The sequence below is a fragment of the Mixophyes fleayi genome, chromosome 11, assembly GCF_038048845.1.
Source record: "Mixophyes fleayi isolate aMixFle1 chromosome 11, aMixFle1.hap1, whole genome shotgun sequence".
NCBI classification, from domain to species: domain Eukaryota; kingdom Metazoa; phylum Chordata; class Amphibia; order Anura; family Limnodynastidae; genus Mixophyes; species Mixophyes fleayi.
Window position 1 is genome coordinate 54,035,954 of NC_134412.1, and position 72,089 is coordinate 54,108,042.

The 72,089-nt window shown below is 41.7% G+C and overlaps 1 protein-coding gene across 4 annotated transcripts; it reads right to left on the reverse strand.

Annotated features, from left to right (window-relative positions):
* Positions 1 to 13,235: 13,235 nt before the first annotated feature.
* On the reverse strand, positions 13,236 to 56,388 carry SLC37A4 (solute carrier family 37 member 4). 4 transcript variants are annotated; one of them, XM_075190870.1, is made up of 11 exons: positions 56,296 to 56,380; positions 38,796 to 38,832; positions 34,684 to 35,156; positions 27,139 to 27,371; positions 25,956 to 26,199; positions 24,401 to 24,562; positions 23,142 to 23,227; positions 22,548 to 22,661; positions 22,278 to 22,343; positions 21,595 to 21,733; positions 13,236 to 13,859 (listed from the first exon to the last, which is right to left on the reverse strand). In XM_075190870.1, the coding sequence occupies exons 3-11, from the start codon at positions 34,835 to 34,837 to the stop codon at positions 13,693 to 13,695; spliced, it is 1,365 nt and encodes a 454-aa protein (XP_075046971.1). In that variant the 5' UTR covers positions 34,838 to 35,156; positions 38,796 to 38,832; positions 56,296 to 56,380; the 3' UTR covers positions 13,236 to 13,692. The 4 variants fall into 4 exon arrangements, with proteins under 4 accessions (XP_075046971.1, XP_075046972.1, XP_075046973.1 ...); XM_075190871.1 differs by lacking the exon at positions 56,296 to 56,380 and adding an exon at positions 39,472 to 39,533; XM_075190872.1 differs by lacking the exon at positions 38,796 to 38,832 and having other exon boundaries at positions 56,296 to 56,388.
* Between the last annotated feature and the right edge of the window lie 15,701 nt (positions 56,389 to 72,089).

Genomic DNA, 72,089 nt, shown 5'->3' on the forward strand with positions numbered 1-72,089 from the left:
ATCAAGAAGCCAGAATGGATGTGGAGAAGCTGAGTATCAGACAGATGTACCACCAGATGTCAGCAAACAGAACAGGCTATATAAATGGTAATGTTAAAATTGTTGTGTCTTTCTTGAGACACCACCTCAGCCAGGAATGGAGCGCTGAATATTTGTCAGCCAGGCAGGTAACAGGAACACATACGTTTAGAGCTAAGAACCAGAACCATATATGTAGCCAGCGATTAGAACCAGAATCGTAGTCAGACCTAGCCAGAGATCAGAACGAGTATTGTGGTCAGATGTAGCCAGAGATTAGAACCAGAATGGTAGTCGGACCTAGCCAGAGATCAGAACGAGAATCGTAGTCAGATGTAGCCAGAGATTAGAACCAGAATGGTAGTCAGGAATCAGAACCAGAAAGCAGCCTCAGGATGATACAGCACAGAAACCAGAACGCCACTGGTAGAAGATAAATGCTATCACTGGCAAAGATGGACTGTCAGTAGTGGCCTTAAATAGTGCAAGCAGCCAATCAGGATAATGCAGGTAACACACCTGCAATGATGCTCAGCATAATGGAAAGCAGACAACTCTCATACACAGGGAGATATAGCAGAACATGACATCTAACAACAGAATCCCAACACATGCAGGTAGCACACCTGCATGGCAGCACAAACTAATTGAAAGCAAGCAGCTCTCATACACATGGAAACAGCAACAATGGAAACAGTATCCTAATAGCCACAAAGCAGTCTCTAAACTAGTGGCAGTGTCCAAGGTTAAGAATTTTAGGTATGACTCTCTCAGAAGCAGATTGGAGAATGCTTACAACAGATTTAAGATCCACAGGAGGAGACGATTCATTTTGTCTACACAGAAAATAGAGAATCCTATGTCAGTATCCCAATTATTTTGAAATTTCTTAAAGATGGTTTTGATAGTCAAGGTGCTCATCCACTCTTTCCAATTAGCCCTTCTTTCTTATGAAATGACCTGAGATTCTGGGTGAGCATGTACTTCCTAGAAATCAACCAATACTATATGCATCTTAGATCCTCAAGAATCTGAGACCTGCCCCCCCCCCCCCCATTTTTCCCCAAACCCTTTGTTTTTATGTATTTTCTTTTTCTTGAGAATGTGTTTATCTAAAGAAAATAGATGTTTACCGAAGAAACTAGAACCATATGTATATTTATTGTGATTATTGATGAATGTATTGTACCAACTTCTTATATGGAATATGTTTGCTTTTTCTGATATCATTTTCAATAAAAACTGATTATACAAAAAAAAAAAATATGATAAAGGCCTGGCTCTCTCTACACTGAAAGTTCAGGTATCTGCACTCATTATTCTTCTTGATGCCAAAATGGTATCTCAGGATCTTATTTTTAAATTTTTGCAATCAGTAAAAAGATTACAGCCTAGTATCAAAACCTTTGTGGCAAACTGGAATCTCTATTGTTTTGGATGCTTTAATTGCAGATCCATTGGTACCATTGCAAGATATTTCTCTGAAATGGCTCACTCTCATGCATTCTTTCTAGTAGCAATTACATCTGCTCATCAAGTGGGAGAAATGCATGGCTTACGGTGGGAGGAGTCTTTCAGACAAAGTAATATTAAGAACTAATTCTGCTTATTTACCTACAGTAGTTTCTTCTTTCCATATTAAACAAGAGATAATACTACTCTCTGTTCACAACCAACTAATAAAGGGGAAGAACAGAGACTTCTGGTGGGCGGAGCATTGAGTATGGTCGCATTTTAGACACTCTTCATGATCTGAATTATAATCTAACATTTTGGCTTCTATAGTCATGACATTGGTTGAGGAACTTCTCTTTGGAACTTTTCAGATTTGAAGTTTCTTCCATACCCCCGGAGTTTGGCCTTAAGAGTGAGACCTAGGGAAATTCTTTTCCCGCCTGACCAGCTACACATCATCTAGGGAGAACAGAACATATCCGACTAATGACTCTATTTTCACTGTGGGCAATGTGCTCTCACAAAGCTGTTCCCTTAACAACTACTCTATGGGACTGCATACGCTCCCTAATCTGTGAAATGTTGGAGCCTTCACTCAGTGTCTTACCGCTTGATGATGGACCTCATCTGTTCCTGTGTCTCCAGCATGGCACCCGTCTCTGTGAGTGGAGGGGAGATAAGTGACGTGTGACTTCTTCATATACCTCACATGCATAAGGTGAATATTGAGCCCACGAGGCTGGGTTTCCCTACATTTGTCTGGACAGAACTAACACTCGGAGGGCCCTCGTGGGAGCAGTCGCGCAATCTGAATATCTGTCTGGATTGCTATTGGTGTCGACGAACCGCGAGAACCTATACAGCGGCAGTGGTGACTTGTGCTCAGACACCTGGCACTCCGCCATTGTGACCTCCTCACGGTCTCCTTTCCACATCATTGTTGAGATCTTGCTAGACTGGTCCCTAACAACTGCTGCTGGATTGGGCTGTAGTGAGTGCCATAAAATTAATATTGTTCTGTTGTACCAGTGGGGACTCTCCATTCGACATGTTAGAAGCTGATTGTTCCACTCTGCATATGGCCCTCCTGGGGAGTTACCAGTGACATTGCCTACTCTTCTCCCTTACATAGGGGCTCACCTTGACTGTGTAGCCTACATCCATTTGCTGACAACCTATTCATTACCCCTACACTGGAGGCACCTGGTTGGAGAATTTTATAATACTCTTATTCTATGCCTTTCTATTGGTGGTTATTTGACCAGCGCACACTGGCTATCCCCAGGTGTTATCTGGAGCCGAATACCGCTACCTCTCCCCGGACGTTATTTGGGAATTGGTCGCAGGCTGCACTTCATCTGAATGAGGACATTGCTCAATGTTGTTTCTACTGAGTCCATTTCACTTTTACAGCTGCCAGTAACCTTGCTCACTTGTTCTAACAGTGGGGATAATGGCATAATAATTCCTTGGAAGGTTAACTGTTCATTACCATTCCTCCTTCATCAGCAGACAGATAGTTGTTTTTCTGTGATGACTGTCAGGTGGTGGGGTTTGAAGAACACTGGAGGAATCTTGAACCTGCCATACCTATCTGCTGTCTCTTTTTATCTTGCACAAGATAATTGCCGTACGCTGTTGCATATCTCTCTGCAATATATTGACAATATCTGCATAACCTGTGTTCTTTTATATCCGATTGTCTCTTATTTTTGTACACACACAATGTAATTGTTCTATTTCTCTAGGGAAGATACCATTTATTTCTATTAATGTAACAACCTAGCAAAATTACTCTGATTGTAGTTCCTCATTCTTCCACACCCTGAACTTCCCTCTAATGGACACATTTTTACACAAAGATTAGCTGCATCCACCCATAAATCCCAATCATCTGCCATGGGTAAACCTTAATCACAAACAGTATTGCTCATTGGACAAGCAGTTGCAAAAATGTTTTGACACGTATGCCTCTGACCCTAGCGACGTCTCTTTGGCCCAATACAAACAGGTGAGGCAGACGCTAGATGGATTCCTCTCTATTCAGGTCCAATCTAAATTGAATACACTATGTCATGACCACGGCTAGTAGATGAGCCTTTAGAACCAAGCTATCACGTTTAGCAGCCGCTGATGTTGTTTGGAGATACTCAGATGCCCCCAGGACTTAGGCTCTAGGGTAGTAAAGGCTTATCAGTATAACCGCGGTACAGGGTGGAGGTAATCGGAATACTGGAGGCTGATATTCGGGGCAGGCCAGGGTTGTGGGTCAGAAGCAATAAACGTGGTCAGGTACAAAGAAATGGACCGGGCTGGCGGCAATCAACAGGGAGTCCAGATAACAAGGCAGAGGTCAGGGCAATAAGCAGGTAATCAAGGTCCAGGAAACAAGCAAAGGGTTATGTACAGAGAATAAATCCAAGGTTCAGCAAACAGAGAGAAGCAGGCAAGCTAACAGAATCTGAATGCTATAACTGGCAGGGAGACTAAGACCGCCCTGCCTTAAATATTTATATGGGCCAGTCAGGTAGGGGGAAACACAGGGCTGCCATTCCCAAGGAGGCTGCTAATTAAAACTATTAGGCTGGGACAAGTATGCAACATAATGAATGGCCGATTTTATACATAACAAAACTCCAACTGGAGTTAAATGCCCCCTCCTATCTCTCCTAATGTGCCAACATATAAAGTAATTTATTTGCTTTCATGCGCGCTAGGCTGTGGATCATGCAGGGATGCGGCACTGTCAGCACGGAGCGTGACGACCAGGACGCCGCTGGAGCAGAGAGTCGTGGCAGATGAGTGCACCGCCGTGGCTTGTGACACACTAACAATAAATACTATAGCTGCGGTAACAAAACTGGCAAGCTCCTGGCTCATATGTCCAGACCATTCAAACAGAAATCATATAGTTGCAATTAAAGCCAATGCTGACACCCCCCCCGGCTCCGTACCTCCAGGAAAAGAGCAGATATTTTCTCTGAATATTATAAAGCTCTGCATCTCTTGGAGAGGCTGTTGAAGGAAGCAGATTTACCCGTACTCTGACTCTCAAGAGAAAATGTTTAAACAGTGATATAACCCAGCACTAATTTCCCACAGTACTATCAAACTTCATAAAGCACCAGGCCCAGATGGGTTCTCTTGGAAATATTATAAACTGTTGAAGGTTTATATCATTCCCATATTGTTAGACCTGTACTGCACTATACACCAAACATGACCTTTATACCGTACCTTCAATCAGATGTACACAACCCTTATTACAAAGCCAGCCACCAACTCTGTATTGATGTCATACCACCCCATTACTCTGTTGAATCTAGATTTCAAGATACTTTCGAAGATCATGACATATAGACCTCAAGGCATATTACCTTCTCTATTAATAAAACATCAGTTGGGCTTTGTACATGGCAGACATTCGGTCAGGGACACACCTTCAGCTTATGCTGCTGTAGCAACTTAGTACGGCTCAGTGGACTTCTCTAATATACTTGTTAGTCTGGGCACTCGCAAAGCATTTGACACTGTAGCATGGCCTTTTATGTATGCAATGCTGGAGCAACATGATTTTGGCCAGGACTTTATAGCTACAATACGGTATTTATAACAAACCATCAACTTTTTTACTGATAAACATGTTATTGGGAAGCCCCAAAGAAATGATGAGGGGACCACACAAAGTTGCCCAGTGTCCCACTTATTATTTAAATTGGTGTTGGACCCAATGCTGCGGGTTATGCAAAAATGGCTTCTTATGTAAAGTATATAAGGACAAAAATCATTAAAATTGCCACTTTTGCTGATGACATTCTATTATACATATTTAACCCAGAGTCCTCCCTGGTTCCTTTGATGACGAGAATAGATGAGTTTGGCTCGGTGTCGGGCTTTGGGGTAAATTTTGATAAATTGTCACCTTTGCTTCTTGGGATAGATAGGTGTAGACCGTGGTGGGCTGCTCCTCTTCCATTGAGGCGGGCAACAAAATTTATTTCCTATATAGATATCCTACTTCCTCAAAACCTGGAAACCCAATACAAACGTAACATAGGTCGGATTATAGACAACATACGGAAAGAATAAATTGGTTGGGAACACTTTAATGTTTCTTATTTAGGTAGGGTGAACCTGCTTAAGATGTATCCTTTCCAAACTTGTTATATCCTTTACAGACACTACCCTTCTCAAAAAATCAGACGATCACCTTGTTAATTGTTTATTTCGCACTTTCATTTGGAAGAAAATAACGCCCTCGTAGTCCTTTAATTAAACTTCATCAATCTACGTCTAAGGGAAGTATTCATTTTTCCAATGTAGTTCACTATAGTTATGCTCCCCAACGCTGCTATTTGTGAGATTGACTGTTGCAACACAGTATCTACACTAATATGGCACTGGAGAGGCGATTCTTCCCATCCTTACATATCAAATCTTTCCTTCATATCCACGATCAGGGAATCCTGACACATGTAACGGAGAATCCTCTTTTAATGTCAGTTAGAAATATTTAGCACATTCTCCATCATAAATTTCACCTAAACCCATATAAATCTATACATCTCCCTCTGATTGGGAACCCTGACTTTCAGGATGGCATGTCGGCTCATCCCTTCAAAGCATGGGAATCTCAGGAGTTAGAGTAGATAAAGTCCCTAAGAAACCATTCCACTATACCCAGGCCATAGAGCAATTTTATTTCCGAGCCCATGTGGGTTGGCATTCCTCCAGGCTCAATATTATGCTAACAGTCTCATTACCTTTTTCTCTGACATTGATTGGGATAATCCCTTTGACATCCTCTTGAGCTCATGTCCCTGCCCCCCGACAAAAGGCCATCTGCTGCCATTATAAGCTCTTGAGGAGCGAGTTAAATTACTCATTTGTCCGCACTGGCCTTACCAAAAGGTTGCAACTTTTCCCACACTTGAACAATGAGATTTTATTCAAAAACCTTAGAACTTTCATTAAGTTGCTGCCTGCATCTACATATGTGGAGATGTGCCTTAACATATTCTACAGGTATTATATCTCCCAACACTGAAGATTTGCTATGGTCTTATCTGACACTGATACATGTCCCAAGTGTGGTAAGGCTGGCACATACCTGTCCCATTGTTTTTGGAGTTATCCAGACATACAGAGCTTCCGAATACTTGTATTGAGATTCGTCATGGCGGAATTAGTGAACTATCTCCCATTAACACCTGAATGGGCCATATTGGGCATCCTGACACCTAATATGAAGACTGTCAAAGGCAGCAAGAAATTATTATTTGCAAAATCAGCTGTCGCGAGAAAGTGCATCTCCATATGTGGCTCCCCATCTACACTTGATCTCTTTAAGGAAAAGCTGTTCTATATTATGAGAATGGATTGGTTGGAGGCCTCCCTTCAAAATAACAAACTCACTGGCCGCTTCTTTGAAACATGGGAAAGTTTTACACACACTTTGTCCATCCCCCTGAGAGAGCAATTGCAGGAATGCTTCCGCCAGACACTCTGGTATGAGACCAGAATTTTCTTACAGGACCCATCCATCTCTCTCATCGATTAACTGCTACCACAGGTCTCCCAGGTCTTCCCCTGATATCAACTTTCTGGACACCCTCTAAACAAACTGCTCTTTCTAATGTATGGACGTGTTGGGGGAACTAATTTGAATTGTCTCTGAAATTGTTGGCTTGGAATGCTAACTTTTAATGTCACAAACGCTTCATATTTTGTACATGTCTAAGCTTGTTTAATTAAAACATATAATTTAAAAAAAGGAAGAGCAGCTAGATTTGGTCAGAGCAATATATACTTATCTTTCCAGAAAACAACAATTTCAGGAAGACAGATCCATTTTCGTTCTTAGGGTAGGTACTACTTGAGAAAGTTCTTTTATCAGAACGAAACCCATTGAGCCATGCAGTAACATTCATCATCCGCTTGACCAAGATGTAAGTTACAGATACTTTTTTAGTTTAAATAATTTATGGTTGAATCCAACATGATTCTATTGATTTCACTCGGAAACAAACTGAGGATATAGATATCGAACAAATCAACAGGAGGAGCCGTAATCAAGGCAAAGGAATCACAGTAGATGAACATCTGTGATCCCTGCATAAATTGACGGGCTTTGAATGCTCGGAGGCACCTCGTAATCTACCTCAGTGTAATTTTTGTATATGGATGTTCCGACGCTCCTTATGTGTGACTATTTGTGAACAACACTGAAAATACATATAATTTAAAGGTAAGTGGATGAAGATTCTGTGGTTTAGACTGTATATTCAACAGTTTTTTCATGTACTGTATGTTGAACTATATTATTGAACATTTTATAACAATTTTTATTAGAAATATTTCAATTACAAAGTAACATCGGATAAACATCATCCAATCAAGACATGACACATCACACGAATGCCTTACAAATAGTTGGTCGGTATCTTGCTTAGTCATATGACATAAAACATTTACTCACTTTATATCTTTCGGATCTTGATGCCATAAGGTTAATGGATATCACCATAGTAAGTTATAAATTACCTAATCAACAGGTAAAAGTGAGCTTGGGAGTAGTAGAAGTAAATTAACAATTAACAAAAGAAAAAGAAAAAGCATTCAATTAGGAAAAATAAAACAGGTAAAATAAAATAAAAACAACGACAACAGGCAGGCGACCGTGGGTATCGTTTGAGAGTATAGTAAGGCGGCCAGCGGTGATCACACCCTTCCATCCTCCCCATACAGTATGATATCAAAAATCAAGCATAAATGAGGGGGGAGGGGCGTGAGAAAGAGAGGGGCAGGCCAGGAGACAGCACCTTCACACAAATTCCACATTATCAATATTAGTCACACTTTTCCCATATCAGTTTCTCTCCAGAGTGCGGTGGAAAGACCATGTCGTATTTTCAAACATCTTTAGTATTTCTTCCTGTGTGCTAGGTGGAAGGGAATCAATAAAAGGACCACATTTCTTGTAAAATCTTTCAACCCCCTTCTCAATATCTGGAAAAGTAGCTCTTCTATCAAAATATAATGTATTAAGTTCATATTTCCATTGAACGTTTTAAGGAGAGAGAATTTGTTCTGCCAATTACACCTTATATATAAAAACATAATAGCTGGCCGCCAATCCATACAGGTATAACAAGTATACATTTTCATTTTTAGTTTTGGACTTTACTTATATACATTTACATTGTATTTAACATAATCCCTATTGTGTGCTGACGGTTTGTCTTTTCATATAGTCCAAATAGGAGATGGGATTCTCTACCTATAGCAGCACATGGGATTTCTAGTTTGCATTAGACTGTTGCACTGACTGACATATTTTACCTTTAGATAGGTTCACACTACAGTGTTTTCAGCTGATCACTGGGTCAATCGGACGATACACGAGCGTTTGGCTCAATGTTACATTAGTGTGTACACTGAAACGATAAACGATTGTTGTTCCAAAGCTCATAGTGTCATTTCATTTGATTTTCAAACTGAACTGAAATCTCAGTCAGCAATGGAACAATGTCATTCCAAGTCTGCAGTGTGTATGCACTCACGATCAGGCTCTCCATAGAGTTTAGAGTCATGAACTTTCAGCCGATGATTATGACAGATGAAGAGCACAGATCTGAAAGTAAATCTTGTAAAATGTATATAGTGCGTACACATGAATCAGCATGCTGATCTGGACTTTTTTTTATCAGTTGTTCGTAAAATCTTTATAGATAACACATTGGGAGAAAATTTCTCTAGTGTGTACCCAGTCTTAATGAAGGTTCCCGCCAAGGTTGTGCTCGATGTAAGCCTTTGTTTCTTCCTGGCATCGCTTCTGTTGCTGCCTGTCTTCAGCTCTGCATCAACTCTAATCCCCCAGATATGGACTGCGGTAATTATTCTTTGCTCTCCAGTAATACCTCACAGTTTTTATTAAACTTTGTGAACATCTGCACTAAGCCTTGTTATTTTCTACCTTACATTGCCTAATACTGTGTTACCTTGCACCAGAAATGTCTTCAGTTTGTTAGTCCATGTTCTGCATTGCTTCAGACTGTCATATTCCTGAATTTAATTCCAACAATTCACAGCAAATTCATTTGAAGGCACAATGCCCACATCCCACGTTCAGTTTAATTCTTGCATGAAAAGGTTACATGATTATTGTGAATTTGGTAACTCTGGGTCCTGAACTCACACACTTATTATAATCCATCACTGTTCTGATCAAAAATACATATTTACAACATAATGGCAATACTCTATGTGATGAAACAAGACATTATTATCATCTCAACTAGTCTGCACCTCGTTTCTTACAAACTGTGGACTATAAAAACATACTTTTTCTAGCCCTCTGGTTCCCCATATTTGTCAGTCATATTTAACTTGTATATATTCTATTTGTAAATAGTTAAAATGTCTGCCAGCATGGTTTTCTTATCTTACAAACTAGACCATTGTTTCAGCCTAGGCAAAAGGATTATTGTCCACCAGTCCTGTATGAAGGTACATCACACCAGAGGGCTCTCTTGTCTTTGTTCAGCCGTGTGTCTGAGTGTACTATCATAGGGAAAAGGTCAACAGATAGATGACTACATTATATATTTAAATGTAATGTCTTTGGATTGTAACCTTAGGCTAGGTACACACTACAGAAAAAGTAAACAATTAACGATATACCAACGACAGAATAAATGATAAAAATCCCAATCAGCATGCCGATTCATGTGTACACACCATACACAACTATTTTCAGGTCTCTGCTCTTCATCTGTCAAAATTATCGGCTGCAAGGTAGCCCATAAAAGGCAAAAGTGACAGCTCAGGTCTTAATTCATTGAGAGACATCTAGCCCCGGCAAATGTATTGGGCAGTCTTTCTTGACACAGCACTGTGCAGAGTGCTGCAGAACTGTAAGCTGGCTGTAATTACATTGTGCCAGATTTATCTCTGGCAGCTGAAGCTTAACCCCAGCCCCTTTGAGCACTAATCTCATCCGTTCTAGCCAGCACACAGAGGGTTTAGGGAACATACGCAGGGGGAGAGGGGGCCGCAGCCCACACCATTGATATTAGTCTCTTCTCTAAAGCAAAACCTTGGAGGATATTTTGCCATGCTGCAAGCCACTCTTCCTACCTGCTGACAGCAACTGGGGGTCTCCGCTGACAGTTGCAGACAGTTGACCGAGACTGTGGATCATGACAAGATCAGCAGCAGGCAGTGAAGGTGAATGAGACCCGTCACTCTGAGATCCACTAATGGCCGACAGTCGGGTGAAATCATACACACTGCAGGATCGGAAGTTGATTGGAAGGTGCTTGGTCAGAAAATATTATACAGTACGACCAACCAAATGAAACGATGATCGGCACTTTGGGATGACTTTAGATCATTGTGTAGGTATACACACGCTATCTGACCAAACGGTCGGATGTTGGCTGATTTGTTCAATTATTGGACGAAACTGCTTCAGTGTGTTCAGCCTTAAACTGGGTACACACTACAGAAATTTCGACCAACTTTTTATGCCGAGTGATTTTACATGCGATCGATGGTCCATGGACTAGCCTTGTTTAGGACGATAAAGGGAAGAGTGGATGTCCCTTTAGCGACTTTTTACAGCCATGTTGTCGTGAGCAATGATTTTAATTTCGTACACACTGCAGCGACATTTGTGGGAAATGTAACAGGATACCAAATACATTAGCATAAAGGGGTAGAGCTTTCACTATAGTTAACACCCAAATCTGCATAAAAAGAAGGCAATACTGTCTCATTTATTCCTATAAAATAGAAGTTTAGTAACATACATAAAATTTAGAAAAACATTTAACTGCTAAACATTTAACCTTGCAGTGTGCAAGGTGAGAAAATTAGAGTATTTATGTCGTTGAATATAAATTACAGATATAGAAGTTAAATGGTAAACATTTTTTTATTTCCTTGTATCGTAGATAAAGAAATCAAAGGGACTAGAAACCCAAGCGACATCAAAACCTGTTCTGCCACAAACCTGTAGCACCTTTAAAAATACTAAATACTAAAAAAAATACTCTGCACTCTGATTGGTTTGGGTGCGCTCACTTCTCATGCGGATCTTTCAGACAGCTGAGTGTGTAAAAATGTTTGTACCTTTTTCCTGCAATAAAAATGTTGCATGAACTCTGTGTGGTTTATTCTGGGTACTTCACAATTATAAGTTAATAAAGGTTAATATAATTTTAATAGGTTATAAAGGTTAAAGTTTATAAAGAGTAAATATGAATACATTGCCGACATAGACGCAAAGGGTAATAACACACGTGCTTTATACAAGTGTAATGGTCTGCAGCCAGACAGGTGCAATATACATCGATACAAAACACAAGTCAGTGATGTGCGGATTGAGAGAGTGGCTAGGATACTGGTGAGGTCTTTTCATTACACCGTGTATGTTGTCTGTGCCAGACTGTAGTGTTATTTGTTGCAGGTGATTATTTAAACATGTTTATTGCTGTTTGGTGCTACCATTTTGTTAAATAAACTTATTTATTTTATTTCAAATATTTGCCTGGGTGATTTTGAACCTTGGATAGGTACAGGATAGGCCAGCTGTGTGGCGCAGAGGGTTAAATTAAACCCTCACCCATCTTCACACTCTATATAATAGTAACATAATAAACAGTTCCTTATATTTATCAGTGGTGTCCATTTTGACAGAATGAAATAACCAGGCTGGTTATTTCCCAGCAGTCATCCAGAGTATAGGATTGTTCAGTCAGCTATTGTTCTTAAACAGGGCCAGTTTTGATGTTTTGTTCTGGGCCAAACACTTCCTATAAAGACACTAAGGACAGGAAGCTGGGACAGCTGGAGCCCCTGTGACATCACAAATAACTAGATGAGGTTAAAATAGCTAGTGACTGGCTATCACCCACCATCACCAAGGGATTAATTACATCAAGATCCCATTGTTCTCCCCTAGGACTGAGTCAGACATTGTGGTATGAAAACAGCAAGGGGGGGGGATCCTTTGGCCGGAGATATGACTACTCTCCTATACATCCCCTCATTGAACTCTACCAATCAGGAAACACCTTTTCCCTAAGACCTGTTGGTAACCTTTCAGAGAGGGATTCCAAGCATGGTAACTTTAGTCTCTTTATAAAGGCCTGGCGGAGAGGATTCTCTGTGTGCGTGTCATTTTACTTCTGAAAGTTACTAGCGTGGGAGTCTCAGCTTCTGTCAATGCCTGGGAATATCGTGATTACTGGACTTGCAGACTTGCTGAACAGTAGCTCCATAAGACTTCTGTGGTCCTACTCCATCATATCACATCTGGATCGGTTGGCCATTAAGCAGGGACAGTGTGGGAAAGTTTTGAGAAGTATAGTGGGAAACTGGTGTTTATTATGTTTTATCCTTTTTCTGGTTTAGAGAACTTGTATTATCTAATAAAGATATTGTTGCATCTTTCAATGTCTTCTGTCAGCATGACTTAACCCAGAAGTCCCAGGGTACACTTGTGATTTTAGACTCTAATACCCCAGTTCTTCACTGCCTAACAAAATAATAACATACCCTTCATAAATCAGGAAGAACCAGCTTTAGTGCCCTAGGCACACAATTTTCCAAGTTAAGAAGTTACTCTCAGTGTGGTATTAAGGCTGAGTTACAGATATATCCATGAACAAGATGACTGGCAAGAAAGAGTAATTTGGGAGCAATGTAATCAAATATATTGTCACCTTTGAGCAAGATAAAAAAGAAAAAGTAAAACATTGTCCAAGTCCAAGATTTTATTAGTTAAATAATTATTCTTCAAGTTAAAGTCTTCACAAGCATATATTGTATGTATGAGATGTTGCACTGTACAGAGGTCTGCAGCACACTGTCCAGAGATGAAGCGTTTCCCATGAAATGATTTCAAAGTTAAGTACTAGAATGTGCTATTGTCCCCATGATTGCTGCTTAAAGAGGCATAATGGCCTTGGCATTTCATCTGAATGTGACTTCTTCTTTCATAAACACAGGAAGATAAGGTTCAGGAGTTGTCTTGCAGCTGGAACACATGTGACACTGAATAGGTAAAGGCCAGATTACTTGCTTGGCAAAATTAACCAGAATCCTGCAGTACTCTGAAATGAGTACAAATGAGAATTGAGAACCCACCCCCTCTCCATTTTCCCGATTTGTCTCTTCATGCATGGAGGTAGGGGCAGGTTCTAGATTTGCGTCTCAATCTGATTTCTTAGCCAAGCGCCCCATCTTGGTCTGGATGTTCCTCAGAAGAAAGAAGATTATAGTGACTACTAAACAGGTCATCTCAGCTGCCCAGAAAGCAGTATCCCAGCCATAATACTTGGCAATTGTGCTGAAAGGCAGTCCTGCAAGAAACCCTCCAACTGCAGGAAGATACAATAGGTTAGTAAAATACTAAAAATGTAAAAAACAGAACAAAAACTTATATCTACTACTTGGGTGGCATTTACAATACAAAGCTTAAATCTGTGTTTTACTTATTTGTGATGTGCTGGTTGCTCAATCTGCCAAAGCCGTCAAAGATTCCATGCTGCTTTAATGTGCACTAGATATGTTCACCTGAAAACAGGTCCTGCTGTTGTTGATGCCCCTCCACTAGAGCATGCGACTATTGCATGTACACAGGGAAAGGCACAGACAACAACTCTGACTCTTTTAATCATTCAATATACAAAACGTTAGCGTGGACTGTTGGATACTTCAAAGACCAAATGGATCAGGTGAACGGCACATCACAGATAAGTAAAACAGTATTGAATTTTAACATAGTACATTCCCCTAATACCAGATTTCACATTTTGGGCGGAGTTATCTTTAAAATACTAACACCTACCCAACGCATTTTTAAGCTTGATGGGCTTGGGCTTTACACCTATCTAGCGTGCTTTGATTATGCATAAAAAGAACAACTGTAACTGGGCTGTCAATGACCCCCGAAAGAGATGCTTGATCATTTTGGCAGTAATGCACTTTACCAAAACATACAGGATGCAGAAGTACTACATAATTACATGATCACCAAGGTCTGGGGCAGGTGGGCATCTTTCCCCCTGCCCCAGGCTGGTCCTATAAGGGGTTACTTTGGACTGGGTCACTGGACCATATGCATTTTTTTTTGCTTTACAATGTTCCTAATTAGGCCATGGAGTCGAGTCTTGCCCCCGGGCTAAAATTTGCCAACCCTCCCCTGCTGGGTCCCTGCAGTAGAGAGAGCTATTGGGTCTTAAGACCCAGATTAGCTCTAATAGTAAACTACTTAATATATATACACAAGTGTGTGTTGTACCTAACTCAGAGAAGTGGACTGCAGTATTTACAAATAGTAAACTGGCATAGCAAAAAAGCAACAAAAAAAAACACACGCTTATTTCTAGGCCCTATAGCTTCCAATAAAGTATAAGAAATTACACATATTCAGTATTTAAAAAAAGGAAATAATGGGTGAACCAATTTAAGGACAGAGTATATCAATCGTTTGAAATAATGAGTGCAATCTAGGAAATGTGTATTTTTTAACTATTTTCACCTAAATTGGCTTATATAATCCTAAAAAAATAAAACTCTATTTAAGAATAATACTGAAAACAATTTGGCACAAAAAAAACCAATATAAAATTATCTTTGTTAAACCAACAAATAAAGCTATTGTCATTTAACCAGTACATAACAAAAATGCTAAAAACGTGTCTGGTAATGAAGCAACAAAGTACTGTGCGCATTAAGGGGTTAAGATCTACTGTACATAATAATGTAAGCAACAATAGAATATCATAGACATGAATAACTAATTTATTTGATAGTGTTGGTAATATCCCCTGGCGCTCCACCAGTTTGTGTATTTTTGTTCTCTTTTCAATGTAATATCTTCAGACAGTGCTGGGTGTTTTCTTGCATTAATAACTAACATAAATCCACAAATAGTGCCATATAATGGAGGGACTACAAAATAATTTGACACCTGGGCAAAAGCCACCATCTCCTGATCCACCCATGATTATCCTCCAGGAGGTACTACTTGCTATTACTTCATCTGAGAAACGGGTGACAGACAAAATAGGGGAGGTGCAGATGGATTTGTCCCAATTTGTAACGGACTTACCTGATCCCCGCCGCTCCGTCCAGAATCCGCACTTCCGCATCCAGGACCACGTGACCGCACCCGGAGGCGGTCACATGACCGCAACCCAGAGGCGGGGATTTTGAATCCACTTACCTGTTCCTGGCTCCTGTTCTTCGTGGATTGCAGTGTCTTCCAGTTTCCAGTGTCTTCCTGTGTGCTGATCTCTGCCTGTTTGACTTCCCTGGCTCTTCTATCCCTGTGTACCGACCCGGCTTGCTGACCATTCTCCTATTCTTGTGACCTGTGTACCGAACCGGCTTGTTTGACTTCGCTACCTCCGCTTCACTCCGCTATACTACATCTTGGGGCGAACCTGGGGACCGCGACCTGCGACTCCTGGCAGCGAAGCCCACCCCGCCTTGCGGCGGTTCTTGGTGAACACTGGGGAGATTGTTAGACTCCGCACCTCAGGTAAGCCAGTGCTAATCAAGATTAGTAATAGAAGTATCCAGAATCTGTTACACAATTTCACAAAGATATGCAGAAGATCAGGGAGAAGGTTGGTGAAACAAAGGCTCGCATATTCATTCTTGAGGATAACACTGCCCTGATGAAACAGCAAATTGCTAATTTGGAGGTACAAATGCTTTCCTGTAAGTAAAAGATGTCAGATATTGAAGGGTGCCTCCACTGCAATAACATTTGATTTGTGGGCCTTCCTGAAAAGGTGGAGGGTAACAACCCTGAGTCATTCTTGGACCTGTATGCCAGAGGTGAATTCTCTGACCCATTTGCAATTGAAAGAGCACACCTCATTTCTAATGTATGTCCACCAGCGGGTGCACCCCGGTGCACATACATTGCAAAAATCCTTCACTATAAGGACAGGGAAGTTGTTTTGTGGGTTGCTCGGATAAAGGATCCCTGACTTCTCCATTGATGTTAATAAGAGCAGGACTCAATTTATACAAGTTAAGAGGTGGCTGAGAGATCTTCAACTACCTTATGACATGCGATTCCCAGTGAGATCAAGTGTGGTTGCGGACTGTACCACTTACTTCATTTGATTCCCCACAGGCGGCAGTTACGTGGCTGGGCCGTAGATCTGGTCCATCACATGGTTATTTTCCTGTGTGTATACCTCTCTAACTAACCTTGCGGTTGGTCGCTTCTGGGTATCGTACTGTAAGCTTATGTCATTTTCCATATTATGCTACTTTTCTCCCATTATGTGCCTTACTCTAAGTCCACTTTTAGCTGTTGATACTGTCTGATTTGAGTCTTTCGGGAAGGTACTGTTTAGTAATGTTTGGGTTTAATGCCTAGATTGTGTGATTGTGTACAGGGTGGGGGATGTGGATGTTGGGATGCTTCATTGTTTTACTTATATTAATGCATCACATCCATTTGTAGTATTTGTATGTCGCTGTATCATTATGTATCGTGGCTGCTAGCGGGTTACTTTTCTACTAAGTCAGCTTGGGGATTGTTTGCTTGGCTCCCACTACATTCATCACCACAAATAATGGTTCCAGGCTCTGTAACTAAAGATCTATGTCTTTGACTCCTGGAATGTCTGGTGAGTTGATTAATACAATTAACCGTTCGCTGTTGTTTAGGTATGATAAGCATTATGACCCTGATATTGTCTGTTTTCTTGAGATGCATTTGGTACAGAGTAAAACTCTTTTGCAGAAATTGCCCTGGATTGCTCAATCATATCATGCCTCTCATAGTTCCAACTCCAGAGTTGTTTCTGTCTAATACAAAAGAGAGGTGATTGTGTATAAGAACAAAGTCCAAATAGATCCCCTCGACAGCTTCCTCTTTATAAAAGACACAAATAACTCCGCCCCACTACTACTCTTAATGGTACATATACGCCCTTCGTACAGTTTTGATGTTCTGAATCGCTGTGGTGAGTTCTTAGCGCCTTTTCCTGACTTCCCTGTCATTTGCGTTGGTGACTTTAATAATGTAATGGACAAACTCACTGACTCCCGGTGGGAACGTCAGTCCTCTGACATCCATAGTAATTCGGCCTTCAGGGACCTGATCACTGAAATGGGTCTGGTTGATATGTGGCGATTGTACCATTCAATTCTCCTGCTTTAACTCCTCTCAAAATGCAGTCTCCAGATTTGAATTAGCACTCCTCTCCAAATTGCTGGTGCCTGCTGTGTGGAATATAAGCTACAAGGGATTTCTGAGCACTCCCCTATTACTGCATATAGATTATAATATCACCAGGGATCAGGCTTTCTGGAAATTCAACCCATTTTGGTTGTCACTTGCGGGGGCTGGGTCTGAGTTGCTGGTTGCTCTGTGGGAAGGCTTTTTTGATGTGAATACTCCTACGGCATGTCCCCCAGTTGTTTGGGACTTAAGGCTTATCTCCAAGACACTTTGATAAACAGTGTTGCAGCTCCAAAAAAAAATTCTAGAAATAAAGTACGAGAATAAAAGCAGACGTGTAGGGACCTTGAATCTTTCTATTTGGTATTTCATTCCACTGACTCCCATCGCCACTGACTCTCTGCTTAAAAGAAGTGGACCTACTATTTCTTAGACAAATCCAAATGTAAACTGCTCATCGATAAACATGTCCAGTATGTGGAGGCGGATAGGGCTGGGAGTTTTCTAGCCTACCTTGCACGAATGGACGGTGCTAATACTGCTGTTCAGGTAATTAGATTGGCCAGTGGGATTGAACAATTCCTGCAAGGATCTTCCATCATTTTTACCACAAGGTCTATACCTCTCGGGCATATTACACCGAGAGGGACCTTTTTTGCCACTTGGACAATATTTTTCTCCCTACTCTATCAACAAACAGTAAACTATTTTTAGATTCTCCATTTTACACTGGAAGAGGTGAATTATGACATAAGGTCGTTCCCTAATAGGAACGCCCCGGGTGTGGATGCCTCCCACACCCGGGCCTCCCTATAAACTTATATAAACAATACATAGTATTCTATGCCCCAACTTATTGGAAATCTTTAACACTCTGTTTGATTCTGGTGGACTGTCTGACTCAATGGTTAAGGCGCTAATCGTCAGGTAGCTTCTTCACCGACGTTAAAATTTTGATTAAATTGCTGACTCTTAGGGCTAGATTTACTAAGCTGCGGGTTTGAAAAAATGGGGATGTTGCCTATAGCAACCAATCAGATTCTAGCTTTCATTTATTTAGTGCCTTCTACAAAATGACAGCTAGAATCTGATTGGTTGCTATAGGCAACATCCCCACTTTTTCAAACCCGCAGCTTAGTAAATCTAGCCCTTAGCCGTAATAAAGATATTTTGGAACTGATTAATCTAGATCAAAACAGGCTTTAAATCCACATGTCTAAATTTAAGACGCTTATTTACCCTCATGCAGTGCAGTGCAGTGTTTAATTCAAGTGCCCAGGAATCGCTCATAGTAACCCTCAACGCTGCTAAGGCATTTGATTCCATTGAGTGGTTGTATTTATGGGAGGTCATAAGCAGACTTGAGGTGGTTCCTGTTTATATGAAGTGGGTTAAGCTCCTCTATGCCAATCCGGTCGCTAGAGTTAGCGTTAAAGGGTATGTGTCCAGCTCTTTTAAATTATGCAGGTGCACCAGACAACGATTTCCTCTATCTCCTACCTTATTATCCCTAACTAGTGAGTCTCTTGCCTGTTTAATTTCTCATACCTCCTCAATTGGGGCCTTATGAATATTGCGAGAGAGGACAAGGTGGTGCTGTATGTGGACCATGGATAATCTTCTTAACATTGTTAATGTATTTGGCTATTACTCCGGGTTGAAATTTAACTGGGAGAAATAGAGTATCTTTCCAATGGGTCGAATTTGTCTGAAGTTCATACAAGTTTTCCCTGAAATGGACCTCCCATTTTAAATCTTTGGGTATTTAGATTTCAAAAAGTCAATGTGAGGCTCAATATTCAAGGGTACATAATCACATACATCATTGGAGATCCAAAGTTCACACATGGCGGAAATTACCACGTTCAGTATCTGGGAGGATAAATCTTGTAAAATTTATTATACAACATCAATTTCTTTATGTTGTGCAGCAAGCACCTGTTTTTCTGCCCTCTTCTCTGTTCCTCAAAATTGATCAGCTCATTGCATCCTTAGTGTCGGAGTGCATTATGCAAATGTAAGCACTCAAGTGGCTTTGTCTTGCTGAATCTTAGGCTATATTGTTACGCCTCTCAAATGGCTCATTTAAAATTTTGGATATCGGAGCTGGCTAATCATGATCTTCATTGGGAATTACTGAGACAGGTAGACAGTCCCACACTCCTTTCCAAATTGTATTGTCCGGTGTTTGTCACGGCCAGTCCTCTCCCCTGCTGCTAAAATCTATGAAGGTTTGCAAGTGCTATGTATACTGCTCTTTGAAGTTTCACTAAATTTACTGAACTTAAAGCATTACCTGGATGGTCTCTGTGGTTGGGGTATCTGCTTTTGGTCAATTGTATGCTTCTGGGTCCCTCAAATCCTCCACACAACTTCAGGAGAAGTTTGCCATCCCCAACTATATTTTTTACTTGGGCCTTGCTGGCCCAATTTCTGGGAGATAATTTTAAGTTGCTCTTGTAAAGTTAACCTCCTCTGTGATATTCCCGCAGATCCAGATATATATTCTTCACAGAGCATCTCTCACTCCCTGCAGATTTAGACTTGACCAGACTACTCAATGTCCAAAATGTGTTGATCCTTGTTGTAATTTTGGGTCAGAATTGTTTGGTGCATTAATAAAACTGGGATGAAGGCTGCTATGTTCACATGGCATACGCCTCTTTGGTTTACAGCTGGAAGATATGGTAAACAGACTGACATGTTAATAATTAATTAATGTATTTATATTAGCTATGGTCTGCAGAGTCAGACAGTAGTGGTTGGCTTCAGCTAGCCCTCATGTTCAGCTTAATCTGGTGAATGATACAGTGGGACATGAGAGCTTTGTCTATACTGGCAGGGAATGCCCCTTAAAGCATGAAAATATTTGGGGACGTTGATTGAACTCCACCTATGCATAACCTTCTATGTCAAGACCTACTGGCATGGATTAGACCTACGGGCACCCTTGATCGTACGATTTGTTTTTTATTTCTGATATCTTGCTGTCAACATGGTTTGTATTCTGTGAGAAACTTCTTCACTCCTTGCAATTGTCTCTGCAATCTCTGAATATCCTCATATTTTGTTTTGTTGTACACAGCCTACATTTGGGCAATATATTATGCTTTTTTGCTGTGATTGTATATCTTGTTTCAAAATAAAAAATACACTGGATTTAAAAAAATATATATAATAAAGAGTTTGAAATGTATTCAGCAACATCTGCAAAATAGCTTACTTACGTCAGCAAGTTTATGTAGTCTTCCTTATTGAATGCTATTATTGCCTGGAAATTCAATAGAATTGACGATGTGATCCAATCTAAAGTATGGTGATGTGATCCAATCTGAAGTATGGTGATGTGATCCAATCTAAAGTATGGTGATGTGTTCCAATCTGAAGTATGGTGTCACAAGCGATCGTGATCTACACACTTTTTCTGCCAGGAAAATGGGGCATTCTGAAGCTCATTTAATGACACATACATGAATGGAAAAATTCAGTTTTTATGTCACACAAAAACCTTTCAGCTCTCAAAACACTACCTGTAACGAAAGCACTCATGTGAGAAACTGCATTTCCCATTGTCATGTGTCACTTTGAGCTTCAGAACATGATTTGTATTTCTCAATATAAGAATGTAGCAACGCTCATAGTAGTCCATATGTAGCCAGCCTGTGGCTGTATGGTAACCTACTAAAAGCATAATGACATATACCGGTATGATGCCAAAAAAGGCAGAAAGGAAAGACAACCTGTTTAAATATCAGGAGTAACATGTCCAGCAGGAGACAATGTAAAATCACAATCAAATATTACATTACACTTTGAAATATGTTCTTCATTCATAAAATTAACATTTTGTAAAAGGGAATCCAAACTATATAATGAAACCGTTGGATCAACACTGCACTCACCATTAGCCGAAAGTGCAACAATTGCATGAGAAGTACCGCAGAAGTTGGAAGGGGCACTTTCATTAGCAATCACTCCAAACAATGCTATGGGCCCATAAGAGGAAAAGCCAAAGATGGCTCCTAGGATCAGGATCCAAACCTATCACAATAAACAAAAATGTGCCTAATTAATATAATGTTTAAACATATAAAGAAGCAATATAGCAATTCAGTCATTTGTATACATCTAAAATACTAGTACAATTTATCTTTATAAGTCAGTATAATATAATAAAAATCTGATTAGATTGGTAACAAACACTTTACCATACAAAACAAATGAAGGGGCATGAAAGCACACAACTTTTTTTCCAAATCACATTTTAAACACCAGGGGCTAAGATAAACACTGTGCTTACTACTACATTTGCATTTTAGACAAAGACTTTTATATTATTTAATGGGAGATGAATAAGTAGAATCTATAATTATAGAAAGACGCCAGCTTTCTTCTTTTTATTATTCATTTGGAAAGTATGAGTGGTTAGTTGTGAGTGGTTAGCGGATGTAGAACAATAGCAGGAACAGGAACATTACAGTTTAATATATAGTAGAAAGTTAATTTAGCTGATCCTCGATGGCAGGGTAGCTATCATTAGTAGGTAGGATAGGGCTGACAGGGTTATGAATAGAAAGACAGAAACCTCTTGTTCGTTCAGATTGGACATCTCAGCGAGAGGCTGGAGAGCGAAAGACAAGATCCCATCAACCTGAGAAAGTGTGAACAGCAAGGAGGGAGAAAAGAGCAAACATTTTAAGGACGGAAGCAGACCAGAGAGAATGGACAAGCATTATGCTATGCTTATCAGCTAGGAATAATGTGTGATATGCACAATTCAAGCGCCAATTCAAACTACTTTATTGAATGTCATTCACCTACAACCTTTTGCACAGTGGCTAGAGTTCCATGTTACCTTGGGTGATCCTGGAGTAACTGTAACACGGAACAGAAACAAGGACACAACCATTCCAGCCATCATAGAGAGAAGTAGACCATGGCGAGGGTTACCATGGCTCCTCAAACCTACCTAAAATAAATAGCCAGAGCGCAAACAACAAAAGTAAATGGTTAATATTTATGTGGAATTTAAAAGGAAAAAATGACATTCCCCACCGCCACATAACTGTATAGATCTACAGCATAAGATTGATGTTACAATACAACCAAACTTTAAAGTATGTCAGATTGTTATGTATTATTTACTGTACTAGAAAAATGCTAAAAGCAAAACCTCCTTTTCTACACAGTTACCTGAAAGATCAGTTTTCATAAATATCCCCTATTATGTTTTAGTTAATATTTAGATATTTCTGGTTAAAGGCCTCATAAATCCTCTGTGCCACCATCCACGTTGTGTGATGTCAGAGGCACATTATGTTAAATTGAATTTTCTAAATTGATTCACAGACGCAGGTGGAAGCTTATTCACTATCGGTCTAAGTTGCTGGCAGAGTTTATTAAATCAGGCGATTTTGTGATGTGTGCAAACAACTGTGTATATTCTTACTCTTGCCACAGCCCGATCAGACAACAATCCTGCGGCGATACTGCCGACCAGACCCCCCACCTCAAGGGCACTCATATACGAGCTTCCTGAAGGAGACATAAGTGGAAAATGGAAGGAGACATAAATGAAAATACGAGAACCTTAGGTAATGTAGAGAAAACATACAGTGAAAAAGAAAGTAAATATATATGTTGGAATGAAACAAAACACTTTATTTTAAAATAATCCTAATTGTCCCTCTGACCGTACTGAAATATTGGAAGGTAGATGTAGATCTGGAAACTTAAGTAACCAAGTGTGAATACGACACTGCTTGATTACAGATGGATACTTTTTTCTGAAGGCCATCATCATCATCATCATTTATTTATATAGCGCCACTAATTCCGCAGCACTGTACAGAGAACTCACTCACATCAGTCCCTGCCCCATTGGAGCTTACAGTCTAAATCCCCTAACATACACACACACAGAGAGAGACTAGGGTCAATTTTGATAACAGGCAATTAACCTACTAGTATGTTTTTTTTTTGACGTGTGGGAGGAAACCGGAGCACCCGGAGGAAACCCACGCAAACACGAGGAGAACATACAAACTTCTCACAGATAAGGCCATGGTTGGGAATTGAACTCATGACCCCAGCGCTGTGAGGCAGAAGTGCTAACCACTAAGCCACCGTGCTGCCCCATTTATTTAGATAGCGCCACTGATTCCGCAGCGCTGTACAGAGAACTCATTCACATCAGTCCCTGCCCCAATGGAGCTTACAGTCTAAATTCCCTAACATACACACAGACAGACAGATGGACAGAGAGAGACTAGGGTCAATTTTGATAGCAGCCAATTAACCTACTAGTATGTTTTTGGAGTGTGGGAGGAAACCGGAGCACCCGGAGGAAACCCACGCAAACACGGGGAGAACATACAAACTCCACACAGATAAGGCCATGGTTGGGAATTGAACTCATGACCCCAGCGCTGTGAGGCAGAAGTGCTAACCACTAGGCCACCGTGCTGCCCTCATAATATCACAATAGATAATGACCTAATGGAACTATAGAAAACTAGAACCATTTCACAGCCGTAAGGTACCCTGTCCATGGAGGTCTCAATTAAGATGGACTAAACTAAAACTTGAAACTAAATAGTGAAAAAATGAAGCAAAACTGTTTTAATAGTCCCATGGAGACACTGCATAAAGTGCATAGATATCAGTATGTTCTGTATATTCATGCAAACACATGTGCCGTTCACTAACCTATCAAAGCAGATTGTCCCTTGTCCTGAATGAGGAAGAGCTGTCCCCAGTCTGTACAACATGTCTTCACTCCAAACACCACCAAGTAGCCAGCACATAGTAACCACAGATAAGGAGACAACAGAAACTCCTTCAGAGTAGTCTCATCAGCAGCTTGGGAACCTGGGAGGCAAATGCAGCAACACAGCTGTGTTACAAACTGTATAACAAAAACAAAGCTTTGACAACGGGTTCCTTATTTATCTGTATATTTGCATATGTTAAGATGAGTGTGCTGCTTAATATGTAGGATCTTTATATATAAAAAAAAGATAGTAATAAATTATAGCTGTGGCAAAATGCATATCTCAATCATGGCAGTACCGTTGCTTTATTGTGCATAAAATCTCTCTAAAACATATGCCATTTTAACATTGTGCAATATTTCAGTATAATGTCCAACTATATCCCGACCACAGACTTCAGGAAGTTATTCCATTGACCTATTACCTATATTGTTTTGTATTTCGTCCGCCTTTTAATCTTTCCTCCAACTTATAAAGCAGGGTAAACATCCATACTGTTTAGGACCAAGAAATATGGGAATACCCTCATTGGGAGCAGAACGAGTACTGCACCAGTCTGCGTAGTGTACCTTGCATGAAATCGCTCTGCACATGCCCAGAAAATTGGGTGCACGCATATGCTCCCCTGCACAGTTGAATGATTCTGCAACTTGCACTTGAATAGATGGGACACGGATGTTCTAACGCAGGCCAAGTACAAGAAGGACGTGACACGCAAATGCAAACAGATGCAGACTGGGACAAAAACATATACAATGTTTGTTAAATAAATATTTAAAAATATGGGCGCAAATGGGTCATAAGTGTATGTGACATATGCCTAGTGTAAACCAGATGCATATGCTACTGTTGCCGACCAACATATTAAGATAGTTTTCGCTTAGTATATGGTCGCAATTGCAGCTTTCTTCACAAACTAGGGCGCAATTGTGGCCCACTATGCATTAGCCCCATTGTCTTTTACACCTGCTCTTACCAGTTTATCTCTAACAGTAGGACACCTTCTAAATGATTATAAAGTGGTATTATGGAATAATTATGCCTTAAAATTAACCAATGTTTCTTAATGATAGAGAAAATCTTCTGAGAAAAGAGTGACATAGAGACACAAATGGCACACAACCAAATTGTGATCAAGTTCTGGTCTTATGTGTTAATAATTTATGCTTGAACATGAGCGGAAACAAACCCCTTCTTTCAGTCAGTTTAGTTTCAACTTCCTGGAAAAGACACTGATTAGGTCTGATCTCTTGTTACATTTAAAGCAGCAGTATCTGTTTTAGTCAGTTTTCTCTTTGTGTTCTTTGCTACTGTGCATATTAATATTGCTATGGTTAGGTTGTTTGTACAACTCTGTTTCACCCTTATTAAATAACAGTTTGATAAACTTTTTTTTCTTCAAGATTTTCCTCCCTATCCATACCAGAGTACATATAATGTGGTTACACCTCCTCCCTCTTCCTGCTGCAAGCAGAATACATTATATTTACCTTTCTTTCCTTTCTTGGGCCCTGGTTCAATATTCTTCAGCCCCACATCTGACGGCTCATTCTTGATAAGTAGAAGGCAAAGGACAGAGACTCCAACACAGATGAGACCAGAGAAGGACAGAGTACTGCGCCAGCTGTAACTAGCTGCTACAAGGGTTGCAATAATAGGACCAAGACTGCCTGCTAGGTTCATGCTGCAAGATAGTACTGCCCACCATGTGCCAAATTGGGAGGGCTCAAACCACTGCAAAACAAGAGTATGACAATGAGTATAAATACCCCACACAGTGCAGCCATCATGCACAGTTTACAGCTGCACCAAATTCAATTACAGGACACCAACAATTTAATTCTAATTTCAGAGTTAAACTATGCATGGCAAGACATTTTCATGTAATCCATTCTTTACTTATGAATCATATAAATAGATGATGATGATATCACACACTACATCCTCTTTCTCTAAACCACACACACCTATAGCTGATGCCCAACAAGTTTATCCAGACCTCTGCTGTCTGGAAGTTATTCATCTCTTCCTGCACTAGACTATACCCAGAACAACAGCCTGCAGAACTTTCAAAGAAAAGGGCATTGAATTGTTTTCGTTGAGTTGATTGGACATACTCTAGATTGTAAGCTCTCAAGAACAGGGACCTCTCTACCCTATGTCTCATGTCTGTTTACCTCGTACATCCCTGACATGTCTAACACTGAATCTTCTGCTGTTCATTAATTCACATGCATGGAATTTGTATTAATGTTATTATGTTTATTGCATTCATGTATATCATTTCAGTAAAACTGTCCAGAGCTATGGAATCTGCGGTGCCATTTAAATAAACCATGATGATGATGACATGTTGCAAAAGCTTTTAAATCAGCTTGTTGACAATGATTCAACACCCAAAGTATACTTTCAAAATTGTTCTGGCTGTCAGTACATTGCAAGGCTGGTGGATGCGATTCAGTCCCGAATCGAGGGGGTCTTGGGTATGAAACTCCTGCAACACTAGTAGCATGGCAGAGGAGGGTTATTGTTCACATACTAAGTTCAGGTGTAATTTAAACGGAGCCCTCATCTGACAACATTTTACACCATACAAAAAGGTTTGACTGGTTTCTAGCTACCAGAGATGTTATGTTACTTAAAATACTATAAAGTATGCTTTGCACAACTTACCTTCCTGAGAACCTTCCCACAGGGTGGCCAGCCAAGTCCCTGTGCAAGGCCATTAAAGAACCAGAGAATAGCAAAAACTGAAACGCTGGAACTCCAGGAGAAGACAACATTCACCAAGCCCACCAGACAGAGACCAGTGGAAAAAAGCCAGCGAGCACTCATCTGATCAGACAAGACCCCACTGATAAACTTGCTTATTGCATAGGCTGCAGACTGACTGCTGGTGATCAGACCTGTGGACAACATATTATATGTTACACATTCAATTGTCTAGATATTCAGCGTACATTTTCTGCAATTAGTGCCATCATTATCCAGATATGTTGGCTTGCTTCAGTGTAAATATATATACACACACATATATATATATATATATATATATATATATATATATATATATATATGTAGACACATATATATATACACACACACACATATATACACATATATATATATATATATATATACACACACACACACACACACACACACATATATATATATATATATATATGTATATATACATATATATAAATATATATAAATATATATATATATATATATATATACACACATATATATACATATACATGTCAGGCGCCGTCCCGCTGTCTCCCCGGGACGGCCGCCTGTGTCTATGCCCAGCGCGTCTGGAAGTTCCGGCGCGGCTCTCTGCGCATGCGTGTTCCATTGCTAGGCATACTCATAGTCCCGGCGGCAGCCAGGAACAGCGCTGCCGCCCACAAAACATCATATTGGCTCCTAACACTTTATAAGGCACTTCCTGTTACCTCACCAGTAACAGAGTATCAGGACTTCCAGCGTTTCTGTGTTACTGTTCCAGCATTTGTTCCTGACTTTTCCTCGTTTGCCTGTGACTTTCTGACCCGGACCGTTTGACCACCCCTTTTGGATCTCCCCTTGTACTGCGCTACTTGATCGTTACCGACCCGGCTTGCCTCACCATCCCTCCGGATATCCCTGTGTACTTCTATTACCTGAACGTTACTGACCCGGCTTGTCTGACACCCCCTTATTGTATCTCGCTGTTGACTCGTGGAAGGACCGCGACCTCAGTGTCCCTGCAGCGGAGTCCATACCTCCTTGCGGGGGTCCCTGGTGAATACCAGGGGCACGTTAGACTCTGCACCTTCTTCTGAGTTCCGCCAACAATAGCAGGTACGCAATATAGTTGTGACAGTAGGGGAGGGGTCTGGTGAACCATCGGCCGAGAGATACTTCTGCACCTGGCCCAGCGGGTAGAGCAACAGGAAGTGGCCCAGGCTTATCTCCTGCAATGTGTGCAAGGTATTGCAACCCGTTTTGATACCTTACACGGTTCCTTACCCACTACTCCAGCCATAACCTCCTCTGCAGCCGCATCCTCCAGTGTGGTTACGGTCTCTGCAGCAGCTTTCAGTCTGCGCATTCCGGAACCTGAAAATTTTGACGGAGATCCCAAGAGGTGCAGGGGTTTTCTGAATCAATGCGCCATTCAATTTGAATGTAACCCAGGGGCCTTCCCATCAGAACGCACCAAAGTGGCGTTTATCATCTCCCTCCTCAGCGGTCAAGCTCTCGCCTGGGCCTCACCATTATGGGAACGAGGGGATCCCCTCCTTAGCAACACAACCTCTTTCATCGAGGCATTTAGGAGAGTCTTTGATGATCCCGGGAGAGTCGCTTCTACAGTCACTAGTTTATTGAATCTCCGTCAGGGCGACCTATCTGTGGGACAATACGCAGTTCAGTTCAGGACTTTGGCTTCCGAGTTGAAATGGAACAACGAAGCACTAGTGGCAACCTTCTGGCAGGGTTTGGCTGACTGTAATCTCCAGAGAACTCCCTGCAGATCTTGATTCACTCATCTCAATGTGTATTAAGGTGGATTTGCGCTACCAGGAGTGCACGCAAGATCGTCCCTCTAATAAACGGTTCTTACCACGTCTGGCACCTCAGTTCCAGAATCCCATCCTGCCAGTGGACGAACCTATGCAAGTAGGATGCTCTAAGTTGTCCCCAGAGGAAAGGGAGAGACACTTCAAGCAACGTCTATGTCTTTATTGTGGAGATCCGGGACACCTCCTGAGGGATTGCACCAAGAGGCCGGGAAACTCTTCCTCCTGAACGGTGGCAGGGAGGCCGCTCTAGGAGAGTCCACTGCTGCTCCCTACTCCACAAATTCCCCAGAATTTCTTATGGCTGTCATCCTGAGCACCTCTAAAGGTCCTTTCTCTACCACGGCCTTTGTGGACTCTGGCTCCTCCGGGAACTTCATTTCTGCGGATCTTGCCTCGCAGCTCCAAATACCATTGGAATCCTTGCCTCAACTGTTATCTTTGACGGCAGTTGTGTCACTAACGGCTCCATCTCCTCCGTCACCTCTCCAGTTCGGTTGATGGTAGGAGCACTTCATAGCGAGATGATCCAACTGTTGGTTCTACCCAAGTCCATTAACCCCCTTATCTTGGGGCTACCGTGGTTAAGGATGCATTCACCTCAAATGGATTGGGGTTGCGCTAAGGTTACAGAATGGGGATCTGGATGTCTTCATAGATGTTTGTCCAAGTTTTTGCCTCCCAAGCCTCAAATTATGGCCCACTCCAAGCTATCTAATCTTCCTGCTGCATATATGGAGTTCCAAGATGTATTCAGCAAGATTGAAGCAGAAACCCTGCCTCCTCATCGTTCCTGAGATTGTGCTATTGTTTTGTCTCCTGACCAACCTATCCCCAAAGGACGGAGCTATCCATTATCTTGTCCAGAAATGTTGGCCATGTCCCAATACATCACGGAGAACCTAAAACGGAGATTTATTCGTAAGTCTAAATCCCCGGCTGGTGCAGGCTTCTTCTTTGTCAAAAAGAAAGATGGGTCTATTCGTCCTTGTAGCGATTATCGTCCTCTTAATCGCATCACCATCAAAAATCGATATCCACTACCTCTCATCTCTGACCTCTTTGACAGACTCAGTGGATCTCAATTTGTTTCCAAATTAGACCTCCGTGGGGCCTACAATTTGATTTGCATTAAGAAAGGGGACGAATGGAAGACGCCCTTTAACACCAGAGATGGGCACTTCGAGTACCTGGTGATGTCCTTTGGCCTCTGTAATACCCCAGCTATCTTCCAAACATTCGTCAATGATATCTTTCAGGACCTGTTATACACTTCTGTGGTGGTTTATTTAGACGATATATTAATATTTTCTAAAGATTTGAGATCCCATCAGGAGCAAGTGAAGGAGGTCCTACGTAGACTCCGAAAACACCACCTCTACTGCAAGTTGGAGAAATGCATGTTTGAAGTCACTCAGGTACCTTTTCTTGGTTTCATTGTGTCAGGTCAAGGTCTATGTATGGATCCCACTAAGGTGACAGCCATCCTGGATTGGCCTCAGCCACAAGGCCTTAAAGCGATCCAAAGGTTCATTGGCTTTGCAAACTATTATCGCGAATTTATTCGGGGATTCTCCTCCATCATTGCTCCAATCACAGACTTAACCAGGAAGACTGCCAATCCTAGGGTTTGGTCCCTGGAGGCCTCGCCTGCCTTCGCAATACTAAAAAAAGGCATTCTCTTCAGCTTCAGTTCTTTCCCAGCCAGACCAGGAACGACCCTTCTTCCTAGAAGTGGATGCATCTTCTGTAGGTATTGGAGCTGTGCGATTTCAAAAATCTCCTTCCGGCTCGCACAACCTGTGTGGGTTTTTCTCCAGACGATTCCTTCCTAGGGAATGTAATTATGGAATTGGGGATTAGGAGTTACTGGCCATCAAGGCTGTCCTGGAGGAGTGGCGACATCTGTTGGAGGGGGCCGTATATACTGTTACCGTGTTTACTGATCATCGGAATCTAGTATTCATTCAGGAAGCTCGTTGCCTTAACCCTCGGCAAGCCCGATGGGCATCCTTCTTTGCTTGATTCAATTTATCGCTCACATTTTTTCCTGGTGCCAAGAACGGACGAGCAGATGCGTTGTCCCACTCATTTGATGATTCTGATCACCTTAAACCGTTGGTACCTCAACATATCATTTATCCTTTGAACATTGTGGCTCTCACCAGAACCAAGTCTTCCTCTCCTCCTCCAGGCCGCTCATTTGTGGAACCCCACCTACGGCTTAAGACTCTGCAGTGGGCTCATTCATCCCGCATTGCCGGTCATGCTGGAATAAAAAAGACTATAGCATTGCTTTGTTGTCGTTTTTATGGTGGCCTACTGTACGTGCCGATATATTGTCACGGGCCGCGGCGGTACTCGCAGCCGCCGCGGCTCGCTTCTGGTACCCTCTGACGTCGGGGTCCCGACCGTTGCCAAGGCAACGGCCGGAAGCTTCTCAGTGGCAACAGGGAACAGCCAGGCGCGTGCGCAGAGGGTCTTAATAGCCTGGAGGCTATTAAGCTTTGATTTATTACTTAGCCGAGCCCTGGGTGTAATTGCAGAGCTAGGCTCTGATTGGTCTAACCATGTATTTAAGGCAGTGAGGTCTGTAGCCTCACTGCAGGTTATAGTTTCTGTATCCAGTCTTCTAAACCTGCTCTCTGCCTTGTTCCTGCCTGTTGGACTTGTTACTGTTTACCCGTGTATGACCCTTGGCCTGGATTTGGACTTTGCTTGTGTATCTCGTGACCCTGACCTCTGGCTTGAATACCGACCTCCCTGTCTGCTCGTGACCCCTGACCTCGGCTTGTTTATTGGTACTGTTATCTGCTGCCGGCCCCTGACCTCTGCTTGGACTCCACTCCGCTTGCCTGGGTTCTCCCCAGCCGGTACACACTTCACGACCCTCTGTCAGTCTGCAGCCCAGCCTGTCCCCACCATCAGGGGCTCCAGTGAACACCTGACTGGTAGAGTAGACTCCGGGTTGTGTTGTACCGGCTGGAGGGGTTCCTAACATATGTGCAAATTAATTTCTTCCTGTACTACCTGTGCCCAACACAAAACTTCTAGAAAGTTTCGTCCACTTCCTATTCCCAACGTCCCCTGGGAGAGTGTGGCTATGGATTTCATCACAGATTTACCTCCCAGTGCAGGGTTTACCACCATCTGGGTGGTCATTGATCGTTTGTCCAAGATGGCACACTTTATTCCTCTCTCTGGATTACCCACTGCCGGTCATCTTGCAGACATCTTTATTAAAGAGATCTTCAGGTTACATGGCTGCCCTAAGGAGATTATTTCGGGCCGCGGAGTCCAATTCCCCTCTCGGTTCTGGAGAACCTTTTGCCATAATTTGAGTGTAGAACTAAAGTTTTCTTCGGGGTATCATCCCCAGACTAATGGGCAGACTGAACGAATTAATCAGGACCTTGAGACTTTTCTTCGGTGTTTCACTTCTGACAACCAGAATAAGTGGCCCCAATTTCTTTCCTGGGCAGAAATCTCCCATAACCAACATGTTCATGAATCTACAGGATTCTCCCCGTTCTTCATTGTATATGGGAACCATCCTGTCTTTCTGGATCCCTTTCCAGTATTCACCTTGTCAGTTCCAGCCATAGATACCCTCTATCGAGAGTTTGCTCTTATTTGGGCTAAGACTAAGACAGCTTTACTCAAGGCCACACAGCATCACAAGATCTTTGCAGACCGTCATCATAGGTCCACTCCCCTCCTGAAAGTAGGGGACCAGTTGTGGCTATCCACCAGGGACTTGAAATTAAAAGTCCCTTCGATGAAGATGGCTCCACGTTTTATTGGTCCTTACACCATCCTACAAGTCATCAATCCTGTGTGCTATAAGTTGAAACTACCTCCTTCCCTGAAATGTCATAATACTTTCCACGTATCATTACTGCGGCCATTGGTACTCAATGAATTCTTTCGGTCTCTCTGCCAACCTCCACCAGCGCAAACTTCTACTGGAACAGAATTCGAAATCAATCGGATCATTTCCTCTCGCATTCTTCATGGCAAACAGCAGTTTATTGTCCATTGGAAAGGATATGGTCCGGATGAGAGATCATGGGTGGTCAAGCAAGACCTTCATGCCCCCTGGATTCTTAAGAAATTCCTTCAAACAGGAGGAGGAGGAAGAAGAGGAGGGTATACTGTCAGCCAGGAACAGCGCTGCTGCCCACAAAACATCACACTTTATAAGGCACTTCCTGTTACCGCACCAGTGCCAGAGTATCAGGTCTTCCTGCCTCCAGCGTTTCTGTGTTACTATTCCAGCATTTGTTCCTGACTTTTCCTCGTTTGCCTGTGACCTTCTGACCCGGACCGTTTGACAGATCCGTACACTTGCCCATTTTTCCTGCTTCCAACACATCGACAACTGAATGTTCACTTGCTGCCTAATATATCCCATACCTTGACACATTATAATTATCACTAACAACCTGGCACAAAACACATGCATATACAAACATACACTTTACCATGATTATTACCCATTACCAATTTGTGCAGATACTTTTTTTTCTATATAATTTTTCAATTACCATACCATGTTTTAAAATATAGAACATAATCTTATAAGTCAATGAAATTCAAACCTATGTTAGAGCCCATAAACACATGCTGTAACACTAGGTGCACTGTGCGAACACATTGGTTTAGGTCTAATAAGATCCAACTGCAAAAGTAATTGCACGGAGAATACACAATGATTTAAGTGCTCATCCACAGGCAACTAGAAAATTACTCAGCCCCAGTGTCCGTGCAATGTAAATGTGGGCAGCACTGTGTCAAATGGAGTAGACAGAAACATTAACTCACTTCCTGGAGAGGTGGAACAGTTTACAATGACAACCAGAGAACACAATGACACAAAAAAGTCTGGGAAACTTCAAGTTGGGTTAACATAGGAAAAATTATTGCAGGAATTAATAAATAAAAACTATTTGTTTCCAATACTCTGCATTAGCTGACAATGTAAAATATTACTCAACTGTTTTATAAAATGAATACAATGCTGTATAGAATTATGTGGGTAAGTAACAGGTGTGGTATGCCAGGACACCATCTTTTACGTTTAAGTCTCAGTGCGTGCCAACTTCTTAAACAATGGGACATCACACTTTGTGCTCCTTGTAATTAAAAAGGCTGTGACCATGCAAGGAAGTCACAGAAAAGCATTGCATAAGCCAGCAGCATAGAGTTTGCACTCTCCTGCTTAAATAAACAGAGCTCTTTAGCAGTCTGCAAAAGCTGTGTTCAAATACATTCAATTCCTAATTCTGTAAAATGTTCTTAGTCAAACAAGAATATAAATTAAATTAAACTCTACATTATTGCAGATCACATTGCATTTCTAGGTGCGTGCCAATATAATCACATAACAAATTTAAGTTAAATTAGATAAATAATTTTACTGTGTACATTGTAGTAAAGCAAGCATGTTCGTTTTAAGTTCTATTATGCTCCTCAATGAGCCATATACAAAATCTGCACACACGGTGCTCTTACATAATTGATCGAATAAAAATACAGGTAGTACAGCTATACATACAGAGAACACACATGAGTATCTACAAGGTGAAGATATGAAAACAATAGTAGATCAACATTGTAGATAAATATATGATCAAACAGCACTCACCCAAATCATCTTTGTCAAGTTTGATTTCCTGCATTACAGATGGCATGACAAAGGAGAATGTCTTGCGATTGAAGTAATATAGGGTGTATCCCACAAACATGGCACCAAAGATGACTGTTCTGTAGTAGCCATATCCCTGCCCTTGTGACCCCATATTGCCTTGTGTCCAAAGGGAGATCCTAAAGACTTAAAACCAGTGATTCATTTAAAAAAGACAGAGCAAGAGCAGTTCTAGCAGAGGTGTGTATATATAGACCAGCACAGCTCACATATGTCAAATGGATTGCCAGTGAGAGAACACTCCACAAGACGAGCCCATTCAGTGGTAAATCGAGACAGTCAGAGGAGGGGAAAAGGATCTGCCAATCTGTTCAGGACCTTCTGCTGAGTTGTGAGTTTGTCCCCTGTTTTCTTTCAGGCAGGCATTACTTCTTAGAGAATGATTAACTCAGAGGTGTCACACAAAAGTTACCCTGCAGGGACAGAAAGAATGATTTACTGAAACATGCAATGTGAATGCAAAAGGAATACTTTACCATCTCAGCTGACAAATACACAGAGTGTGTATTTTATTTACCTTCAGTTTCAAAAAAAGTGAATCAAACTCTTCAAATATAAATATAAAATAGATTAAAAAAATTCAAAGATAACATCAATAACACCATAAATATATTTGGTGCAAAGAGTAAGCAGACAACAGTAAGATAAAATGAGCCATCTGCAAAAGAAAAACAAACCTAATAACCTTGTATTTTAGAGCCTACTCCGGGACTGACACTACTATAAACAACAGAAGTATGCAAAAAGGTAAGTATTTTATTATTTTTTAAACAGCTAGATTTTCTACTGAAAGTCTCACACTCTTTTTGGATCGAGTTCCAGCATAAACAAATAAAATAAATAGAAATATTGAGAAAACTGGTAAAGAGGAAAGACAAAGTCCAGATAAATTCTGGGCATGACTAAATCTATCACTACTACAGATAAACAATGTCATGTTTACAAGATTGCATGTTATGGGCCTTCAATGCAAATACACTAAAGATAGGCAAAAAAGAAAAATACATTACTAAAAATGGAGAAATCACAAAAGGGAAACACTGATTTTATGGTATAGATTAGCTGTTATAATGCCAAAGAGGTAGTAAAATTTAGGGGTCTTTTATCAAGACTCCTCTGTCCAAAGATTTTTTATTGCTGTTTATTGCTTTTTTTTTTTTTTTTTTAACTTTTTATTTATAACAGCAGTTACATGTATACAGCACAACAGTACAAATCATACATCTTGTCCAGGTATCATTATTACTAGATATAAGGACACCAGATAAGAAAAATGAGAAATGCAAAAGAAAGTAACAGACAAAATAAAAATACATCTTTCTCATCCAGGAACATTCCAGGAAGGAGTTAAAAATCTGCGAAGTAGACAACTGAGATAGAATTTTTTTTCCCCCAATAGCAGAGGTGCAACTTATACCATTGTCAGGGCCGGATTAACCCGAGGTCTAACTGGGCTATAGCCCAGGGGCCTCGGGCATCCAGGGGGCCCTTCAAACTCCTCAGCAGCATTATTGATCGGTCGGGGGCGGGGGCGCCCCCGGCCCGATCGATGCTGCTGAGTACTGTCAGTGCAGTCCTCCGTCCCGGCGCGCTGTAGTCTGCTTACTGAGGAGATCTCGCGAGAGTTCATGAACTCTCGCGAGATCTCCTCAGTAAGGAGCTTACAGCGCGCCGGGACGGAGGACTGCACTGACAGGTAAGTGCTTGGGGGGGTCCTCGCGGGGGGTGGGGGGCGGCGGACAGCTCACATTGGGGGCCTCGCGGGGAATGGAGGGCCCCTTAGCCCAGGGGCCTCCATTCCCTTAATCCGGCCCTGACCATTGTACTTATCTAGTGAATAGAACATACTGCTGTGATTTTTTATTTTTTTGGGGAGGTACGAGGGGAGGGGAGGAAGGGGGGAGGGACAGAGGGGGAGAGGTGGATAGAGGGAGCACGAGGAGAATAGGAGAAAGAGAGTTACCGAGATTGAGGAGAGAAGAAGAGGGAGAAGCAGCTTAGGCTTATGAGAGGCCTGGCATAGTGCTGTTGTTAAAGCTATACCAAGGATCCCATATTTTGTGGAACGTGGGGACCTTGTCATGGAGGAGACTAGTCATATATTCCATGGATGCCGTGTGCCAAGTTCTTTTCATAACTCCCTCTTTAGAAGGTTGTGAGGCCTTCTTCCATTCACTAGCTATTTGTAACTTAGCTGCATTATAAATGTGTCGGATCAGCTTATCTGATGTCTTAGTAATGCCCTTGATAGGTTGGTAAAGGAGCACCGAGAGTGGATTCTTAGGCACGTTAATTGAGGTGACCTGTCGGACCAGAGATATAACATCGTCCCAGAATTTAGCCACCAGAGGGCAATCCCACCAAACATGGAGAAAAGAGCCCACCGCCATGCAATCACGCCAATATAAATTTGAGGTTTGGGGAAAGATAGCATGGAGCCTCTCAGGGACCATATACCATCTGGTGTAGACCTTGTATGAGTTTTCACGGATAGCTGTATTAATAGATGACCTTGAGATTTTTTCACGAATGAGCGACCATCTCTCCTCGTCTAGGGTCACTCCGAGATCCTGTTCCCAAGCCTGCTCAAACGGTTCCTTAGGAGGAGATGAGGACACGAGGGAACTATACAGGATCGATATATAGACACGGCGACCCGGGCTATAAATACAGTGCCTCTCAAAGGGTGTTGGCAACCGCAACCTAGATGAATGAGTCTGGGCTTGAATAAAGCTTTTAATTTGTATATAGTAAAAGTAAAGGTTGTTTGGAAGTGCATGTTTCTCACTCAGGTCTGTGGCTGTTTATTGCTTTTATCGTTCAATATAACGAAATAATGTCAAGGGGATAGCTGAGCAAAGCTCAGCTCCCCAGCAACACTGGATGGCAGCTGTAAGAGAATTCTTATCGTTCGCCAGGTCTGTTGTCAATTGGCACATGTGCACTGCAAATGCAAGCTCAGACTTGGGCCTCCAGTTCCATATTACCTAATACAAAAAAAATAATAAAGATATAAAAAAAATTTGAAGAAAAAACTAAATAACTTATTTAAACAAAAGTAAAAATCCTTTATTTTAATAATAAAGCAATTTTTCTTGTTCTGTCCCATGGCTAACACCATCCTGAGGCGGCTAGCAATCGGAGGACATGACATACTTGTACCACCACTGTCCTTGATAAATAGGCTACCCCATGCCTTGTCCATGATAAATAGGCTTCCCCATGCTTTGCCGGAGACTCCAGTCAAAGGCTACTGCCAGCAGTATGGGCAATAGTCTTCAAGTTTCTTTGATAAATAGGAAAAATCCTTACATTTTTAGGAGGTTTCTCCTATTAATAAATAGTCAGAAAATGGTTTTATCTGATGTCAAATGTTTGCACTGCAATGTATCAACAACAGTGGGATTGTTTTTGCAGGACAATTTCTCATTAATATGTCAGCTATAAAAGAACAAATTCCAGAAGACTGCTTTGATTGCAGCATGCAACAACATTTCAAATGTACGTAGCTGAGGGAAGTACAAAACAAAACTTGCATATGCTTGACCTCTAACCTTTTTCAAGGTTACATGGACAAGTCAAACCAGATCTTATCCTCTCAATATAACAAGTCTGGTCAGTGCTAATTCTCCCCTGCTTTAGTGGTAGTCAGCTCAGGCTACAGCACATTTTTGCAGCCAACCTTAAATCAGGCACTAAGTGCCCTGTTTATTAGGTACATATACCTGGTGAGCTGGTCCTCCATTTACCCAGCAGCCCAAACTAGTCGTGATACCTACTCAACAAGGTGTCAAACTTGAGGCAGAAGGATGCTATCCTATGTCAACCCCATGGTCGCCAGACCACGCAAAATGTTTTCAATCCTACAGGATTGTGTTTGTGTTCCTTAATCCAATAAAGCAGTCATCTACATGGGAAGGGCAGGTGTACTGAACACATTTTAAAATTATTACAGATATGGTGCTCTTTTTGTGTTATGCTTATCCTTGAACATTAATAGAAAAATGAGTAGAAAATAAAATAAACCTGCTTTATAAATAGGGTATAGTTACCTTGTATGAGAGAATTCCCCTGACCACGGATCCATCTCTGTCAAGTAAATGAAAAAAGTGGTTAATGCTTTTTACCCAATTCGTCTTCCACTCTTATATGGTATAGTGTAGTCAGCTATACTTCGCTTCCAAGAAGCCAGAGTTTTCAGCTTCTAATGAATGCAAGGTAAGAATGTGAACAGTGACCCCTTTTACAGTCTTTTCTGGGGGAAGGAGGCTAGGGAGAAAAATAATTCTTGAACACCACTCCAGATTTAGTCAGCAGATAAATTTCTATGCAACATAAAAAACAACCAGAGCACAAATTTGCAGTAACGCAAACAAACCAATCAGTCATAATTGCCCCTAGTGCAAGTTAGACAATGAAAGCAAAGATGAGGGGGTAAATGTATCAAGCTGAGAGTTTTCCGGCGGGTTTGAAAAACCAATCAGATTCTAGCTACCATTTATTTAGTACATTCTACAAAATGACAGCTAGAATCTGATTGGTTGCTATAGGCAACATCCCCACTTTTCAAACCCGCCGGAAATCTCTCAGCTTGATACATTTACCCCCTGGTTTCTATGGAATTTTGCACATTGTTAGAAAATAAGCCTACGGTGTCCCTTCCATTGGTCTCACAAAAAATAAAATTAATTAGACAAACAAGAAGCTCTATTTACCACTCTTTGCTACCTGTTTGGCTACGCTTTGCTCACATCCTCTGGTGGCCCTTCTTGCAAGCAGTGGGGAAAAATACAAACACATGAAAATCGTTGGCTAAATATAAAACATGCTGAGCTTTGCAGCTCTGAGGGCTGGCAGACTGCCCTTCTCAAATAGCAAAAGGGCAAATGTGAGAAGCTTTTCTAATAATTGTCATAGGAGAAGCATCTCTGTAAGTTTATATAAGATTGTAGAATTGACACCATTTACACCTAACTGAAAACACACGTATCTTGTGATAACAATATAGCTATTTCATTTGCAGATTTCTAGCAAATGGAACTTTTACAGTCCACATGACTATTTGATGGTTTAATTACACAGTATTTTATACTTGAAACAGAGAGAAAAAAGTATGCATGTGTACTGTAAATACAATTTGACATATCAGGGCAGAAAATAAAAGCCTGCAACCTCCACTTGACAGGCCAGTTAGTTTAACCTGCAGGACAACCCCTTTTACCAGTGCCGTAACTAGACATTTTGGTGCCCTGGGCGAGACAGGGCACCGGCGCCCCCCTTCTAAGTGGGAGTGGCATTTGACAAGTGGGTGTGGCCAACCTAATGTGTGGGTGTGGTTGGCACTTTACAGAGAGAGAGAGACTATCATTACTGGGCGGCACAGTGGTTAGCATTGAAGAATAACAGCAATTGTACTGTAAATTTGGCCAATGTTTGCTGCTTAAGGGACAAACTTTTTCAAGATCTGGAATTGTCACTGTAAATTAGGGATAGTACTTTGAACCTAGGTAAGTTAGTGCAGCAAATTTTAAAGGATAGTCAACTTTTGGGGAAGTCACAACATTCACCTCTCTTTAACTAGTGCTTTTGGCATCAAATCAAATGTTAGCTTTAGTTTAGTAAGTTAGACATTCAGGCAGCCTAAAACCTCTCCATGTGGTACTAGCCGAGCAAAGAACTAACATGTACACAATGAGCAAATTGACTTTTATGTGATTATGGGGGAAATCAAGCTCATTTTGGGGTCACACACATGACTATATCAGGGCATATTGCAGTTATTGCTGCTATTTTAACCAACCAACCTAAGCTACGTGACTTGCTCCACAGCAGTTGTGATGTTTTACGGCACACTTCTGCTTATCTGGGCTCTATATATTTTGGTCAAATCAAAAGTGAATCTATAAACTGAGACCAATTGCCATTTTGTTAAAATTAACTATGCCATCAAAAAGATACTGAAATAATCCTGTAGGTGTCATACAAAAAATTTGCCAATCGTCAGTAATTTAATTCTACTATAATGTATTTAAAGGGATTAATTAAATAATTTAAAGCGGGTCATTATGTCTCAGCCAATGAGGCTCCTGTATCTCTGGACCGCAGTGAAGTATAACTACCTCTGGGGTAGGAGAGATACAAAGGAGGGCTAAATACAACTGTGATACATATTATATTCTCCAGAGGGGGGGGGGGGCATCACACAGGGGGGGGGGTGCTACGTGTTTATCTGGGCACAAGTCGTTATATTAACAGATGTTACTGACAATCGATTCGTCAATACCTGGAATAGCTTGGCGCTTCTGCCCTCAGTGGAACAAGCAGGAAGTTCGGCATTCAAATGTGCGTTCCACTGACAGGAAGTCCAGCATTTGAATGCCGAACTTCCTGCTTTCGGTGCGTTCCACTGCGGGCAGAAGCGCCAAGCTATTCCAGGTATTGAGGAATCGAATGTTGCTTAGGTATCGGGCGGCTGCGCCCACTTGGGCTTGCGCCCGGGGCGGTCGCACCGCCGTCGTTACGGCTCTGCCTTTTACTGCCTAACAGAGATGTCTCAACATAAAGAAAAAGAAACATAGCTCTGCTCTCCCCACCCCCGCTCTTAATTACTTCATGTCCTATGACCATACTGCTGTTTGGCGTCACCGACTGGCTATAAGCAGAGTGCTCCAGTTACGCATGGATGGCCCGATTCATTAAGGAGCGTCCCTGTCAGTTATTTGCTTATAATGCGCTAAATTACTCTATGCATGCCCAGGACCGGACAATACGCCACAGAACGTAGCAACTTCCAATTCATCTTGGAGCGCAAAGGACACTTACGACTGCTTATAATTTCAGAGAGGGAACAGGGTGATGAAGGAGCATATGCCCGTAGTCAATGAACAGTAAGGGCATTAATTAATTCCTAATAAATGTTTTTCTTGGGAAAACAAAACATTATTTTTGTCATTAATGACTATAATATTAACAGGTGGCATTAATTGAATAAGTTTTATTATTCTGTGTGTGTTCTCTTGTGAGTTTATATACCACATATGTATTGGATGTATCCTCCAGTGTCCTGTCTAGTAGCGCAGAGGAGACCTACACCTGTATTCCTCACAGCACCCATCTTCACATCTGCTTCTTGCTGAATACAGACGTGCGTATACCGGTTTCATGCGGTTTTAAGAAAAAACATGTTATGCACATTATGTTCATTTTGCGTGCCTTAATGAATTAGGCCCAGAGTGTAAATGAGGAAAGAAACAGTGAAGGAGTGGAATGAATTTCAGGGGATAGGAAAGGAGAAATTAATACATGGGCTTGGTACGGGTGCTGGTGGTGTGATGTGAACTACAGGGGAGTGGGGTGAGGGAAATAAGTTACAGCATACTAATAATACTAACCGCAACGTACTGTAATATACATAATACTATGTATAATATAATATTATAGTTTACATTTTGGCTGACAAACATGATTTGTGAGATCAAAATGTAAACCTGCCTGACAAACTGGAAAGCTACCCCGAAAAATTAATTCATGCCCTAATATATACAATTTCAAACTAACCGATATTTAATTTAATTTTTTTTACTATAACAACAACAAAGGACTATTGCCATTGTAATAAATAATACAGATGCAGGCAATACAAAATTGAAGCAGCAAGGGTATAATTAGTGTACAAGGACAATTGCCCTCCCTACACCTTATGAGCAAGTGTTTGTATGTTCTCACTGTGTGAGTTTCCTCGGGGTGCTCCTTTTTTCCTACAGTGTGTAAGTTTGTGTGAATATGGTTGGCAATTATATTTTAAACTACACTGGGGCCGGTGGTAGTCATTAAAACAATGACCATCTCGCCGATACCAGATACGCCAATAGGAATAGACCGAAGGTGTATTCCCCGCCGCACTGGTAATACTGACAGTTTTAAATAGTGACCGGAAACCATGGCGACGTATGAAGAAGACGGCAGGTAAGAATGACGTCACTTTCATGCCGCACATTATGTTTGCCGTTCTTAAGCTGGTATTTAAAGGAGGCACCACCTGTACAATGTATTAGGCTTTCTAAATAACATTGTACAGGCAGTGGCTCCTTAAAATACCAGCTTAAGAACGGCAAACATAATGTGCGGTATGAAAGTGACGTCATCCTTATCGGCCCTCTTCTTCATACGTCACCATGGTTTCCGGTCACTGTTTAAAGCTGTCAGTATTACCAGTGCGCCGGGGAATACACCTTTGGTGTATTCCTATCGGCGTATCTGGTATCGGCGACATGGGCATCGTAAAAAGGTACCCCACCCAGGGACTGAAGTGAATAAATAAACATTTCTCCAGTGGTAAAAAGTTGCGGAATTGGTTGGTGTTATATAAATAAAAGGATAATACATGATAATAGATGGTAATATATCTACCTTGTAACCATGGTCCGGCATTGACTATTACATGTGATCAATCGGTACATCTCCTGAGTCCTTTCTGTTCTCTATGTAGCCTTTAAAAGAGTTTCTGGGTTCTCATTTTCCCATGCTCCCTGCCAGCTAGGATTGATTATAATGCGCTACACTATTATTAGAATGCATATTATAGCAAAAAGTAATCACGCCACAACCTGGAAGCTCCATCAAAGGCAGCCCGAACAGCAATCTTAGGCCAGTTTCCACCAACATCATGAAAACACCAGTTACAACGCATATTAAACACAATTGCATTTAATATGCTTTCGCCTGGGCCACATCATTCTAGGAAAGGGACGATCCGCTGATGGGTAACAGTAAGGAGTTTTTGGCCACGTTGAGACTGAACTTTGACACTCTGGGTCACACCGCCAATGCTTCCACAAGACCGGCACCGTCTGAGCAAGATGGTCGCTCATTCGCTCACTATGCCAACAAATTCTGGACCCTCGCAGCACAAGCTGAATGGAATAATGAGGCACCGCTAGCCTCCTTCCAGAAAAGATTGGCAGAACCAATAAGAGATGAGCTCACTTGTCAGGACTTTCTCACCATGTGCATTCTGCTTGACACATTTAGGAGCATCAGCTTCAGAAGAAAGAGATGGCTACTCACTATCTCCCATCAGCTAATTCCAGCTATACATTGCCCTCTTCTTGGGGGCTTGCTTTGTTGACACAGAGGCGTTCTTGGATTCTGGAACAATGGAGAATTTTATAGACTTACCCAAAAAATAGAATTACCTCTGGTTCCTATCATCAGGCCAATGGTCATAGATGCTGTGGATGGACAACTCATAACCCACATTTCAGCACCTGGATAGTCTTGTGGGCTATTGATGTGATTTGATCCCTGTCACTGAGAGCTATTCTCGCTTAGCACCATCCACACCCCCATTAGATCAGTCAATCTTGGTTATCCCTGATTCTAGATTCACAATCCAGGGTTCAAGGACCAAACAGACACGATGGCTGGACGACTAATCCAGAACACTTGCCTACAACCAGTGAGAATAGCAAAGATATGTACAATACCCAAGGTCAGGAGACTAAGGGCTAGATTTACTAAGCTGCGGGTTTGAAAAAGTGGGGATGTTGCCTATAGCAACCAATCAGATTCTAGCTGTCATTTTGTAGAAGGTACTAAATAAATGAAAGCTAGAATCTGATTGGTTGCTATAGGCAACATCCCTACTTTTTCAAACCCGCAGCTTAGTAAATCTAGCCCTAAGTCTGGACTAAAGGGGCATAGTCTTTGACAAAGAACAGACAGAGGTACTCACACCCAACAGAGAATGAGACTGCCCGATTGGCCAGCTGTCTGTCCCCATGTCCCCACGGGGCAGGAAATACCCACAGTCTAAACTTAAAACAAAGGGTCATGCCCACCTATATACAGGAGAACTTAGAGCACGCATTCATCACAGAAACCAGATCCCCCACTGGTGCAGGCTTCTTTTTCGTAGCAAACGAAGGATAGTTCCCTAAGACCCTGCATCAAAATATTGAGGGCTTAATGAAACAGACAAAAATCAATAATCCCTCCAACTGATCTCAGACCTTTTTTGAGAGGCTCCATCAGGCCATGGTCTTCACCAAACTAAACCTGCGAGGAGCCTATAACCTTATCTGTATCTGAGAGGGAGATAAATGGAATACAGCATTCAACAATAAGGATGGGCACTACGAATATCGGGTCATCCTTTTGGCCTATTTAATGCCCCAGTTGTCTTCCAAGCATATGTGAATTCCCTCTTTAGGGACCTACAGGAGACTTCAGTCCTCATCTACATGGATGATATAATTATCTTCTATAGCATAATCAAGGAACATAACAACCATGGGAGAGAGTTACTGCCATCTGGACAATCAATTATTTCCCAAATAGATAAGTGTTACAAAGGGACCAAGGTCATACAGAGGTTTGTCGAGTTCAGCAACTACTATAGATGTTTTATCCAAAACTATTCAAGAGTAGTTACCTCTATCACAGCATTGACCAAACAAGGGACACTCAAGGACACATGAACTCCACAGACACAACAATGTTTTGAAACCTTAAAAAATCTCTTCACCTCAGCACCCATCCTCTGGTATCCCAACCCCAGTCAGTACTATACTCTTGAAGTTGATTCATTAGATATTGGAGCGGGAGCCGTGCTCTTACAGACATACAACAAGGATATCCTCCACCCCTCTTTCTTTTCTAAAAGGTTTTCCTCTGCAGAGGTCAAATATGAAGCTGCTGCCATCATCCTGGCTCTTATGAATGTAATCACTCTGCTAAGAACAGCAATCCACCTAGTCACCTCACCTGGACTACTGCATATCCTTCCCTACTCTGCAATCAGCCATCCAGTGAACAGGTTAAGTCAAGAACAATTTATCTCACCTGTTTGTAGCCTTTATAAGTCCCTCAGTTCTACCAAACCCATTTTTATCTTGGATCTCTCTGCTTGTGCTTTGAAGAAGACTTGTATTGCAGGATTGTATTTTACTTTCTCCAATCCTTCAACCTTAGCTTTGTCCACTAGTCTACCTTCTCCAATCCCTTGACTTTGGCTTCGCCCATCAATATTCTACCTTTTAATATCCCTTGACTTCAGCTTGCACCTCATTACCACTCCTCTCAGGACTATGCGGCTTGGCTGGACATGGTGTCTCTCCGATAGCTACCCTAGCCAAGTGGTTCTTTCCTGCCAACACAGAAGTGACAGGGAAAATGTACAATGGAGGCAGTAAAGCTGTTTGGAAAAGCAGATCTACAGACTCATCAAACCATGTCTGGTAGCTAGGAGCTGAGTGTTGTATACTGTATACAGCTTGATCAGCTCTTGAAACTTTGGCTAGTCAGCACTATATATAAAAGTCAGTTAGTGTCCTTAGTAAGAATTTATTCAGACATTATCAAAGGATATTTATAACTGCACTTTGTTATTTCATCACAAAAACGGAGAATCAAAATGACTTTTTATGTCTATTCATATAGTGATGACATTTCCACTTTAAACATGCTGTAGGTACAATTACTAGATCTATATTTGTCATAAATTATGTTGAAGATAAGTAACTCACTCAGAGACTAGTTGTAATTAAAAAGTTAAAAAACAAAAAAGCAATTCCATAGAACCTCAGGCAAAACTGGCACAATGGGGTATGGATCAACTACTTTGTCAGCACTTTGTCCAACCTGTTTGTTGACAACAGGAACCTGTACTGATCTGCATAAAGGTTCATGTAGACATTTAGTAGAAGTCACATATACACATACACACACACACACACACACACACACACACAATACTGGCTGTGCCAGAGTGCACGAACTCAACAAAACTTCAGAGGCATATACATATTTATACACAATTCAAGGAATCATGCAACCCTTGCTGTTAGGGTCCTGAAGGAAGGACTAAAATCTTATTAAATTGAAATGACTATTTTAATATACGGTAATTGTTGTATTATAAGGGAAATATCAAGCATATACATAACAGGGGGCACTCATGTAAAAACCTTCATTAACCAAGGTGTGGGCAAAATAATGTATATATCAGAAAGTAGTGAAATTTGGAAGCCAACTTTTACAAGGTAATATGTGAATCACTTAAAATAAACAGATATCCTTCCTAAGAATCAGAATTAGAATCCACACACAATTACATTTACTCCATGTAGTAGCATAGAAACTCTGACTTTGTCAATAGAATGCGACTGTTGGATCACCAGTAGTATAATAAATCGTATTTTAGCAATTCAATTTGCCCCATTGTACAGAAGACTATAAAACACCTCATTTGTTTGCAATCTAGAGAGATCTAAACATTGTGTGGAAATAAAGGCACTAAGTATGGTCATATCAAATTATGCAATATAAAAACACACTAAACTTATCTAGGATTTACAAAAGATTGAACTCTAATCATGAGCACATTATGAAATCTTTAAACTCCACAACCAATTAACAATCTGTTTATCAATTATCCCTATAAGGCCCAATGCCCCTTTATCTATATGCTAAAAATTATTTTCACGTTTTGCACAGAAGAGATATAGGCAAATTCAGAACTGACCATTTAATGTTGGATCAAATGTTGTAAGTTAAGCCCTACCCCAGAAAAGAACTTACCTGTGGTCTTTTTTCATTCAGGAGGAAGCAGCAGGAATAAGAAAAGCAGCAACAGGCTTGCACCAGATATCTGGGGTCCTGTAGAATTAAATGTGGACCCACAATGTGGACCCACATTAAGCAATCTGTTGCAATGCAATTTAACTAATACTTGTATTCTGCCTATTCCCTGGTTTCTTCCTTCTTCGCTTTCCCCCTTTTCTCCTTTCCTTTCCTGTCCATCCCTGTTCCCCCTGCCCTTGAGCGGCATTTGCATTTGGTGCCACAGATTCTCCCAGCCCTCCTCTGCCACCAATGCACTCCAGTGCCAGTACATAGCTGGGGAGCCAGTCCCCCCAGTGCCACTAATGACCCTATAAGGAGCTCCAGGCTGTGGGAGCAGAATATGGCTGAGGGGAGTACCTGGCCCCCCCAGTGCCACTATTTTGTGACTAAAAGGGGTTCCCGAGTGCTGGGTCCTCCACGGTCTCGTGGCAGGGAGAGTAGGATCACGGAAACAGAGGTTCTGCGCTGCCATTTATAGCGGAGTTTGCGCATCTGTCAGGGACAAGATATTCAAGGGACGGTATGTGAACATGTTTACTATCACCAAGAAGGCTAAGAAGGCTGCGGATGCTGTGCTAGTGAAGGGGGGCGGTGGCAAGGCCAGTCTTAAGACATACCACAACTGGTTAAGTGGTGCATATCTCTTTGTGGCCTGTTACCTGGAAGCTCACACTGGGGAGTATATGGACGTACTCAAGTACCTCCAGATGATCCACGACATGTATGTCTCACCCAGGTCTGGGACCTGGCTCGAATACGATGAAGAGTTCCGGGTCAAGTATATTGGGCACCCGAGCCTTATGCTCGGGTTCAAAGACATAGAGATCTGACTGAAAGTCACTTAGGAAGGCCAGGTCGGGACCCTGCAGCTGCTTACTGGCAGCTTCTGTGGCGGGGGAGGCCTGGCATGCTCTTTAAGTGAGGGGGTGATGTTATGCATTTAAAAAAGGACGATGTGGGCGTGACCTGACATACAGGTTCACCCATGACATGGCCAAGGCTTGTGACAAGCCCTTTGAGGGGGGGGGCGGGGACATTAGCCCTGCACCCCCTAGCACTTTATAAAGCCATTACCCCTCTCAACTTTCCAAGCCTGGCCCATTGGCTGGCCAGATACCCCTGATGGTCACACGCTGACTTTTTGCATTCTGGCTTTCTGCAGGGGTTCTGTTTGCTGACTGAAGGGTCTGTGGGGACCTCTGTGGTCAAAAATGTAAAATCCGTGTATATAAAGTGGTTTTGGAGAAAGTGGTCAAGGACGTGGCTTTGGGGCAGATGTGTGGCCCATTTCAGGAGCCTCTGTTGTGGGACTTGATGGTTTTCCCTATTGGTATGGTGCATAAGCCGCCGCTGGGGAAGTTCCGTTTAATTCAACACTTATTTCCGCCTGGGGTGTCAGTGTATGGCGCCATTCCGGCACGTTTTTGCCTCGCGTCCTAGCAGTCTTTTTAATCTGCCCTCAAATTGGTGCGCAGTTTCAGGACTGGGGCTTTGTTAGCGAAGGTGGATATCAAGTCCGCTTTTCAGCCTCTCCCATTGAACCCGGAATCCTTTCCTTTCATGGGCTTTAAGTTGGGGGATGTGTTTTATGTGGGCAAGTGCCTTCCCATGGGAAGCAGTGTCTTTGAATGTTTTAGCACCTTTCTGCACCGACGTGTGGTGGCTGGTACAAGGCACCACAATTTCGCCCACTACTTTAACGGCTTCTTGGTCATGAGCCTGAGGTGGTTCTTGATTCTGGGGATGCGTTGATCTCCTTGGTTGCACTAATTTATTCCCTAGGGGTGCCGGTGGCACATGATAAGACAAAGGGTCCCACCCGGCTGTCTTACCTGGGGATTGAAATCGACACGCGTCTTGGCTTGTGCCAGTTGCCTGCGGATAAGGTTTCAAAATTGCAAGTACTTATTTCCGAGGTGCAGAAGTCCCCAAAGATACTTTTGAAGAAGGCTCAATCTATCTTTTGGCCTGTTCAATTTTGGTCTTCGGGTAATACGGATGGATAAGATTTTTTTACCTCTGATTTTACACATCCTCACTGTCGCATAGAGATTCAGGCGATCTGCAAGTTCCTGCAGGACTTTAAAGGGGTGCATATATGGCCCGTCCCCTCGATATCCAGTCGGGAGTTGCAACTGTTTACGGATGCTGCAGGTTCGGTCTGGTTTTGGGCCTATTTTGCTAGCGACTGGTGCATGGTACCTTGGCCCGATGATTGGATCAGTTCCGGATGGACGACCAACCTGGTCCTCCCGGATCTGTTTCCCATTATTGTTGTGGTAAAACTGCGGGCCCTAAGGTTCTGGGATAAGCAGGTTGTGTTCTGGTGCGACAACTTTGGAGTGTTGTACACGATTAATAGGCAGAGTGCTTCTTCCCCCCCCCCCCATTTGGTCATCAGCTTACTTCAGCGGCAGCACTGCCTGATGTTATCTTTAGTGCCAGACGTGCCTGGTGTGGAGAACGGTCTGCAAGATGCTTTGTCAAGGAGTAATTAGGCCAAGTTTCAGTCTCTAACACTTGTTCTCCCTCTCCTGCTTATGTCTAGTAGATTCTGAAGCCGGTGTACGAGGGCCTGGCTGTATCTTCACGGGCTCCGGTCACCTTGCATAAGTCCAGGTCAGCCTGGTGTGAGTGGCTCGCTTTCCGGGATGCGGTTCCTGGTGGTAGTAGAGATTGACGCAATCGGATGCTGGCGTTTATGTGGGCCGGCTATAACGCTGGTAAGTCCAAGTCGACGATGCCCGCTCTATGGCGAGTATCTCCTTTTTCTCCTAATTACACAGTCACAGTCTCTAGGGCGTTGCGCGGCTTGACGCGAGTGCACCCCGTCGTTCCTGATGGCACGCAGCTGATTAATCCTACGATACTGGAAGGCTTGCTGGGAGCACTGGCTGGTGTGGGGAGGGAATCCTTTGAGTGTAGTTTATTAGGCGCTGTTTTTACCATGTTATTCTTTGGTGCAATTCATATGAGCAAGTTGGTGGCCTCTGGGTGGACTGCTCCACTCTATGGGTTGTTGGCTGAACACGTGGTCCTGGCTGCAGGTTCACTGTCATGTAAGGAGCAGCGCTCCAAGTCAGATCAGCCTGGTGTGGGTTGTAACTGAATTTGCACAGGTCCGGCCGCAAGATGCGTTGCCGTGGCTGGTTCATCATAACGGGTCCCCCCTCACACGGTACCAGTTCACAGTAGTCTTTAGAAGCACGTTTGGAGCCCTCGGTCTTGATTGCACACAGTTTGGCACACACTCCTTTAGTATAGGTGCGGCCACGTCTGCGGCAATGGAGGGAGCTTCGGTGTTGTGTATTTAGGAGTTAGGCAGGAGGAAATCCGCTGCGTATAGGCGGTATGTGAGGCCTGTTCTTCAGTCTTGATTTTGCTGCTGTTTTCTATGCTCAATCTGGGTTGACAGAGAACTTTGTTGCTTGCTGCACTTGGGTGCAGTGGCGCAAAGGAATTTTTCCTCTAAAGTGCGCCTGATTGGCTATTTGTACCACAAGGATTTGACAGTTTTTACCTGCACCTGTGTCACTAGCATTTCCGCCTCTATTTCTCTCGCTTTCTTTTCTTCCCGTTACCTTGATTCGTTTCCCTGATGGTTTGCAGGAATCCTGTAACACTATGAGGGTGTTTAACGTTGACTTGTGTTTGATGCCTACAGTACTGGGGACTCCGCTGAAGATCTAGATTGCCGGCCACTCCTATGTGCATTGGGCCACTTTGCACCGCGCAGCTCGTGATACCTCTGCATTTCCGTGCCCTGTAGATGTGTCTTGGTTAGGGCAGCGGTGTTGAGATGGCCAGGGTTTAGGGGGTTCCTGACCAGAGAGATTGCCAGACATGGGGTGCCCTGTATTTTGTTTGCCCACCTTGGTGCCCATGCCAAATTGGTGGAGATGATGCTGAGTATTCAATCCGACCTAACGTGGGTGCATGCCTCCTAGGCTAGTTTGTTCCTATGCTGGTCTGATATAGTGCCACGACAGGTGTGGAGGTCCTTTCCCGATGGGCGGATGGTTGACCGTTCTCGTAGGAAAGTTAATTCGGTGGTGGCTCGATGTCACCGGGAGATGGGTGGTATTCGGAAAGAGCACCCCATCATTAGATTTCAGAATCCGGCCTTTACAGGCCTGACGAGGTGCATTTGACAGAGGAAGGTCTCTATTGGGGAGATGTATACCATTTTAGTTCAGGTTGTTTATGTGTAATATGGTGGCGGGCCTCGGTTCAGTAGAGAACCTGACATGGCAGGAGACCACTGTGCAGTCAACCGGCAAGGTTGATGGAGCGCACATTGCTAGTAGTGAGGCGTTTGTAACCTGCTCCCTTCAAAGAGTGGGCTTAGGTTCGGTGCAAATTCGTTTTTTACCTGTTAACTCACTTTCTAAAATATATCAGAGGAAACCCATTACTGTTATCATAGAATTGTGTTTGCAATTAGCTAGCACAGCACAGTACCACTCACTTTGGGAGAAAATAAGTGGTCGTGGTGGACATTTAGAAGTGGTGGCATGAAACATGTAATGGAAATGAAAGTGAATGAAATTTTATCATTTTACAATGAAACCAGATGGAGAAGTGGCAGTATGGGACACTACCGTATACACCTCCACTTCGACCACTGGAGGTAATCATGAAAGCCCCCAGTCTGCACAAACTGTAAACCTGTCAACTCACAAGGTAATGCAGGGAAGGAAAAAAACAAAACACACACAGGCATCCAATGCAGGAAGTGGTTAAATTCCTATCCTGGAAAATCAGAGTTTGCTATAGCCTCTAGTAAAGTCTAATCATCTATAGGACATAGTAAACTCGAAGAGGCTACAGTTCACTGTAAGTTGAACATTGCAGATATAATCACATCATTACCTTAATGAAGTTATTCCTAAATCATTTTTCTTCTCTGATCTCACCAATTGTATCCTATTAAATGTGTAAATATTTTTTTTTTTTTACCAAGGCCCAGATATACTTTTGCCTATTCTCCCAGATATCTGGGAGACTCACGAAGTTCAGGTAGTTCTCCCAGATCCCCTGGGAGAGCAGGTTTTTCTCTCTGCGAACCGCGTCATACAACCCCTTACAGTACGATGATGCGATTGCTGCATTGTACTGTGAGGAGAGTGCCCAAGATGACACAATTTGCAACACCACACACCCCCTGCACTTGTACTTCGTTTTTTAAAGTTTGCAAGTATGGGCCTAGGTGCAAACTTTAAAAGTGCTACATGGAAAAAGAGCCAGTCTGATTCTTACATACAAAATAAAGTAATTTGCATCCCTTGCATTATAACATGGTTTGTCCAGGATCAAAATTACTCCTTTTTTTTGTCTTGCTCTCCTTAATGACTCAAAACAAAACAAACTCCACACAGACAGGGCCCTAGTTGGTAAATAGCTCTCTTTAGGGAGCAACTATACCTCATGCAGTAAAGGCCTATAGATTGTAAGCTGCGAGCATCGTTCTCTTACCTCTCTGTCTGTATTACCCAGTATTGTCTTATTAATATTTGATCCCAATTGTAAAGCGCTATGGAATTTGCTGGCGCTATATAAATAAATGTTGATAATGATGATGATGATGACAGGCTAATCAAATAAAGAAGGAAAATGGTGCCTACAAAGACTGCCCCTGAACCCAATCTAGTGGTACATCAAGCAGCGATGGGACTGCCCTTTGCTGAGTACTAATCACAGGACAATGTTGTGATAACTCATCCACCAGGAATGGGAAAGTGAATACCACATATCAAGTGGCCTGTGGATGCAGACACCACATTCACTCACCTACCACACTGCGTGTAAAGGTTCCAGACCGATCAATAAATCCCATAGTCTAATTAAAAAAAAATATACATTCTCTATGAAAAAAAAACAAAATACATACAGACCAGAGTCTGACTCCAGTGTTGACAGCACTACAAAAACTGACCCTGCTTAGAAGGTATTAATTTTATAAATAAGGGGTAGATGTTTCCTTCGTTAGATATGTGCTTTGAAAGCTAATGCTATTCCAGCTAAAAAAAGTACTAGCGCTCATAGGGCTGAATACCTCTCATTCTGACAAATGAAAGTAAAGGAGGAATGCTCCTCACGTTGCAAAAGGGAGGTTAAACATTTTCTAAGTGTAATCATTGCTGTGTGACAGGGAAGCAGTAGTTCCCATTCATTTCAATTTGACACGTAGAGGTGATTGAGTTCCATGAATGCTGGTGCTTTTCTAACTCGGAAATCTCTAGCATTCAGACCACTCTGCCCTCTGCCTCAGCGTCTGATGTCATGACGTTGCTAGGCAGCAGAGGAGCAGAGAAGCAGAGAGGAGCCAGGCAGCGACGGCTGGTCAGGAATAAAGAAGGTAAGCTTCAAAGCAGGGGAAGGGGGGTGTGTGTTCTTATTATGGAGGGAGGGAGGGAGGATGTAAGCTGCCATTATGGAAGGAGGGGGGGGATGTAAGCTGCCATTATGGAAGGAGGGGGGGGATGTAAGCTGCCATTATGGAAGGAGGGGGGGGGATGTAAGCTGCTATCATGGAAGGAGGGAGGGAGGGGGGGGGATGTAAGCTGCCATTATGGAAGGAGGGAGGGAGGGGGGGGATGTAAGCTGCCATTATGGAAGGAGGGAGGGGGGGGATGTAAGCTGCTATTATGGAAGGAGGGGGGGGATGTAAGCTGCCATTATGGAAGGAGGGAGGGGGGGATGGAAGCTGCCATTATGGAAGGAGGGAGGGGGGGATGGAAGCTGCTATTATGGAGGGGGGGGATGCTGCTATGCTTTATGAGGGAAGGGGGGGTATGCTCCCATAATGTGTGAGGGAAGGGGGGATGTATTAATATAATGTGTGATATGAGGGTAGCGAGGTTGGGTGTCTTAGTACATGGGTGGGAGGTAGGCTATTAATTTAATGGTGACGTTTAGGTGGGGGCTAATTATTTAATGGGTACTATTTTATTTGTGGGGTGCTGGTGGGTCAATTTAATTTATTGATGGGACTTTTTACTTTAATTCTCTATTAATTTCAGGTGAGGTATTTATCTGTATCGCAGTCACAAGAATGCTCTCTGTATTGTGTGGCGGTTATAGGCATGCTCTCTGTATAGTATGGCGGTCACAGGAATGCTCTCTGTATAGTATGGCGGTCACAGGAATGCTCTCTGTATAGTATGGAGGTCACAGGAATACTCTCTGTATAGTATGGAGGTCACAGGAATGCTCTCTGTATAGTATGGAGGTCACAGGAATGCTCTCTGTATAGTATGGAGGTCACAGGAATGCTCTCTGTATAGTATGGAGGTCACAGGAATGCGCTCTGTATAGTATGGAGGTCACAGGAATGCTCTCTGTATAGTATGGCGGTCACAGGAATGCTCTCTGTATAGTATGGCGGTCACAGGAATGCTCTCTGTATAGTATAGCGGTCACAGGAATGCTCTCTGTATAGTATGGCGGTCACAGGAATGTTCTCTGTATAGTATGGCGGTCACAGGAATGCTCTCTGTATAGTATGGCGGTCACAGGAATGTTCTCTGTATTGTATGGCGGACACTAGGAGGCTCTTTATATTGTATGTGTGTGTGTATATATATATATATATATATATATATATATATATTTATTAATTTCGTGTGATGGTGATAAGGGGGCACAATGTGATAAAGATGGCTCCATGGCACGGTGTGATAAAGGAGAAACTGTGATGGAGGGCACAGTGGGATGAAGGGGCAGTGTGATACAGATGGTACCGTTACATTTATGTTTTAATTTGTTTCAGTGAGTTTTATTTCAATAACCAATTAATTTTTTTATACAGCTAGCATGTGATAGCTGCATTTAAAGTACTTTGATTCTATGGAGGCTTATTACATAAAGATCCTTACAAAGCCAGACCGAGAAGAATGGGGAGGGAGGGGGTTTCAGTGTGGTCTAGAACTTGTAAAGCGCTAGCCACGCCCCCACAGTAGGTTGACCACGCCCACTTGATGATTGACACTCCCACTTAGATGGGGGGCGCCAGTTCCCTGTCTCGCCCAGGGCACTAAAATGGCTAGTTACGGCACTGGATAGGTGTCTTTTTTTAATAAATGTTTTATTTTAACTTACTGTCAATATGCTGCCCTTTTGAAGGTTAGAGGGCAGAACCATGTGCCCCCTGAAGTGCATCAGGTCACCCATCACTGTACTAGTTTGTGAAAGAGGTTATCCTACACCGATGATATACGCAGAAAATATTTAGGATTTCTATTGGAGTCATTATTATGACCTAATTTTGGATATTTTTATTCAGCCTATACTACTTTTTCTGTTTAGAATGGTATGTTTTAATGACATTTACTTTAATTTTAATTAGCTATTTGTGTAACATTACATATATGTCTTGTTGAAAGGCAAGCACTAAAAAGTAGAAATACATTCCGGTTTGCAGTCAATAGGATAAATATTTGCCATGAGTTGTCCCGCCCTCAGACACGGGCTTATAGTACACAGAGGATGTACTTCATTCAGCAGGAAATGGATTCGCATAGAGATTGGGTGTAGGAGGAACAGACGGGCATTCTTTCCAATCCTACAGTATCTGGCCTAGAGAGACAAACGAATCAAATGCGTCGTTGGTCAGCGTGACCAAGGACAACATGGTGGATATTTATCCAATGCATATTGTTTATGAGTTTGCATAATGATGCGTCGAATTTGAAACGAACCGAATTTACTGGAATAATTAACGTGTTGACGGACATATTCATGAGGTCTACTCAGACCGTCATTGGCCGGTCCTGGACACTCGGCTGCTAACAGACGAGGGAAATAGAGAAATATCTTCACTTTGTAATCTAACGATTTCCTCGATTCACTCTCTGAAGTGTATAGAGCCGATTCCTCCCACTCACTTATACAGATTCTCATCATCCCAGCCTAGGACGTCATTCTTACCTCTCTGGATTCAGGATCCCCTCCTCTCATCTAGTCCCGCCGGCTCCATCTTTTGCTTATACTCATTGCAGTGCCTGTGTCAGTATATTCAGTATTAAGTCACTAGACCAGCTATGCCCGCCTACTACCAGTCACCTACACGTTTATTATTATTTATCTATATGTACACTTATGGATCTGAGGCTAATCACGAAACTGTCCCATATTACTAGTTTATTTGTTTGTTTTTTTGTTTGTTTACTTTTAATAGTCAGTTTTGGGGAAGACAAACAAAAAAATATCTAGGGTCACTATTTAGTTCTGCTAAAAAGTGAGAATACAGTTCTGCACACAGTCCACTCTGGAGTAATAGTTGGCTCCATGGGAGGTTTGTAGAGGGTCACGTGATTCACCACACACCAGTTTATAAAAAATACAATTGGAAGACCTACCAACTTTAATTTAATTTAATTGTGTTTGTTTTTTGTTTTTAAAAATAAGATTGCTGATGACTTAATATCGGCAATATTAACTTTGTCAATGTGTGGAGTGGAGCATGTGGCAAATAAAAAGAACACAACAAAATTAATGTATTAAATTCCCACCAAACAGTTAAGGCAGATCTATCAGTAGGTCATCTAGGGATATTTTATATGTATTACTACATTGTGCCAAGTGTACTATGTAATAATATAAAACATAATTTACTGTTGGGCAGGCTGATGGAAGCCTATCCAAGAGAGACCATAACTTACCTGATAAAATACTCTGTTCTCTCTATTTGGAGGGGGGACACTTTTAATTTGCTTATTGCAAATTGCCTCCCCCTCTCTCATCTCGCTCCCCTTCGATCTGTACTTAACGCAGCCGCTAGGCTTATCTTGCTTTCTCGCCGCTCCTCTTCTTTCTCCCCCCTCTACCAATCCCTCCACTGGCTCCCCTTCCCCTACAGAATTCTGTTCAAGCCCCTCACTCTTACATACAAGGCCCTCGCCAACGCCACTGCACCCTACATCTCCACACTCCTATCTATTCACGCTCCATCCCGCCCTCTCCGATCCGCCAATGACCGTCGCCTATCTTCCCCCCTGATCACCTCCTCCCACGCACGTATCCAAGACTTCGCCCGCGCTGTCCCCCTCCACTGGAACAAGCTCCCTCCCTCCATCAGGACTTCCCCTAACCTGCCCAGTTTCAAACGGGCTTTTAAAACCCACCTTTTTCTTAAAGCCTTTCAGTCTCCCACTTAACTACCTACCTTATCCTCTGCCTCTCCCCCTTCCTTCCCCTTCCCTGCCTCCGTCCCTCTACTCTCCCTCTCTCCCCTGCGTTTCTCCGTCTGTCCACCCCTCCCCTTAGATTGTACGCTCTTCTGAGCAGGGCCATCTCTCCTCCTGTTTCCACCACTTCTAACTCTGCTCTCCAGCTACTTTGCCCTCCTCCTCGAGGACCCTCCTCCCCCCTCTGGGGGTCTCCCTGTCTTCCGCGCCCTCCTTTTGGGCCCCGTCATTTGCGGATGCTGCCCCCGCCCTCACTAGCTGTGCATTGAGCTTACTGAGTTACTGTGCTTTATGTTTACTGTACTGTGCTGTCTCACCTTGTATTGTAATTCGTTTTTTGTCCCTGTACGGCGCCACGGACACCTTGTGGTGCCCTATAAATAAAAATTAATAATAAAAACAAAAATAATAATTGCAGAGTTTGCTTTGTTTTATGAAATGAAGCTAAAAAATAATGCTCTAGGACCTGGTGACATGTCTATTTTAAATTAACACTTTACATTAATACAGTGCAGTTCACAGGTACATTTTATCAATGTACTAATATGTATAAATGTAGTTCATTGTGGTTAGATCCCATGTGGGGTCTAATTGCTACCAAATAGCGGCTTTTTCACATTCTGACCAAAAAAAACAAAGGTGCGTTTTATTGATTAGTTCCTGACAAGCCTCTTAGATTGTCAGTCGCAACGGGGTTCTGCAAGGAGCAGCATGCGTTGTCTTTAAGATTCTTTCCTAATGGATTAAAAGCTGAAAGACTGAAGAGGATCCCCTCTATGGGGCATATTCAATTCTCGGCGGAAATGCTGAAAATCTGTAATTGTGCACAGAAAAAACGTTAATACGGTAGTTTACTCGCTGGATTTTAGCTCGCAGCTCCCTGAGCCGCAGTTTTTTTATGTGGCACTACAGAACTTAACATAGTTCTACAAGTGCCAAAATATCTAAGCAGGGAATGCTGCCAGACCTAACTAGTATTAGTAGTGCCTGATTAAAAAAAACAATTTTTCACACTCGTGCCACTGGGACGAGTGTTGGGGAAGAGCCCTTTTGCTTTTTAGCACTGTGCCTTTTTCCTAACCGTGAAGCTTGCATTCAATCCCAAGTTCCTGTATATATATTTGCAATGAGGACCAAAACACACAGAGGAAAGTAGCCCATTACCATGGATTCACTGTCGATTTTTCTGTTATTTTTTAACCATGATCCTGTTGCGGACAGCAGCCGTGGTACTCCTTATGGTTTCCTACATGCAAGGACCCATAGGGATGCAGAGCTCATGAAACTATACACTTTGCCTGTACTAATCTTCCACTACTCAATGGGAGCGGACTTCCATTCCGTGAAGTGTACACAGTTGTTAAAACGTCGGTTAGATCACGCAATGCTTCTCTAAACAGCTGTAATTTAAATAAATCTTTGTACACACTTAACAGAGTCCCAAAATATAAAGTAATAAAATATTTTGTGTGAAATGATGAATAGTAATAGATAACCCTATGTAGTTTGTTGTTATAAACTTCTGAAGCTGTTAATATGTGACTACCTGAAGCATGTCTTTATACACCAATCAGCCACAATATTAAAACCACAATGGCACCTGTCAAGGTGTGGGATATATTAGGCAGCCAGTAAACAGTCCGTTCTTGAAGTTGATGTAAAAGAATAAAGAAACCTGGCGCTTGATAGGCTGTGGTTCCATAGCACTATTCCCAAGGGGGACTCCCCAAAATACAAAATGGCTATACAAAGACAAAATGCAAAAGTGCATATAAAAAACACATAACAAATGTGTACACTGCAGATACTTTATAACATTTTATTGGTAAATAAATACACCTTAAAAAAAAAAAACCTTAAAACATCACAAACAACTTATCACTGGATAGAAAGACCTGGGTTGTCATATGAACCTGATGCACTTGTTAAATGTGCTTAATTATGATTCAAAATTAGTGTCCTTAATCTCAATGTGCGCACAACGCTTATGTACACCATATAACTATTCCAATTCTTAGATATCATAGGAAGTTATCAGTATATGACCATAGCTTCATCTGCCAGTTTCTTCAAAAGGACAGCAGATTTGATTAAGCTGTGTTTTATAAGCAGAAAAGATAAAATCTTCCTGAGTCCAAGCAAAGATTAATTAAGTATGATCTCACATCCACAATTAGTGACAGTTCTGTTGCCTCTAAAGTCTCTTAGGTTGCACACACAGTAAATAGTTTATCGTTTGTTAGTAAATTACCGTAGCATTAAACAGTCAGACTATGAAGCTGGAGAAGTAGTCAATTTTCTTAACAGAAAGCAGAAATAGCGCAGTCAGATATGTTCAAGCTGCTAACGACACACTGAAACTGCGCTGACATTCAAAGCATGTAATGTTCAGCAATGAATCTGCTTAAAACTGCTCCTCCTTCTCCCTGCATGGAGAGTTTCTGGTGTTTCTCTTGTTGAAGTCAATTGGATGAAGTAAACCAAATTAATTAATATTGTTTTACCATGTGATTGCAATTAATATGCCACGTGTTATGATGCAATCGCATGGGTTCATTTAAATTTCATTTACATAAACACACACATTTGCACTTACATTTGTAATAATACACATTTATTAAGGTTCCAACTAAAATTTATTTATTAGTAAAATGTATTAGATTGTTTATTTATGCATAGATAATACTATAGTAAAGGTATTTATGGTTCAGGTGTTTTAAAAGGTAAAGAGTTTGGTCTTATATTAAAGCTTATTTCACCAGCATTAAGCAGGTGTGGACAGAGTAGCGATTGCATCTAGCAATTGCAAGATACAAGCAATATGAGAATAATACTCAAAAGTACTTTGTGTGTGGGTCAGTTTGAACTGGTCATTCAGAGTGAAAACACGTGGACAATAGTTGGGGAAAGTTGCCCCTCACCCTTTGAAAGGATCAAATGAACTGACCTATAACCAGCAGGGAACTGTAATATCATTAACCCTGGACCAATGAAGACCTCACTAAGTGTTATCTGTATACTATATACAAGCATACTGGCCATTGTTCTCACTCTCTCTGATCTGACTGCATGCGACCATGACTGGGTGAAGCACTTTAAGGAAAATGTAATGTATTCAGTGTTTTTATACTTTCCTGCTTTATTGTAACATCTTTAATGTGTAAAAGTGGCTTGCTGTAATTTCTGCTATATTTTGCAATTAAATATCTTTGTGCGTTGGAACCACAACAATCGCATTGGACAATGGTTATTTGTAAGCGATAAAATGACTTTAAAAATTTGGGGGCTCAAAAAGGCGCTACATTGCTCAAGGATTCGCAAAACTGACGGATAACGGTTTACCAACAAAGGGTGGGACGTCATATACAAGTGAGAACGCAAATATTTCTATGCCTTTATATCATCTAGTGTTGCTAAACCGAATATCCACTTTGTGCAATCTATGGGGTGCTAGTAAGAACTTAGGGACAAGAAAGAAAAAAACTTTCTTTTTCATGTCATTTTGCGATTTAAACGAGGTTTGTTTTTCTTAGCATACGCATATGTGTTGCTGAGTTACCACATGTTTAAGCATTTACGCTGATAGATAGTCCTTTTGTATTTTATAGTGAAATGAATTGTTAAAACCTCTGAGAAGTTATTACAACCATTTGGGAAAGCATTTTTCTGCGCAGAAAACAAGGGTGTATGTGTGTGTGAATTGTGTGATTGTGAAGATAAAGTCTACTGCCCCCTATATCTCCAACCTCCTCACCATTCACACCCCTGCCCGCTCCCTGCGCTCGGCCAATGACCGTCGCCTCTCCTCCACTCTGATCACCTCTTCCCACTCCAGAATCCAAGACTTCTCCCGAGCTGCTCCCCTCCACTGGAACGACCTCCCTCGCTCCATCCGTCTCTCACCCAGTCTGTGCTCCTTCAAACGGGCACTCAAAACTCACCTGTTCCTCAAAGCCTACCAACAATCTACTTAACCCTTACCTTGTTGCACCTTCGCAAACATCCTTCTCTCGTTCTCCCCTCTCTCCACCAGCCCCGCCTTTCTCTCCCTTACTTTAATGGCTCCCTCCTGTGCCTGTTTGTCCACCCTCCCTTAGGATGTGAGCTCGTATGAGCAGGGCGCCTCTCCCCTCCTGTCTCCATACCTGTTCTTCTACTCCATCTTCGCTCATATGTCTGCCCGGAGTTCTGAAGTATTTGTACTTTGTGTTTATTGCTCTGTACTATGTCACCCTGTATGGTTCCCTGTTTGTATTATGTACGGCGCTGCGGAAACCTTGTGGCGCCTAACAAATAAATGATGATAATAATAATAATAGATTTACTGTTGAAAAGAGACAAGGACAAAGGTTCTGTTTGAAAAGAGAACAGGATATAAATAGACGCCGGAATGAAGGTACTGCACAATTCTGCCAATTGTAGACGGTGAGAGGAAATTTGCTGGAAAGGCTGATATTCTTCAATACTCAGTTCTCCCAGTTCTAGAGTACTAAACAGGTGTGCTGGAAAGGCAGAATATTGCAGTGTTGATATTTCTGTCAGTCCAGTAGAAAGTGCCTGCATTAGGGACCTCACAGTGTACGCTGGCAGTCGCTTGTATTGCTTAGTGATACGCAGTGGAGAAGTGGTGACTGGATGCAGCTTGTGTATTACGTCCACGGCTACCACAAATGTCACACAGGAGTTTTGCACTGCAAAGCATTGGAAAATTCTGTTTCCATATGGGTGCTGAACAAATGTGTGAGATGGCCGATATGACAGACGTACAGGTCAAAGTAGACCCGATAGGGTCTGTTTGTGAGTAGAGATTGTAAGGTAAGTATACAGTAAGATTAAGTATACAATGGTATACTGTGATCAGTGGGCGAAGGTGAGCGATGAATGCGTGAAACCTTTTTCCCATAATGGTTTGTAATATTTTTATCAAAAGGTACTGAATAAGGTTAGTGATAAAAATATTTGTGAAAATTGAGAATTAAGCTGACTGTGGCAATAGTAAAGCATAGGCAAACTGAGGGGGGGGGGGTTCGTAGTGCCTGGAAACCCCCCTCCAAGCCTGGGCTACTGTATAAATGAGGTGGCTGGACCCTGCCCCCGCTTCACACAGCTCTGTTTGAAAAGAGAGAGCTGCATACACCCAACAGTAGTGCACACAGCATTACCCATGTATATTATGGGGATAGGGAGAGTTGGAGAGCAGCCAAACACTCTCTAAAATTATAGCCACGCCCCCATGCATGCTGGTCACGCCCACTGGCGGTGTGGTATGGAAACCCCTTTTTGTAAATCCTGCGTTTGCCCCTGTAAAGGGAGCAGGAAGCAGGATAGCGTGCATAGCAGAAAATGGCGTTGCCAAGCGAAGAGAAGCGAGTGCAAAGCAGGAAGTATAAAACCGAATAAAATTTAAAAAAAAATTACAAAAATAGCAAATGTAACTGATAATCTGTATTAAGTGTGTAAATATTCAGGTTTAAAGCAGAGTAACTTAAATTTATATTTTTTGTGTGTTTGTGTATGGTGTGTGTGATTGAATTTAGGAAAAAACCCTGCAATAGATAAAAAGACCGGTAACAAAAGAAATTTGTTATGCCTATGCAATGGCTTAGATTCAGGAATCCTAGAAGAAAAGAAAAAAAAAAATCAGGTTTCACATGTATGTGCTATACAGTAGGTGAGAGATATCCATTGTGTCCAGACAAATGGTCTTAGTTAATTGACCCTGACTGCAATGAAGCTATATAGCCTTAGAACAATAAAAGGATTGTGGATAGCTGTTGCTAGGGAATTTTTCCTGGCCACAAAGGAATGAAAGCAGACTGAGGTTTTTTTTTGTTTTTTTTTTTTAGTCTTTTGTTTTTGCTGTTTGTTTTATGTTGTCATGTGTTTAATTTCCTGTCGCTGTGTTTTTCTTTGTTATTTGAAACTGACTTTGTTCCCCTCTTCTGTAGATAGGACAGACTAATAAATATATATAATTAGTAATTAAGTGTATTGATAGAGTACAAAAATTTTCTTGAAAAACAAATTAACAATGGGTCATTGTAACACTCTTTCTTCTATTTGCACTGCAGTGGCTCATGATAATCTATTTGGCTGAGAGTCACTATTTAAAATTAAGTGTGCACATACTAAGCTCCAATGTTGTTTTATGTATTTCAGGAGAACACACATGGGAGATACATAGTATGTGTCACAAAGGGTTAACTTTGAACTTCTTCATTATAGTCATGAAGTCTAGGTATATAGTTAGTGTGATCATGAGATACCGAGTTCCATACGAGCTAACGATGGACGACACTGAATTGGATGGGTGATGTAACTCCCAGTTAAATTTGAGAAGAATGGGGAGGGGTCATAGTTTAGTGGATAGATAAGGGGATTAGTGGAACAGTAGAACCATTTTCCCATAATGTCCAATCCAGCTGTCATTTTGCTGTAAAATCTCCTGCTCTGCTTTTCTACTTTACTGTTTGTCTGCAAATCCTTTTTGTCTTTATTATTCTTTGTTTTTCCATTTTTTCAGTCTTTACATCTCTGTCAGTATCTCATTCTTTTCTTGTAAAGAGATACAAAAACACGTAAACATGGTCTCACTCATGGGGCTAAGACATTTGTGACATTGGACAGAATCAGGGGTACACACACTACATTGACATAGTCACGGAAGTAGCTAGGGGTTTGTTTTTATGTGTATAGAAGCTGCTGATTTTAAGCAGGAGTTTTGTTGTGGAAATATGATTCATGTTTTATAGATTACATGTGGTATCTGCCTTTTTGCCTCCTGTCTAAGGTGGAAAGAGACAGGAGACTCGCTGGAGGTAGATTAGGTAGACATTCAGATATGCATCTCTGTATAGAACATTGGAGTAGGATTTTTACCACAGGACTTGACATAAGTGAAACTCTAGAAAATGTAAAAATGTCATGTTTTTATATTTTTCACCGTTAGACAGACATGTACTGGATATTGTTATAATTGAAAAAAGTTTTAAAGGAATGGACCCCTTTGCCCTCCTCACTTAACCAAGTAGCTGAAAATGAGAAATGAAAATTGCATGTGAATTGGCAGAGGGTAAATCAATTAATATACATTGGTCTTCGGTATTTTTCTAGTATAGGGCGGGCGACGCTGAGGCGACTGAAGAACTTTTTATGACAATAAGTAGAACTCACATTACATGGAGGCCTTGTGACAGTTACCAACTGAAGTAGCTGTTAGTTAACACTTACACACGACTGACTATACATGACTTTCACAACAGGGCGGACATAGCTGTGAAACAGACAGCAAGGTTTTATGTGACAAACGACAAAACAATGTTTTGTTTTGTTTTTCTTTGTACTGTTTTAATTAGTACACACACATAAATTAGATAATATGAGATTTGTGTGTGGAGGTCATCCCTTCTACAAAGCATGGAGCAAATGCATTGCCTACATCACCTGAAATTTAGTAGGCAGAGAGTTATTAATAATCATCTTGGCACTCAAAGAATAGTGACTTCTCCATAAAGAGGCCCAGACACCCATCAGGATATATCCAGACCAGAGAAACCTGAAATATCTGTAAACTCAGTAAAAATTATATTTATGCAAAGATGAGTATGTTCTATCTTTGACACGGTTCAACTTCATAGTGTCGAATCTAAATCAGATTGTTCACCTGTGTCAGTTTATCAGTTATGAGCTCATCAGCTGGAGAGAATTAAATACACAGCAAGTTCTGCATGTACAATTTGCTCTAATTTATTAGTTAGAAGCTTGTGTCTTTATAGTACAAAATCATGTATTACAGAAAACTATGCCCAAAAAGGGTTTAACCACTCATGCTTTCTTTACACAGATCTTGCTATATTCTCTCATTTTCACATAGGAATACTCGCGATGGTTTATCTCCTGTTCTGCCACATCAAGGTCATGGGCAGGCGACCCTGATGAAGCTCTGTCTTTCTGTTCCTTCTCAGAATTCTGCTGGTTAAGATTAATAAACACTACATGAAGTTGTAGTATAGATAGATAGTGTCAGAGATGACCTAAACGGGTCCTTTCTCCTGAACTCCGGCTGCTATACCTTGTGGGTATCGATCGATAGAGAAAACAGACAACTTCAGATGTTAGGCTGAAAATGTATCTGGTTCTGACCAGCCCTAAGTCAGAGTAGCTTTATTTATACATAGTTTCACAGAAAAAGAGAGATAAGGAATGCAAGGTTTCTCAAGGCAACTTGTCCATGTCAGCAGTTTGTGGGCATGATGTAAAGCAGATGTCTTATCACAGTCACGTAGGCCTCAAGTGGGGGTCGGTGGCTCCTGGTACCAAAGCTGCTGGATGTGCACATTCTTGAGAAGAGACATGTTGGCGAAAAAGAAATGAATGTGAGGCAAAGTTCATGGAGAATATTCTGCAAGCTGCAGACTATTCTTCTTTCAACAGTAATTATACAAAATGCATTACTTTAAGAAGTTCATAAAATGTATATCTCTCACATAAACCCCTCTTTTTATCATTTTTATAATTACCCTGCCTATCCTTTTGGTGTGCATGAAGCACTCCTGCACCCGACCTACTTCATTCAATTCAATGGAACCTCTAATAGGCCCTTAGAGGATGGTAAAGATACATTCAATCAGGTCTATGGTTCATGTACACCTAATTCTTAAAAATAATAAAAAAGAAAATGGGAAAGACTGAGGGGGGGAGAGTACAAAAGAGCCTTAAAGCTCAGAGAGGACAAGATAAACCTCTGATACCAGTTTGGGCTTTACATGTCTTTTAAAAGACTTTTTATTCAGCGTGAGATCATTTTTGCACCTTTTCAAACAGCATTGGAAAAAACATAAGCTTAGTTTAAAAATGACATATAGCAACAACAATAAAGCGAATATCTTAGCTATCCATATTAAAATGCCTGAAATCCATGCGAAAATACCTTTGCCCCAATTGCTAGGATTTAACCATGAGAAGGCTGATGTCCACCAGCCATCATTAACCGTATCAGGGTCAAAATTCTCTTTCCTGAAATTCTCCTTCATTTCTTTGGCTTCTGTCATGTACCTGTCTATAACTTCTTCTCTGTTTGGCTGCATTTAGAATTACAGTGTGATAAATAAGGTTGGGTGAAATTTACTATAACCTGACAGCGTGACTTAGGGACGGACCCTAAAGGGAAACTCTTATTTTGGTACCTAATGCGTATTTGGCCATATGGGGTCCATATTGACTCATTTATAGCCCTATTGGATTCTATTCCCTTATTGAAACAATATTTTGGTCTGACTCCATTCGTGTTTAGTTTTACTACTGGGTATCTGGTGGTTTTATACTTGTGGCTGACCATGCGTCCACATGAGAAGTTTCCCTCTCTCATTTTAGTCAGCTCTTCACTACTCAAAGGTATGGGAACCAGGGCTATATTTTTACTGATGGTAGGAGTACGAGAACATACCCAGCAGTTGCTGGTATTGGTTATTTGACTGATGGCGTTGTGCAAGTGTGCTATAACATTCTCTGGCTCTTCTAAATTAGAAAAGGCTGTAGGAAAACATAGAAAAAGAACAATTTTTTAAAGGACCTTACTCCCCTTCATGGTTTTTCCTGGGTCACCGTAGCCTTTTTGCAGTGACTGGCGTGGATCCAAGGATCCTTTCCTTCAAGTTTCACAGAAGTGGGTGTAGTCAACAGAACTTGATATGGCCCCTCAAATCGTGGTTCCAGAGACCTCCTCACGTGTCTTTTTACGAAGACGTAATCTCCTGGCACCAGGGCATGTGTTCCAGTGCAATCCTCTGGATCTGGGATTGAAGAGAAAACTCAAGAATGTATGTTAGTGAGGGACTTCTGTAGTTCTTTCACATAACTAGTCAGTTCACCTTGGTGTTTCACTAAAGATTGTGGAAAATAACACCCTGTCTTTGGCGGCCCCCCAAACAGTATTTCATAGGGGCTCAGCCTGTGTTTCTTATTAGGTGTTGTCCTGACTGAATATAGGGCGAGGGGAAGGCATTGCAGCCAGGGCATCCCTGTGCTTTTCATGACTTTCTGTATTTTGAGCTTGAGAGTGCCATTTAGCCTTTCTACCTTGCCACTACTCTGTGGGTGGTAGGGGGTATGGAATGCTTGAGCAATTCCCAAATCTGACATGATAGATGTCATCACTTCTCCTGTAAAAGTAGTACCTCTGTCTGATTCAATCACCTCTGGAACCCCGTATCTACATACTACCTCAGATAGCAGCTTCTTGGCTGTGTTTTTTGCTGTGGCTTTGGATATCCCCCACGCTTCCGAAGAGACTGGAGAATAGATCAGTAGCTACTAGGACATATTCATATATTCCACATTTGGGTAGCTGAATGTAATCTATCTGTATGCGCTGAAAGGGGTAGAGGGGTTTAGGTGTCACCCTGGGAGGTACTGTTACTGTGTGACCAGGGTTGTGTGTGTTACAGATGGCGCAGGCCTTTACCAGATTACTGGCAGCTGTGCTGAAGCCTGGCGCGATCCATGTCTGAATACAGAGTTAATTATTGCGTCTTTTGAAACATGAGAAGGCCCATGCACTAGAGCAGCCAGTGTAGGAAAAAGGACTCTAGGGAGACAGTGTCTGTCTGTTGTGGCCCATATGCCCTCTATGTGTTCCACCCCCCTCTTTTTCCACTCCTCTCTTTCAGATACTGCTTCTTGCTTTTGGAGGATTTTTAGCATTTCCAGATCTATAGGGAGGGTGGGGGGTGTTGTGGACACTAAATAGTGTTGTACTAGCGGTAAGTCTGCTGCAGCTTTTGCAGCCTGGTCTGCTAGTCTGTTCCCTCTTACTTCCATAGTCTGCTCTCTGGTGTGTGCTTTTACCTTTATGACTGCCACTTCCTTGGGCAGTTCTAATGCAGCAAACAACCTCAAAATGATTTCTGCCTTTTTAATGGGTTTAGAGGCCATAAAGTGTCTGTTCTCCCAAATACTTTGATAGTCATATGCAACGGCAAAGGCATATCTGGAGTGAGTGTAAATGTAAGCTGTTCTCCCTTCTGCATACTGACATACACTTATAAGTGCTTCTAATTCAGCTTGCTGTGCAGATTGACTTGGTGGGAGGGGTTGCTGGAGTACAATGTCTGTTTCTGTTGTAACTGCATAACCTGTTTTGGGAGAGCCCTCCTCATAGTACCTGTACCCATCTACAAACAGGAGTAAATCAGGGTTGCTAAGAGATGTCTCTTTAACATCCCCGGGAGGTTTAGTTTCCAGATCCATTAAGGCTAGACAGTCATGATCACAGAGAAAATTTTTTAGTTGTGTTTCCTGCTTTGTCACAGCCTCAACACTCTCTATATTGTCTGTGTCTTCAGCATCACTTTCTATACTGTCTGTGTTTGCAGCGTCTATAGTGTTACTGTCTGTGTCTGCAGCATCTATACTGTTACTCCCCTCTTTTATATCCATGCAACTTGGGAACAATGTTGCTGGATTTAAAACTGTGCATCTTTTTAGTGTAACGTTTGAGGGTGTCAGTGGTGCTACTTCATATTTAGTTAATCCAGCCACTGAGATGTGTTTTGTTCTGGCTTGATTCAGTATTTCCATGACTGAGTGTGGTACCTGAATGGTGAGAGGGTAATTCAGCACTATGTCTGCAACTTTTTGTAGCAATAAAGCGGCTGCTGCTACTGCTTTTATACATGTTGGGGCTCCCACTATGACAGAATCTAGCTTCTGGGAGTAGTACCCCAATGGTCTTTGTCTGCTCCCATGCTCTTGTGTTAGTACGCCATGAGCGTGCCCTTCTTGTTCATGGCAGAACAAGTTAAACGGTAGTTCATAGTTAGGTAGCCCAAGGGCTGGGGCGCTTGTGATTAAATCTTTGATCAGCTCAAAAGCGGCTTTTTGTTCAGCTGTTGACCAAAACATATTGCAACTTCTATTCATTGGAAGTTGGATCAATGCAATCTGGATTGCCTAAATGGTCTTTTTTGCTGGAGATCTGTGAAGAAAAAAAAACTTTTGCATAAAGATTAACATTTATTCACTAGGAATTACAGTAACTGTTATTAATTCACGTTGAACAGCTGCTAATACGACACTTGCTTAAAAGTTTCTCTTTGTAGCTTTAACTGTAACGCTATGCGTTCCATGCAATGAAAAACTGATTTCCTCAAAGAGGCAGTCCCCAATATCACAAACAGGGAATGTCAAAGTGACGAGACCTGGGCGAGTGTTCAAAGCCACTCCTTTCTCATCATCTCTTTGTAAACCAAATATTCACACATATTTCCAGATTCTGTGATTTCCATGTTTACAGTACAAATATATATTCACAATTCTCGCTCACAGACAACATTTTATCTCGTAACAATTCTTTATGGGCATAACAAACCCTCCTGATTTCTGAGAACATTTATCAGCGCCATTTTACACAGATAAAAACAGCTTGTAATATCTCTCCATGTAAAGCTCACTCCCACAATTCTCAACTTCATTAAAGAGAAAGCTATTTTTCTCAAAAAAAAATAAAAATAAATAAAAATTACTTTGTTCAAATATAGAAACGGCTTGTTGGGCCCCAGCCAACTTTGTTCTGACGCCAGTAATAGTGATAATGTACATTATTTACAGTCTTGTGACGGACCAAAGACTTTAAAACTTCTTTTGCATCTCTTCAAAAACATTACATTTACAACTGTACAGCTTTTTCAACCTTGAAACATGTCTCTTGTAAAACGGTCAAGACAGACAAACACGGATCTCCCTCACACACAGTAAGACGGAGATAAAACTCACATACAGAGAAAGAAAACTTAACTGCTATCTTCCAGCCTACTGCTGTGGAACTACAAGTCCCAGCATTAGACTAAATACACATTAGCTTCAACATGCTAATATCAATCAGCACTCAGGACATATTTTTCCTATTGAAAAATAGAAACATACTTGGAAGAACCATTTTATCAATGTTACATACATTGTCAGATAACAAAAAAACACAGTGCTTCTTATCTCAACACACTGAAATCTTTTACACAGAATAAGGGAGGGGCACATCTCACTCTTCAGCTGCGCAGCATTTAAACATACATTTTTAGTACACAACCTACTTGATTCATTGTTTTAGTCATTATATCATTTAGCTTGTGATACATTTTCTATTTCATCAGTGTCACTTAAATTTGTTAACTGTAACATATCACAGCAATCATTGTCATTCTCTAATTCTTCTGACATTTTACACCATGCAACACATCTGTCAAAATAACCTTTTTCTTTCAGTGCTTTCTCATTGTCTTTAATTAGTTGTTTCAAAAATGGAACTTTTAATGTACCGTTCTCAGACACCCCTGCGGCTTTGAACAGTTTTCTCATCCCTTTTGTGAAATCCTTGCCTTTATGCTTTCACATATACTCTATGGGGTCTAGATCCCCGTACTTTTCGGATTTCTCTCCTGTCTTGAACCCTTTATTTCCCATACTGGGATTACCTTATGGTCCAATATATTTTGAATGAGAAAACTTTTATTTGTTCCTGTCTTGCTTTACAACAAGGTTGCAGCGGGTCTGCCTTTCTGAATGTTCCTGACTACTTTCATTAAAATCCATCAAAAAAACACAATCACGTATACAATCAAGATTATTTGCAGGGTCAACTGTGTGATCTGACTGAGTTCTGTGGTGTTATTCATGTGCATATATGTATCAGGTGTATGGCATAGAGAAGACAATATATCAATACATGTAACAATACAAGACAGATTACACACAAGTACCTTGATACTCTTAATAGTATCTGTTGCCAGAGTTCAGGGATCTCCGTCAATCAGACTGCAGTACCCTCGAGCTGGGATAATTCCCCCTCCACAGAGACAGCTCTAAGAGCAAAAATAAAGCTTTTTGCTCACCAGCGCTGGATTAACGTCTGTCTGTCTGGAAAGGGAGAACCCCATTGTCGGGAGGTCTGATGTATTGGAGATCCCGGACGAGCCCCCACTGAAACTGTCAGAGATGACCTAAACGGGTCCTTTCTCCTGAACTCCGGCTGCTATACCTTGTGGGTATCGATCGATAGAGAAAACAGACAACTTCAGATGTTAGGCTGAAAATGTATCTGGTTCTGACCAGCCCTAAGTCAGAGTAGCTTTATTTATACATAGTTTCACAGAAAAAGAGAGATAAGGAATGCAAGGTTTCTCAAGGCAACTTGTCCATGTCAGCAGTTTGTGGGCATGATGTAAAGCAGATGTCTTATCACAGTCACGTAGGCCTCAAGTGGGGGTCGGTGGCTCCTGGTACCAAAGCTGCTGGATGTGCACATTCTTGAGAAGAGACATGTTGGCGAAAAAGAAATGAATGTGAGGCAAAGTTCATGGAGAATATTCTGCAAGCTGCAGACTATTCTTCTTTCAACAGTAATTATACAAAATGCATTACTTTAAGAAGTTCATAAAATGTATATCTCTCACAATAGCGTAATACCACTCTTTACCTGTGTTTGACAAGAGCCAGGTACCCAGCACTGTTAATAAAAGTTAAGCCCACAGGGAAAAAAGTGCA

What these genes read in the sequence shown, in the direction of transcription:
- SLC37A4 (XM_075190872.1), bottom strand. Translation starts at nt 34,837, where the DNA reads ATGGGGTCACAAGGGCAGGGATATGGCTACTACAGAACAGTCATCTTT. An exon ending in GCCCAAGAAAGGAAAGAAAG is followed by an intron (nt 24,563 to 25,955) that starts GTAAATATAATG and finishes TTTGCCTCCCAG; the next exon opens with GTTCCCAAGCTGCTGATGAG. An exon ending in CTGATCGGGCTGTGGCAAGA is followed by an intron (nt 22,662 to 23,141) that starts GTAAGAATATAC and finishes TATTTATTTTAG; the next exon opens with GTAGGTTTGAGGAGCCATGG.